A 72089-nucleotide genomic window follows, 5' to 3' on the forward strand; every position below is an offset into this window, starting at 1 on the left:
ATAGAGCCTTCTGAACTCCTACTGGTCTAGTCAGCCATAGGCTGACACACCGTACCTTGACTCCAACGTAGTGATGTCATTTTCATCCTCTTTGAGAATGGAGGACAACAACCAACCGATCATTGTTCTATAAGAGTACTAGGCTGCTGACTCTCTGCTCTACTGATTAAGAGTACTTTGTAATTCAGTGAAACATTTATTAAATGCCTACTATGCCAACAAGTTCCCAATTTGGATTTAGGGACCATAAGATCTATATAACAAGTTATTTTTAACATTTTCTTTTTTAAATATATTTTATTCATTTTATTTTTTCAATTACATTTTTAAAATTTTAACATTCATTTCTTTTTAATTTTGAGTTCCAAATTCCCTCCCTCCATCCCATCCTTGAGAAATCAAATAATATGATACCCATTATACATGTGAAGTCATGCAATACATATTTCCATATTAGCCCTGTCTGCATAATAAGTTAAAGAGGATTTACAAGGAATTTCTAATGCTAAACAATATAGTCTCTTGGGACAATGAACTTTAAATTGGTACCAAAAGAATAGACAATTTTAACCTTTTATTGGCTGCCATTAGTGGCTACGCATTAAGTGTGTTCAACCCACCCTTTACAAAAGGAGGATTTCTGACCACCATACCTTAGCAATTTTGCCCTCCGCTCAAGTTTCCTGGCCACACATTTTCCCTATAGATGTGACTCCTTGAATACCACCTGGTAATGTGTGTGATGTGGAGCTTTGTATATATTCCCTTCCTACTGTTGGTGGTCTAGAAGCCCATGATATAGTACTCTCCTTGTGCACATGGTAGGAGGGGAGGAAGGAAAGTTGGAATGTTCCTTGTTGCTATGTTGTTTGAAAGTCTTTCACTTTGTTCCCCTTAGGTCTCTGGCTAACTACCAATACATTAGTGGGGGCTACAAAGCTATAGTTTTGAGTGGGCATAGACCTACAGAATACCTTGAACTTGAAGTATTTTTTTCTTGGGGGCCACAATTCTCACTAAGTTGCAGTCTGGACTCTGCCAATGGCCCCAACACAAGGTACCTAACTCCTTCCTCTCCCCTGCCTTTTCAACTTCCTTTTATTTATATGTCGTCTCACCCTATTAGAATGTAAGCTTCTTAAGAACTGGGACTATCTTTTAGCTTGTGTTTGCATTGTCAGCCCTTAGTACAGTACTGGCACATCGTAAAGTGCTTAATAAATCTCGTTGACTGGCTTACAGAGGGAAAGGCCCAGTGGAGATAATAGCTAAGATTCACATTTCTCCTTAAAGTTTGATCAGTACTTTACATCCATCATTTCCTATGATCCTCATCAGAAGCAGAGAGATAAATAATGCAGATAGTATCTCCATTTTACATAAGAGGAAAACTGAGGTCCTCGGGCTAACAGGCATGCTCTCAATCACACAGCTAGCTAGTGTTAGTGGTGGCATTCAAACCCAGGACCCTTCTGACTCTGAAACCAGCACTCATTCTTCTCCATAATGATACCTCCTCCACAAAGGTTCTTAACCACTGCTCTAGCATCTTCTTAAGCTCTATTCTATTGCCCACTGAGATCCCTCTGAAGGTGGGAGAGAGGCCCTATTCTTGATGTTGCTATAGGGAAATGTTTCCCATATGTTGAAGATAGGGGCTGCATATAGTTCTGAGCTGAATACATTGTAGGCCCTCAGTGAAGGTGTGTTGGATAGATAGATGGATGGATGGATGGATGGATGGATGGATGGATGAACTGTCCAGTCATCTGATTCATGATTCATAGAATTGAAGGCACGGGAAACAGCGAGGTGCTGCTGATTAGGAGTCAGGAAATACGGGTTTTGTTCCTGGCTTTGCCCACTCAAAAGTGCATTTCTGTGCCCTTGGGTAAGTAAGTCAGCTGCCTTCTCTAGCCCTATTTCCTCACCTAATCAATAGGAATGATAACCTTTGCCCTACTCACCATTCTCACAGAGGTGCAATAAGCATCTTCTAAAGAAACACATAGGAAATATTCTCTAGTGCCCTTAACTCGGTCAAGGGCACTGCTATCCTTTTGACCTTGGACAAATAAGTCACTTAGCCACCCTGAGCCACAGTTTCCTCACATGTAAAATAGGGAAATAACATCTCCGCTTCATACTTTACAGAAGTGTTGTGAGGAAGGGAAAAGCTTTGTAAATTTATAAAAGAAAGAGAAATGGGAGCTGTTCTAACGGTCAAGAAAGCTGTGTCTTTTTTAGCACCGAACCTCAGCCTCATCAAGACCCTCTCCCATTAGATGTGATCCTAGATAGCTAGCTAATACAGTAGATTGAATATCATACTAGGAGTCAGGAAGAACTGGGTTCAAATCCTACCTCAGATACTAGCTGAAGAATCCTAGGCAAATTGCCTAACCTAAGCTTTTGTTTCTCCATCTGTAAAATGAGGATAAAAATAAAAAACAACCCAGAGTTATGAGGATCAAATGAGATGATATTTGTAAAGCATTTGGCAAACCTGAAAGTGCTATAGAAATGCTAGTTATAGCCTGCCCCCAAGTGCATGAAAAATGCCATAATACCAACATCATCACGGCAGCCCTCGCTGCAAGAGAAAAAAAATGCTGGAAACAAAATGAGTAATTGGAGAATGACTGACCACACTGAAGTATGTAAAGGTAGAGGAATAGGATCACACTTTGTGATGAGAAATGACAAATATGAGAAACATAGAGAAAATCACAGGATCCTAGACTCAGAGCCAGAAAGGCCCAGAGAGGTCACTGAGTCTAAAATCTCCATTTGACATATGAGGAAAGTGGGGCCTAGAGATGTGAAGTGACTTGTTCAAGGTCACGAAGCTAGTAAGTGGCTGATGGCAGATTCAAACTCAGATCTTCCTGACATCCAGATTAATGCTCTAACCATTACACCACACTGCCTCCTATGACATACCAATTGGTGCAAAGGTCAGAAAGCAGAACCAGAAGGAGAAGAATACTGTAAAAGAAAAGAACACTACATGACATCAGATTTCAGATCACACACAAAGTCTGATCTTGGTTCCAGGGAACCCCTGATGATGAAACAATCTTCTGCCCTCACAGTAGAAAGATGGTGGACCACAGGTATAGATACATATACCAGTCAGCTGCTAATTTTTCAAACTGTTTTTCATTGTCATAAGAGAATGTCTGGGGGACAAGTGGTTCACCAAAAAATGACAATAATATAAAAAATCTTTTCTTAGAAAAAATTTACCCCCTAATCGCAGTTGGAGTCTAAAATTTAGCCATTTGCATAGTGGCTCTGGAGGGTTGTTGGGGTGGTTGTTTTCACTCCTTTTCCGGGGCACAATGAGCCCTCTTAAGATCAGGAGGGAAGCCCAAGAGGACACTGGGATAAGTTTTGCCCAACTGCTACTTAGCCTAATTCTGGCTTTGCAGATTACAGGCTGCACTCAGACTTTGGAGGATGTGGGCCTGTCAGGAGGCCCAGCCTGAATTCTTCATAAACACAGGCCTAAGATCTGGCTTTGGGAAAGGCCCCTTCTATAGGGGAGACTGGGTCCTGATCTGCATGGAAGGACATGGTAGGGGAGCAACAGGTGAGGGTCTCAATGCCTCGTAGAACTACAACTCAGACGGTGATGGAGCAAGGGGACTAGTGGCCTGGGAAGTGACAGGATATGACCAGAGCTAGTGAGGAGTGGTTGTGGTACCTAGGAAGGGATGTGGTCATACTCCTGTGAATGTAGATGCAGGTGAGAGTGGCAGCTCTTATGTTCTGGTCCCTACCTACTGAAGGTCGGTTAATTCAAAGGTTGGCCACCCTTCTTAATAGCTGGAAGAGCTCCTATTAGTCCACTTCCTGTCTCCTCAGAATATTCAAGAATCTCTTCTGCAACATTGGTAATAACCATTCATTCTCTGCTTGACCACGTCCAGTGATGAGAAAATCACTGCCTCTCAAGGCAACCAGTTCCACTTTCAGACAGTTCTAATTGTTAAGGACTTCTTTCTTTCTCATGTCAAGATAAAATCTACCCATAGGTCCTAAGTTCTATCCTTGGGGGCTAAGCAGAAAAGCCCTACCACCTCTTTCCCATGAAAGTCTTTCAAAAAGAATAGTTATAATGTCTACCCCACCCCCAACATATACATACACACACATACACACATGAACATGCATGTAAACACACACAAACACATAGAGTTTTGCCTTCTTTTTTCTAAGCTAAATACAAGTTCTTTTAATTATTCCATTATATGGCATGGTATTGGGGTTCCCTTATCATCCTCATGGCCTTCACATTGGGCTGGTAGTCGTTGCAAAATCCCAAATCTTTTTCACTTGATCTACTTTCTAGCCACATCTTCCCAATACTGATATCACACAATTGATTTTTAATCCAAGGACAAAACTTTCCATTTATCTCAACTGAATTGAATTTTGTCAGATTTGGCCCATCGTCCCAGTCTGGTTAAGCTTGAATCCTGACTCCACTGATCCTTGTATTTGCTAGACTTCTCATCTTTGCATCATCAGCTAAATTGAGGAGTGTGACCCCAACAGCTTCATCAAAAGCATTTATTTGAAGATTGTTTCATTGCAAGATAGAATCATGGTTGTAACTGGGGAAAAATTAAATATTAAATAAAAACAATTTTTTTCAAAAGTCAGAATCATGGAATCAATACTCTTGAAGAGTAGTTAAAGATTGTTTAGTAATCCAACCCTCTCTTCTAGTCAAAAAAGAAAATGAGGCTTGCAGAAGGAGAACAGCTTTCCCAAAATCACATAGCTTACTCATACGAAGTAGGAATAGCTTATGAGGTTTCTTACTGTAACTTCTCAAAACTATATCCAAAACCACAACAACCTTGTTTTCTTTCCTCCCTCAAATTCAAGGCTGAGTTTTCTTGAATGTCCTGGGCATTCTTTGTCCTGGAGGAGGCTAACAGAGACCCCACCTTCCTGCCAAATGAAACAGTAGGGGCTCTATGACTCCTGTGTCACTGGAGCCAGGACTCTGGGGAGCTCTCTACAGGTCCTCCCTATAACCAACTTTGATTGCTGCCCCCAGTACCAACTCCTGGGAATCACAGAGCAGATGACTTCCCCTTAGTTACAGACCCTAGCTGAGCTGTTCTCTGTTTACAAAAATCCCTCTGGTGAAAAATTTGTCTACAAAAGAGATAGTAGAGACCCAGAACCCAAGTCATTCACAACCGTGGCAAGCCATACTGTTAAGCAGAGTGGGCATGTAGGATAAATCGAGTAGGACCAGGAAGATGAAAAACAGCAAAATCCAATCCTCTCTTCTAGTCAAGGAAGAAAACGAGGCTCAGACAAGAGGAGTAACACAGTGTAAAGCATTGTGATGCAGTGTAAAAGCATTTGGAATTGAAGGACCTGGGTTCAAATATTGAGCACGTCATGTACTACCTATATGACCTAGTATTTAATCTCTTTTCCTGAGAGGTGTAAAATGAGGGGGCTGGGTTAGATGACATCTGGCGTCCCTCCCAGCTCTCAATCTACAACCCTGGATCTCCCTGCTGATTTATCAGTAATGGTTGAAATTCTACCATCAGAGATTCACTTCTTTGAATTAAAGATCATTCAAATTCAAACAGAAAAAAATAACACATTTAGCCTACTATGAGAATTAATAGCTTACATTTCCAGGTCACTTTATGGCTTACAAAATGCTTTCCTCACAATCACTGTGTGAGGTGGATAGTATATGCATTACTCTTCTCATGTTACGGAGAAGTTAAGTGGTTAGCTCAAGATCACACAGATTATAAGTGTTATCAATGAAATTTGAACCCAGCACCCCTGCCACAGTCAGGACTATGCTCCCTTCCTAGCCCCATGATCAATTTACTTTTCCATCATTAACTCCTCAGAGTAAATGAGTTTGTCACATGCTTTCCTCTGTAACAGCTGGCTGAGCATTGAGAAAATGATTGGGGGAAGAGTAGGAAGAAGGGAGTAAGAATAAAGAGCATTGCAGGAAAGGGCAGGCCTGTTTGGACCACTGCAGCCATGCCTCTAAAGCTAAGTTAAAGAGCCAGAGACACAGGGAGGTATGTAACGTCACCAGGATGACACAGAGGGCCTTTCAGGGCTTTAGGTGCCCCCTTCACTGGATTTTACTACAATCTACAATCATAGAAATTTACAGCTAGAAATAATCTTAGGCCACTGACTGTTAGAGACCTTACCAGCAGTCAATAAGCATTCATTAAATATCTATTATATGCTAAATTTATTATTATAAAAATCAGAATTCCCTCCATACTAAGCAATAGGGGTATAAATACAAAGAATGAAACCTATCGTGGAAGAAACTCATAACAGAGAACGGCAAAGACGGCAAATTATTAAAATATAAAATCTCAGAACTGGAAAAGATCTTAGGAGATAGACTGTAAAAACTGGGAGGGATAGGCCATAGATATAGACTATGAGAACTAGAAGGAACCTTGAAATTCAGTTCAGCCAATCTTTATTAAGCTATCACTGCATGCAAAGCACTGTGCTAGGCTCTGGAGACAAAAAGTCAATAAATAATTCCTATCTTTAAGTGTACTTTCTTCTGGGACCTTACTGACCCTACATTCTCTCATTCCAAGTCCAGTGGGTTTTTTTTGTTTGTTTGGTATTGTTTTTGAGGGGAGAAGACAGGGCAAGTGGGGTTAAGTGACTTGCCCAAGGTCACATAGCTATAGTAAGTGTGTCAAGTGTCTGAGACACTTGTCTGAGACCGGATTTGAACTCAGGTCCTCCTGACTCCAGGGCAGGCACTCTACTCACTGCACCGCCTAGCTCCTTCCCCACTGTGGGGTTTTTTTTTACCCCCTCAGAGCTTCTATTCTGCACTGGGTATGATCAACTGGCTGTTAGGATCTTGGAATATAAGACACTTCAGGGCTTAGGCGCCTTATGGGATCATTGTCATGATATTGGCTCAAGTCAAATCAGCAAATATTATGAAACACTTACTATGTGCCTGGCACTGTGCTGATGCCTGGAAAGCTAAGTTAAGGCAAAGAAAACAACCATGGTGCTTGGAGACCAGGAAGAGTTCTAAGGCTTGGCAGGTAAAAGAAGACAGGGAAGGGAGGCAGACAAGCCAACATTCTATTGGCCCCCTGTGCTGGTCAATGGGAAACTCCAGGAATCATAGAGCGCGTTTCATCTTTCACCTTCAAGCTTTTAAATTTCACTAACCTTGGATCAGTTCCTCCATTGATCTTCAGTTGTCTTTCACAAACCAAGCAGAAAAAAAAATGGACACGGGAACTCTGGGCTTTTTCTCTTTAGCAGGAAGGTAAGAGAAATTATTATTAATAACTAATGATTTGGAGAGACAGGTGACATGGGGGTCCACAATAACTGCCTTCAAGTATTAAAAGGCTTTTCAGGGGTTAGGATATTAGCCTTGCTCTGCTTGGCCCCAAGGGAAAGAACTAGGAGCAGTGGGTGGAAGCTGTAAAAAGGCAAAATTTCCAAAGGAAGAATTCACGAGATCCCAGAATTACATAGGCTGTCTTCTCGGAAGGACTTCAAACAGAGTCCGCACTCCAGGCATTTTCACTGGCTACCCCTCATTCCTCCAATACTCTCCCTTATTTCTACCTCTTGGCTTCGCTAACATCCTTCGAGGCCCAGCTAAAATCCCATCTTCCGTGGGAAGCCTCTCCTGATGATCCCCCTTAATTCTAGTGGTCTGTCTCAACTGACCATTTCTGATTTATCCTGTATTTATCTTGTTTGTCCATCGTTGTTTGGATGCTGTTTCCCTATTAGTCTGTGAGCGTCTTGACAGCAGGGAACATCTTTTACTTTTCTTTTTATACCCAGTTCCCGGCGCATAACAGACACTTAATATATGTTTATTAACTGACTGTGGAAAGGAAGATGACGACAATATCAAATTTTAGGTCAGACGTGGTATTCAAATGCTTATACTGCCACCTGGTGGCTTAGACGATGACTGAACTCCACAGAGCTATTCCAGACCATGTCCCAGGAAAGCATATGTACTTTGGTATTCCCTCATGGGTCTTTTCTCCTCCAGAGCCCACGTCAGGAACAGGTTCATCCAGGTAGAGAAAACCATCAATACCAACACCAGCTTCCTCTCCTTTTTCAAATTTCTTGAGAATCATCAATGTCTCTAAAATTGTATCCTCTCTAGTACAAACTTCCATTGTGGTAAAATGTTGGTTAAACCAATTACTAGTTCCTATCATGCTTTTCGTTAGCACCAATCCTACAGACACATGAAGCACAATGGATTCTGTGGAATGAGAGTCCAAATATGTCAATTCTACCAACGGAATTGGTGGAGAGAAAAAAAAAAGTCTTAGAAATCTTTACAGATCTTTTCCATTTTTCATCTATTTGCTGTCTATTTCTGGTTACATCCTATGCCCGTGGGAGGATCAGGTTTAATTGGGTCTTTCACCAAGATTTCTGTAAATGTTGTTTATTCCACTTCTTTTCCTTGTTTTATGAAAACAGTACTACTGATAATCTTCCACCATCCTGCTCAGTAAGATTTTCCAAATAAGTTTATATTATAAACTGTTGCTCTCCTTGGCTTCCATCTCTCTCTGCTCAGGAAGGACATTTAAGCTGACTGAAAACTTCAACCTTCTCCTAATCAATTTAATGGAGGTACCTGAAAATATCTATCTCTTCTGTTTTCTCCAGATGGCCCATTACCCTTGTTCTGTGTTTTGGATTTATGAGTCAACTCAAATCCTTTTGGTTGAAGGTGGAGAATACATGATTTTTAAATAAATTAGTTTGATATAAAAAATTGTTATTGAGGAGCTCTTGCACACTCCGTCAGAAAAGAAAGAATCTTGTGGGCAAGGCAACAGCGATGAGTGCCATTGGGATGTGTTCTGATTCTCACCCAACGGCCTACCCTTGCCCCAGCTCACAATCCAAAAATGATTAATATCCTCTTTTATGAATGAGAGTTCCTGGAATCAGAAAGGTAGAACACTTTGTAAAGATCTTTATTGAGGTATATGGGATGTTCAGGGAGGACTAGCTTCTCAGGTATTTTTCTGAGCTCCTATTTTTTCATTTGTCAAATTGTAAAAGGCAGAATGGGCTTGTTGAGCCCTTTAGAGGGCTGTTCATCCACCCTTGGTATCTACCTGGCACAGAACTATCACCTGTGGCTCCAAGAAGCTATATCATATTCAGTGGACAAACCTAGAAAACACTATCTTAGACAGGCTAAACCAGGCTGAGAGTAATTGAGAGACTTCAAACTCCTCTGGGAATTAGGGAGGCGTCTATCCCAAGCATGTGAAGATTTCCCCCAGTCAAATGGACAGATGAGAACAGTTTGTTCCCACAGCCATGAAGGCAGGTGAAGCAGGCATTGTTCAGTACCTAGAGCTTGGTCAGCTATCAAAGACTCCAAGGTCATCCCTTGCATCCTGGGCCAGCACCAGTTGTCCTGACTTTTGTCTTGCCACTAGACTTCAATGAATCTGGAAACCTTGTGCCACTCTGCCTCATGTAAATCCAATTCACTCAAAGGTCAAGAGATCACCTGTGATGTCACTGGTCCTCTTTGAAAATGAAAGACAAACAACAGCCGCTTGTTACAAATAGAACAGTGAGGCAAAGTAAAACCAGCACTGGAGATGGAATCTGGAGGTATTGATTCAAACCCCTATTATAATATTTACTGGATATGGTTTATTATATTTACTATAAGCAAATTTAATTTTTCTGAGCTTCAAATTTTTCATTTGTCAAACTGTGAAAGGCAGGACGGTACATTAGAGACAATGCTAGATTGGAGGGGGGCAGAAGACCTGGATTCAAATTCTACGGCAAACACTTAATAGCTCTGTGACTAGGATAGGCACGTTGAGCCTGTTTCCTCATTTGTAAAATGGGAGCATTGAGAGCACCTACCTCACAAGATTGTTTGAGAAAAAAGCTTCGTAAGCTTTAATGCATCCTAGAGCCATCGAGCCGTCACACCATAGGCTATTTCTATGCGTTTGACTCGTCTTTAAAGGCAGGTTCCTGCGGTAAAGAGAGCTTGGGACTCCGAGTCAGGGAGACCTGAATTCAAATCCAACCTCTGACACTTACTAGCTCTGTGGTTACAGACAAGTCAATCCTCCATGTGCCCCAGGCACATCCCTAGAGTCTATCTGTTAAATCATATAGGGATTACCATCTGTATTGGTAGAGGGAGTTCACATACTGGAAAGCTCCCACACTGACTTTGACATGTGACTAACCTTTACACACTGACCTGACAGAAGGAAGATTTAAATCATTCCCAGCTCACAACTAAAAAAATGAAACAAGGGGCTTAAAAGATGCTTAGCTTTCTAAAAACAATAAATATTATCATGTACTTTTGGGAGAGAGAAGAGAAAGGAGCCGTCAGGCCACTGAAAGAAGATTCAACCAACTCAAGTTGGAAACAGGAAGAAGGAAGGAAGGAAGGGAGAGAGAGAGAGAGAGAGAGAGAGAGAGAGAGAAGGAAGGCAGGAAGGAAGGAAGGAAGGAAGGAAGGAAGGAAGGAAGGAAGGAAGGAAGGAAGGAAGGAAGGAAGGAAGGAAGGAAGGAGAAAGAAAGAAAGAAAGAAAGAAAGAAAGAAAGAAAGAAAGAAAGAAAGAAAGGAAGGAAGGAAGGAAGGAAGGAAGGAAGGAAGGAAGGAAGAAAGAAAGAAAGAAAGAAAGAAAGAAAGAAAGAAAGAAAGAAAGAAAGAAAGAAAGAAAGAAAGAAAGAAAGAAAGAAAGAAAGAAAGAAAGAAAGAAAGAAGGAGGGAGGGAGGGAGGGAGGAGAAGAGAGGAGAGGAGAGGAGGGGAGGGGAGGGGAGAGGGGAGGGCTAATGTCCAAAACAAAGAGTCTTGAGTACATGTCATAATAGGTAGAGCATTTACTAAGTGTCATAAGAGTATAGGTTGAAGGAACTAGGAGTGTCAAGCCTGAAGAAGAAAAGACTTAGAGGAAACATGGCAGCTGTTACCAAGGATTATTAAGTCTGATCTCACACATGTTCTTCTTAGACTCAGAGAATAGAACTAGAAGTCAAAGGTGAGAATGGCAGAGGCAGATTTTAGCTCAAGGAAAAATTTCCGTTCAACTAAAGCTTTCCAAAAAAGCAAACAGGCTGCCCTCAGGAAGTGGCAGGTTCCACATCTCTGGAAGCCTTCAAGAAAAGACTGGCTGACCATTTGTTGGGTTTGTTGTTGAGGTAACTAGGGGACATAGACGATAGAGCATCTGACTTGAAGTTAGGGAGAACTAACTTTGAATCCGGCCTTAGAGTCTTACTAGCTGACTGACCTTGGGCAGGTCATGATCTCTCTCCCCCTCAGTTTACTCATCTGTACAAATATATCACCTACTTCTCAGGGTAAAGCACCACGCAAACCATAAAGTGCAATATAAATGTTAGTGGTTATTATTTGGGATTGTTGTTTTAGGAGGGATTCTTAATTACATGGTCGCTGAGGTCTTCTGCAGTGCTGTGAGTCTTGCGTAATATCTTACAGTGCCTTATCTTTAACCCTGGTGACTTAACTTTTCAGGTCAAGGGTCCATCCACTAGACCTCCACAAGGTGGGCTGAAAAAAGCAATGAGTTTGGAGTCAGAGGAGGACCCACGTGCAAATCCCACCTCTGCTACTTGCTACCTGTGTGACCTTGGGAGAGTTAATTAACCTCTCTGGGCCTCAATTTCTAAATCTGTAAGGAAAAAAAAAAAAGATGGAGTTGGATTCAGTGAGCACTTTGGTCTCTTCCAGCTCTCAGTGTATAATCTTTTTTTCCAAAGATCTAAACCATTTGCTATTCATGACCTTTTAAACAACTTGAGCGACAAGGCTCGGCCCAGGGCCCCCTTTACCTCCTTGTTTCGGAGGCTATAGATGAGGGGGTTGAGCATGGGTGTGACGATGGAGTAGAACACTGACACCACCTTGTTGAAGTTCCTAGAGGAGGCCACCTTGGTCCGGACGTACATGAAGAAAAGCGTCCCATAGAAAAGGCTCACAACTGTCAGGTGGGCAGCACAGGTGGAGAAGGCCTTCCGGCGTTCTGCTGCCGAGCGAATGTGCAGCAGCGTCCAGACGATGTTGCCATAGGACACAGCGATGACTGTGGAGGAGGCCAGCAGCACGGCCAGTGAGATCAGAAAGTCCACTTTCTCCTTCAAGGTGACATCAGAGCAGGAGAGCGCCAACAGGGGAGATGCATCGCAGAAGAAGTGATCGATGATATTGGAGCTGCAGAACATGAGCTGTGACATGAGGTAGATGGGCAGGATCGGGGTGAGGAAACCCAGCAGCCAGGAGGCAGCAGCCAGACGGATGCAGGTACCCCAGGAGACTACAGCTGCATAACGGAGAGGCTCACAGATAGCCACATACCGGTCATAGGCCATGGCAGCGAGCAGAAAACACTCTGTGGCACCAAGGAAGGTAAAGATAAAAAGCTGGGACAAACAGCCAGCGTAGGAGATTGTCTTGCCTTCAGCTGGCCCAATGAATCCTGACAGCATCTTGGGTACAGTAACTGAAGTATACCATATTTCTAGGCAAGAAAGGTGGGTCAGAAAGAAATACATGGGCCTCTGAAGCCTGTGGTCTAGGCTTACCACAAGGATAATGGCCAAATTCTCTGCCATGGTGAATAGGTACATGATGAGGAAGAGTATGAAGAAGAGATGGCGGGTTCCTTGGATACCGGCAAAGCCCACCATGACAAATTCAGTCACCAGGGTCCAGTTCCCCGAGTAAGGTTGCATCTATGGGGTGGAGATAATGTTGATGAGGCCAAAGCCAAGCTTTCTCTGGCGTTCAATGTTCTTTGTCCTTATGTCATTATCTCTATGTCTATCTTAGAGACAGCTAGGCAGGTTGGTGGATAGAGTGCTGGACCTGGAGTCAAGAAGACCAAGTTTAAGTCTGGCCTCAGACACTAGCTCTTTCACCCTAGGCAAGTCACTTATCTTCTGTCTGCCTTGGTTTCCTCAACTGTAAAATGGGGATATTAATAGCACTTACTTCACAAGGTTGCTTTGAGGATCAAATGAGATAATAGTTGTAATAAGTGTATTAGTACAGTGCTTGGCACATAGTAGGTGCTTAATAAGTGCTTATACCCTCCCCTCCCTTCTGATTCTGTGCTTTTCAGAATGCTGTCCAATAAGCACTAGCCCATCCAGTCAGGAAATACATTTCTCATGAGGTCCCTGGCCCCAAAGGGAGGGTCTGATGGCAAGGAGCCAAAACTAAAAATTCTCACATGATAGAGGTCACATGCACATATGGAATATGTAGCATTGGAGACCAGTTGTATACAATAAAATATATAAGCGATAAGCAAATGAAGCATGCCATGTCATATTTTAGGGCTCTACGCAAAATACACAGGCTCTACCATAAATCATCTCCTGGCTAGAGCCTCCTCTCCCATTGCCCAAGGGACCTCATATGTCAGCATGGTCACTGCCCGGGTTATGCTGACATTTCTGAAAGGACCTGCTCTCACTTTGGTATCCACCTCCACCATGGAGGAGCTGGTATCCTCAGGCCCACTGGACTATAGACCCAATTCTGTGGCCCCTACCATCAGATCTGACTGAGCATCTGGAGCTTCCTGTTTACAAATTAGATGGGCATGTTCTTGTTTTCTTAAGAAGCAGGGGGCTCCCCTTCAGAAGACAAAGTTTGGTTGGCCAGCCAAGTGGCACAGGGGGAAGAGCTTGGGGCCTAGAGTCAGGAAGATGTGACTTACAATCTGGCCTCAGATATTTACTAGCTGTGTAACCCTGGACAAGTCACTTAACCTCTATTTGCCTCAATTTCTTCATCTGTAAAGTGGGGATAGTAATAACCCATCTCCTAGAGTTATTGTGAAGAGCAAACAAGATCTTTTGTAAAGTACTATATAGAGGCATTTTACTGTAGAGGGGATTCTTATTCAGGTGTGGGCTGAACTAGCTGATTTCTTCATTCCCTTCCAATGATGACGTTCTGTGATTCCCTGTCTTACCTCCTCAACTACTGCAAGCTCTAGAAGTCCTGGGGAAAGTCTTATACTTCTCTGATAGAAAAGTTCGCTTGGTTTTGGTGGCTGGAATTGAGTTAAACACAGTTCCTACATCATTGTTCCCTCTGAGGAGGCAAATCACACCTTGTCCATCCTGGCCAAGGTCCCAAGCCACTTTTACCTATGTCCAATCACAAGGCCACCACAAGGGAGACCCCCAACATGGGAGGGTGGTAGAAGAGGGAAGGGGGACTTCTTTTTCAGTCCTACATTTCTTTGACGAGCTCCTTTTCTCCTATTCTTCTTCATGGTTCCTTATTATTTATATGACATAGCCTTTCAGAGTCATTCCAACCCATGAAATGATCACAATAAAAAAACAAGGCAGCTGAATTTCTTGAAATGATTAATTATAACACTCAGTCTTGGCCTTGAGTGACAAATACACTGTCCTCCTCTGTGTAAAAAGGTGGAAGGTCATGGGTATAGAATGCTGCTTATGCTGTCAGATGTCATCACGATGTCACCTGGTCTTGAGTTACTAGAATCTTTTTGGTTGTTGTTACAGGAAGAATTCAAGGTGAGCAGAAGCAGAGAATTTGAGAGTTGAAAGTGATCTCTGGGGCAGCTAGGTGGTGCAGAGAGTAGAGCACCAGCCCTGGAGTCAGGAGGACCTGAATTCAAATCCGGCCTCAGACACTTGACACATGTACTAGCTGTGTGACCTTGGGCAAGTCACTTAACCCCAATTGCCCTGCCCAAAAAAAAAAAAACAAAAAAAGTGATCTCAGCAGCTATCTAGTCTGCCAACTCATACAACAAAAGGAAACCCCACTAGACCATGCATTCAGGAGTTATCTCGTCAAATGACAATGGTGAGGGGTTTTTTTCCATTATTATTTTGATGAGGACCCCTGGGAAGAGAGCAATGCATAAGCTGAATGAATGGATGAATGAATTTCTAGGGGTAGAGGGGGGAAGAAGTTGGAGGTCCTTCTTAAATACCCTCAAATTACACCAATACGGTAATACTCTGGATCAATCTATTCATGAATTCAACATTTATCAAGCATGTGTTGTGTAAAGAACACTCTACTAAGAATTGAAGGTAAGATACAGTTTGGATCATATGTGATCCCTCTCTTCATGGAATTTATGATCCATGTAATAGAGACAACCATAATAGCTATAATATGTAATATCATAAGTACATTAGAAACAAACAAAAAAGCTATGTGAAATCCAAGCATGGAAGGTCATTATGGAAAGGGAATCAGGGAAGGTTTCCTGGAGGAGGTATTATCTGAAAAGGACATTAAAGGATGGGCAGGACTTCAATGGGCTTCGAAGGTGTAGGAGGACATTCCAAGCATAGGAAACAGCATAAGCAAAGTCACAGAGAAGGGAGACAACAAGATGAGTTTAGGGGATACAAGGGACTCCAATCTGGCTAGAGCATAGAGTTCATGGAAGGGAGCACCATGAGATAAGGCTGGAAAGTTAGGATGGTGCCACATTAGGGAAGCCCTTGAACACTACAAGGCAGTGTGAATATTTTTCAATGGGCAATGGGGAATCACTGAGGATTTTTGAGCAGAGGAGTAACTACATGATCAGATCTACAAATCATGAAAAGTACTCTAGAAGTAATGTGAAGGATGATTGGGAAGGGGAAGAGAGTGAAGGCAGGAAGAGCTGGGAAAATATTTTTTCAGTATAGCCTAACTGCCTTGTTCCTCCTAATCATTTCAAAACCTAGGATGAGAATACATCAAGATTTTAATTTGGAAGCCTTCCTATAGAAATTGGACTTAATTGTTGTGTCTACTTTTGCAAATTAAAGAAGAACATCATTAGAAGTCAAAGTGAGTGGTGGAAGCTGGAAGAGAGAGGAAGGGATAATAAGAGGCAACAAAGGGCACAATTTAGTGGACCTCAGTTTGTCTCCCAGCTCTGCCAGGGAGCACCTGTGTGACCATAGGGAGTCACTTCACCTCCCGTTCCTTCTACTGCCTCATCCACATAATGAGGGGGCATGGAGTTGAAACTTTGAAAGATTACAAAATTCTGATCAATGCAATGACCAAGCAAGATTCCAGAGGTCCAGCGATTAAGTACATATATCACCCAGTTGTTGAAAGAGACATGTATCTTTGGACATGACCAATGAGTGGATTGGTTTTGCTTGGTTATATTTTTTGGTTACAAGGATTTTTGTAACAAACAGAGGGGTAAAGTTTGAAGAGGAGAGAAGGGAAGTAGTGATAGCATTGCCAAAAAAAAAGAGAAAGAAAAAGAGCTCATTGAGGAATTTTTTAAAAGTATAAAAGAGAACAGAAGGAAAGTCAAAAGGAAACAGATAAACAGACCAGCTTTGAAAATAGCATTTTGAATTTATTATATACTTTTTAAAGTTGTATATAATAGAAATTTGTGCTTTTCATATAAATTTCATCTTCTGTTCTGCTTTGTATAATGGTTTTGTGTTTATTAAATTCAGAATTTTAAAAATATATACTTTTAAATGAAGGTTTTAGACTGGATGACCTATGATCCTAGGTTTAAGAGTGGCCCCAGAGAGGGACCCAAGAGTGCCTGGTTGTTAGTTGGATATGAGACATGAAAGATATAAACCAGCAAAGACAATCACAAGGTTACAAGCATAAGAAAATAGGTAAACAGTAGGACCAGTAACAGAAAAAGTATGAAGCTAAAAGAAGCAAGTTTACAAGGAAAGAAAAGAAACATGGTTTAGGACATATTGAGAGGGGAGGAAGGTAGTTGGAGATGTAGCTCAGGAGGGCAGGAAAGAGTCCAGTAATGGAGGTAGAGATGTGGAGTCATCAACACAGAGGTTGAGGAAGCAGCAAGAGTGAAGGAGATCATCCAGAGAGAGAAGAGAACCAAGGTTAGACCTGTCATAAGGCATGAGAAAGAGGACAACAAAAGAGCAAAAGAAAGAAAGGACAGTAGGCTAGCCCTTTAATGTGTATGGTTTCTCATCTATGGAAATGATTTATAAGCTGGAGAACTGGAGGGGATCTTAGCAACAGGACACAGTGGGCAGAGGGCTGGATTATGGTTTGGAAGACCTGAGTTTGGATCGCAGCTGTTGTACACACTCATCTTCAGTCTCTCTGAAGAGGCTGCTTCCCTACTGCCTACAACCCTCCCCATATCTCCCTCACTCCCCAAACTGCAACCATCACTGCTAGCTTATGTCCTATGTCTCTCCTCCCTTTCATGGCTAAACTCCTCAATAAGGACATAATTAAGTGCCTCACTTCCTTTTGCTCTCATTCCCTTCCAAACTCCCTGCAGTCATCATTTAGCTGAAACCGCTTCCTCCAAAGTTACCAAGGACCTCTTAATTGCCAAATCTCGTAAACTTTTTTCAGTTCTCATCCTTCTTGGCCTCTGCAGCCTTTGACCCTGTTGATCACGGTCTTCTGCTCTCCCCTCTCGAGATTTTCATGACATTGCTGTCTCCTGGTTCTCCTCCTACCTGTCTGACTTCATGCGCCTTCTCAGTCTCCTTTGCTGGATCTTCCCCCAGGTCATGGCCACTAACTCTGGGTGTTCCCCAGGCCTCTGTCCTGGCTGCTCTTCTCATCTCCCTCTGTACTATTTCACTTAGTGATCTCATAACTTCCCATGGGTTCAATTATCATGTCTATGTGAGTGAATCTCGGATCTATTTATCTAGCCCTATTTTCACTCCTGGCCTGCAGTATCCATCACCAACTGCCTTTTGGGCATCTTAAATTCAATATGCCCAAAACAGAACTCATTATTTTTCCTCCTAAGGAAAAGGTCAGACTACACGGCCCCCTGAGTTTTCTTCAAGTTTGAAATCTCCGGTCCTACGATCGTGTGATAATGTATCTAGTCCAATTCTCATTTTGTAGGTGAGGAAATAGGTCCAAAGAGGTGGCTTGCCCAAGATTATACGACCAGTTCCTATGAGGCAGTTAGGAATTTCTCTTCCCATTTTACAGATGTTGAAATAGAGGTTCAGAAATGAGAAATGGTAGCTGACATTTACATAGCTCTTCAAAAGCTGGTTTCCATGCATTATCGCATTTGAGCCTCACAACCCTGGGAAGTAAGTGCTACAAGTATTTTTATTTCTATTTGACAGACGAGCACACTGAGAGAGTGACCTTGCCCACAGTCACATACCATAGCCCATCAATGTGGGCTGGTCTTCTTATTTGAAGGCCAGAAACCGGGTCTTCTCATATCCATCTCTAGAACCATTCATAAGCCTAGATTTAGAAGTGGGAGGAATTTCAAAGACCATGACATTTCTGAGATGCTATTCCACCCCAAGTCTTCCCCGCTGCCAGTCTATCTTTCTGAAATGACCTACCCAAGGTTATACAGCTAGTCAGTGGGAGGCCTTGGATTGAAACCTGGCATTCTGAGTCTAAGCCTAGTACTCTCTGCACTATCCCATGCTTATTCCCTTCTGGTAGGCTTAGTTAACAGAATTCAATGAATCTCTCTTTCCCTATTTCTACTGAAAGATCCACATTTTTTACTTCTCTAATACTCAGAACTTCCTTATAATGCCTGCAGGCCTGGAGTTTTTTTCCTTGTTCTTTCTCTCCACACACCCCCCACTCTCACTCCCCCAGCTGCTGTGCCATGACCTCAATAGTCTCCCAAAGCCTTCTGAACCCTGCAGAGAGGTTCAAAGCCCTAAATATTCAGGTACATTTTACAAGGAAGGCAGTGGGTTATTTTTATCTCTTTTACCTCTTGCTCTGAAAACCAATGGAAACAAAGGGAAGAGACCTATTTTACAGACTCCACCCAGAAGGGAAGTGAATGATAGAAAGGGTCCCCATTAGAAGAAGACAATAAAAATCAATGACGAAGCTAAAATGGAGCGAAGGCAGATTTTAATTAGGAAGATTTATATAGTGGTGAGAAGGAAAGAACTCATTAGCACAGCTATTGATAAAAAAGCAGGGGAGGGAATACTTGGGATGAGCAAAGTAAAGAGAACCTTGCCCCAGGCTCTGTGAGAGACTGAATCTGAAGGTTAAATGAATTGGATAATGAACTGACTGAGCTCCTGACATTTAGTTCAGAAAGTCACCCCATGGTAAATTCAGGGAGATGGTAGAAGAAGAGGAAAAGGTTAGGGAGCGAGTGTGGGAGCACTGAAGTGAGGGCAGAGCCTGATCTTTGAGGTGGCTCCCTGGCCCACCTGCATTCCCCCTGCTGTTGCTTGCCATTGTAAACATAGAATCTGAGCCACTAGGATGCCCTGACTCCAACAACATAGCTAGAAAACACCTCTGAGCCAATCTTCCAAGAGAGATTCTAGGCCAAGAGGAGAAAGAGGGTAAATAGAAGCTAGTGCGGAGAAGGGGAAGAATAGTCATAGGTCACTAAGGCTGGAAGGAACCTGACAGGTGGCCTATTCCCATCTTCTCACTTTATACAGGAGAAACCAAGATCTAGAGAGGTAAGTGACTTACCCAAGGTCACACCAGCAGTCAGTAACAGAACTGGGATTTGAACTCAGGCCCTCAGATTCCAAACCCAGCAATCCTTCAAGCACACCACACTGTTCATGGTGGTGCATCAGCTGAAAGGAAATGCCAACTATCTTGTTCAACTCCTTCGCAGAGGAAGAAACTTTTAACCCAGAGAGGTTCAAAAACCTACCCGTGGTCACACAGCAAGTAAGGAGCGATTGGAATCAGAATCTCTCATCGTCTGATTCCTAACTCAGCACTGTTTGCACTCTGCCATGTTGCCTTTCCCATAGCTGGGCCAACGCCTCTACTTTTATGTAAAGGAAACTTCAACCAGAAAGGGAAGGGCATCTAAGATGCACTGGCAACACCACCAAACAACATTGACACTGACCACGGTCTAAGACGGTACAGAAAATTCTGGACCCGCAGTCAAAGAAATTAGATTTAAATCCCCGTGTGATCTTGGACAGGTCACTTAAGTCTCCTGAGCCCCAGCTTCCTTATCTGTAGACTGAGGGGGCTGGTAGCCTGTGAGGTCCCCTCCAGTGATGCGCCACTAGCCACGCTCCATTAGAATGTAAACAAGTCCCTTCTAGCCAAGGAAGAGAAATGAGCTGAGCCACTGAGGCAGAGCCTTGTGGAGTAACTAAACTTTGGTAGGGTCTGAATCTGAATCCGGAATCTGGCCCTTGAGCTTTCACAATTTTCTCCGCCTGTCCCGGTGTGATGAGGCTCCTGGGAACTAACCACGCTAACTGCGTGCTAATGGCAAGGCAACTGGCTGGAGTCAGAAAGACCTGAATTCAAATCCACCCTCAAACAAATTTGGTGACCCTGGACAAGTCATTTAATCTCTGCCTCAAATGTAAAATAAATAATAATAGTACCTACCTGCCAGGGTTGTTGTGAGGATCAAGAGAGATGCTTGTAAAGTGCTTTGCAAACGCTAAAGTGCTGTAGAAATGCTGGATATTATTAACCAAACTAAAAGGGAGCCGGACTAGTGAGCCTCAACCTATTGGAAATCAAAGGGCCTAGTTTCCAATCCCAGTTTTGCAAAGGAAAGAAAATGTACAGATTCCATTCCTCTGGAGGAAGTCATTACAGGTTCTGCAAGGTCAAGTACACTTTATTATTGTTGTGTTGTTATTACTGTAGGCTGCCATGAAGCACTGAATGAGTCCTGGATATGGGGTCAAATGACCTGGGTTCAAATCCCAAGCCTGCTGCTCAGCTACCTGTCTGACTCCCCTTTCCCTGTCTAGGCTTCAGTTTCTTTTCTGTAAAATGAAAGTGTTGACTTAAGTGGCCTATAAGGTCACTTCCATGCTCTAAAGCCTATGACTCCATAATAACATGTGGCTATAACACTGTCCCTGCATATAGTAGGAGCTTAATAAATGCTTGCTGAGGAGAGCTTTTATTTTGAGGGGAATGGAGTCAGGAGGGAGGGAGCAAGCTAAGAAAAGAATTGTAATAGAGAAGGTGGTACTGGAAAGCGACAACTATGTTGAAAAGTTTTAGTAAGACTGCTTTCTTTAATGTCAAGACTGTATCTCTCTGACCCTGGATGTGTTCTTCACTAATCAGCCTCTCTAGTGACAAATCCAATTCATTAAAGAGTGAAAGATTCTATACCAACCTAATGGATTATAATTTTAGAAACCTAGCATCTGTTGGATGGGTTGTACCATGATTTGACTAAACCTTCCCCTAAATCAATCTCTCTCTTTCCTTAACTCTCTGGACTATTTTTCTCCTATCAGTCCAAGGCTGGTAAATATTGTACACCCTAATCAAGGTGCCAAGTGCCATGGGAGAATGAGCTACAAAGCCCCCAAGCAATGTAGCAATGTTCTCTCTGCCTCCTCAAATTCCTCACATTCTGCCTGAGTGTCTCCTTTGTCCCTATCATATCCTTCTTAGTATCTTCATTATCTGTGTACACGTCCTTTTCTGCATGCATACACATACATATACACACACATTCTCTCTGTGTCTCTGTCTCTGTCTCTGTCTGTCTGTCCCCCCCTCTCCCTTTCTCAAAAGAAGCTAAGCTCTCTAAAATTGGTGGATATGTCTTTTAAAAAAAAAAATATCTCTGTATCCCTAGCATTTAACACAATGTCTTTTGCACATTAGGCAATTGATAATTGCCTGTTAGATTGAAATAAAGCAAACCACTCACCTGCCTGACTCTTCTCTTGGGCCCCATCCTAGATAGGGGAAAGGACTCACAATGTACAGATGCTTTGAGTCTAAAGATGTTCATGCTTCAGGTCATATTGTAGAACAGAGACCTCCCCCACCCCAAAACCCCAGGATGGTAGGACCTCAATCCAAAAAAGAAAAGGTAGGGACTGCCCTCTGATACAATGCACCAGGGAGACACCCAACTAGTCAGGGGTCTCTGAACTTCCTGTTATTTTTCACCCTGCCATTGACCCCTGGGATGGCGCCTCCAAGGAGGACTCAGCAGGAAGATAATAAAGGAAAATAGGTCATGGAAAAATGCAGCCTCAAAGGGCAGGTGGAGGGGTGAGAAGTTTCCCCAGGTGTGTCTGCTCTTACAGAAACTTTTAAAATTAAAGAAACTTTTGTTAAGCACTTACCAACCAACCAGTCAATCAGCAAGCATTCACTAAGTGCCTTCATGAGCTAGATACCATGCTAGGCCATGAAGATACAAGGACCAAAATGTCTGACCTCAAGAAGCTTACATTCCATCAAAGGAGACAATGTGTATACATATAAACAAAGGAGAGCAAGAGGTATTTGGAACAGACATTTCTTTGGTGGAGGGAAAACTCCCTCCACCAAAGCAGATCAGCACCTTCTCAGCAACTTACAGTCTTAGAGAGTTGCCTAAAGCTTAGGTGATTTGCCTAGTCACACAGTGTCAGAGGCAGGACTTGAACCCAGGTTCTCCTGGCTTTGAGGCCAGCTTTCTAGCCACTGTTCCATGCTGCATATGCATGGAACACCTACATGCTAAGTAAATTCAAAGTCATTTAGTGGTGAGGAGGAAGGGCTGGCCATTAAGAAGGGATCAAAAAAAGATTTCCTGTAGAAGGTGATGCATGCTCCAAGCCTTTGAAGAAAATCAGGGATTCTAAAAGGTGGATGTGAGGAAGGAGTGCATTCCAGGCAGAGGGAATCAGCCTGTGCAAAGTCCCAGAGATGGGAGATAGAGTGTCATATGTGAGGAGCAGTGAAAAGGTTAGTACAGACCCTGGATTGGGTGCTGGGAAAGATACAAAAGAAAGAGGCTGGTTTTGGCATCAAAGGACCTAAGTTTGAATCCTGACCCTACAACATGCTATCTGTAGGTCCTCAGATAAATCCCTTCACTTCTCCATGCCTCAGATTCTACACGTGCAGAACACAAAAGATAGATTAAATGGCTGCTGGAGCCCCTTTCAAATTTATGTTCGTAATCCAAGGACCAAGGAGGGCTTGCTAAAGGAGATGTCGCTGTACTTGGGCTTAATGTTTGCGTCGACAAGGGACTCAATAACAGGAGGCACATACACATCTCACACTCAGCGTATCCAAAAGAATTACCATTCCCTCAGAGCCTTCCCCTGTTCCTAACATTTCTAATACCATAAAGTACACCATCATCTTCCTCATGGCCTGTATCTGCAATACCAGTGTCCTCCAGGATCCCCTCTCATTCACTCCCTATATCCAGTCCCTTGACACATCTTGTTTCTACCTTCCCATCTCTTAGGTACATCCTTCTCTCTACTCACACAGCCACCACCATAGTTCAAGTCCTAATCACCTCTCACTTATTACAAAAGCCTTCTAACTGGGCTCCCAGCCTCAAGTATCCCCCACCCCCACCCCCACTAATCCATCCTCCACTCAGCTGCCAAGAAGATTTTTCTAAGTCTGACCAGTCACCTTTCTACTCAAGAAATTCAAGTGGCTCCCTATTACCTCCATGATAATTCATCCATTTGACATTTAAAGCTCTTTGCATTCTGGCCCCTTCCTACCTTTCCAGTCATCTTACCCTTTACCCCCATCCACAGAGTCTGGTTCAGCTACCTTGGCCTCTTGCTCTCCTTGAATATGATACTCCATTTCCCAATTCCACTGCTTTACATCCATCATGCCTGGAATGTTTCCCTCCCCAGCTCCATCACCCCTGGCTTCCTTCAAGACTCAGCCCAAACCGGACCTTCCGCAGGAAGACTTTCCTAGTCCCCCACCCACTCCCCTGCCAACTACTAGTGCTTTCCCCTCTGAGATCACCTCCTTTCTTCTGTATGTATCTGCTATCTATCTAGTTGGTTTAGAACGTAAGCTCGTTGAGGGTAGGACTATTTTTTGCCTTTCTTTATATCTGCAGCGCTTCACCACAGAATAAACAATAAAGGCTTCTTTACTAACTAAAGATGAAGAAGGCCACTCCTGACATTAGAAACAGCCTTGGCAAAGGCAGAGAAGTTGGAACACATAGGGTATGGGCTGCAAACACTGTAGTTTGGCTGTAGTTTGTCCATGATGAGGGGTAATATATGTCTGAAAAGTAGAATGGTACCAGATGGCAGAAGGCCTTGAATGGCCAAAAAAAAATTGATGATTACTCAATGTGTCATAGGGAACCACTGAAGTGTTGTTTGGGGTGAGGTGGGGGGAGGTTGGTTTTTGTTTTCCATTGAGGAAGAGCAAAATCAGATTTAGTCACAAGACAGATTGCATAAGGATCAGTATGAATGAAGAAGAAATTGGAGAAAGAAAAGAGTAGAGTTGAGAAGACCCTTTAGAAGCTACAGCAATGGTCTAGGTAGGTGTCAATGATGACCTGTACTAAGCCAGGGGTAGTGCTCATTAAGAAAAGGGTACAGATGCTAGAAACATTGGGAAATGGAATTGGCAATAATTGGCCAGTGACTGGAGAGAGAGTGGGGAGGGAGGATGAAGTAATGAGATCTTTCTTTGGCCCTTGGAATCTCCTAAGGGCTTCAGTCTGCTCCAAGGTCTTAATATAGTTCCCTCCATCTTCACAATATTCAGTAAACTATGTAATCACAAAAGATGTATACTCGCATGAATCTCTGCCCCAACCTTCCTGATTTAAGTATTGCAAATACTTTATTAATTAATAGATTCATGATTTCATTCACACCAAAGGAGCCTTCTTCCAATACACTATATCTTCTTGTCTGGTGTGATTCTACCCTATGTTCTTCCGTAACCTAGTAATCCAACAATAATTCACTGTTAAGTGCTGAGGATACAATGACAAAAGTGAGGCAGTCTTTAGCCTTGAGGAGAATAAATTCAACTAGGGAGCTGCAACATGTTCGCAAATAAGCTAATACAGAAATATTCAAAATAAATATACAACGATGATTAGGGAATGGGACAGTGACAACTGAGGGAACCAGTAAAGGTCTCTTGAAGAAGGTGGTGCTTGAGTCAATCCTTGAAGGGAACCCAAAGTTCTAAAAGGCAGGATTAAGGAAAAAGCCCTTGAAGAGCAGGGAATAACATGGTTAGACCTTTACTGCAGCTCAGGCAAGAGATAAAGGCAAGAAAGAAAGAAAGAAAGAAAGAAAGAAAGAAAGAAAGAAAGAAAGAAAGAAAGAAAGAAGGGAGGGAGGGAGGGAGGAAGGAAGGAAGGAAGGAAGGAAGGAAGGAAGGAAGGAAGGAGGAAGGGAGGGAGGGAGAAAGAAAGGGAGAAAGGAAGAAAGAAAGAAAGAAAGAAAGAGAGAAAGAAAGAAAGAAAGAAAGAAAGAAAGAAAGAAAGAAAGAAAGAAAGAAAGAAAGAAAGAGAGAGAGAAAATATGATCATTGGGGTTGATGAGATCACCAAGTGAGATAGTATGGAAAGAAAAGAGGACTGAGGAGAGAACCTTAGGGAGATGTAAGTGGGAGTAATCAAGTATTTGGCCCTGAGGGCAGTTCCTGGGATCTTTTCTAGTATGAAGCTGTAGTAATAATAATATTGGGAAACACTCATAGAGTACTTTAAGGTTTGCAAATCATGTTTCCAGATATTATCTATGATCTTCACATATTATTACAGTTTTACAGATGAGGAACTAAGGCTGAAAGACTAAGATGGGCCCAGGGTCACCCAGCTAGTGAGGAATTAGATAAAATTCAAACTCGGGTCTTTCTAACTCCACTAGTCAATACGCCACTCAGATTTACTAGGAGATCATTGGATACAGAAGCAGTGTCCCAAAGAAGAAAGGTGGTAGCCGCTAGGTGGCATAGTGGGTAATGCTGGACCAGGAGTTCAAATCCAACCACAGACACTCTTGAGTGAAATGTGTCTTTAGTACCCCAGATTTCCTTTGTAATGCCTCTTCTTTTAGGTCAGCATGGCACCCAAACAGGAGATGTATTTTGGAAAAAGTATGCCTTCCCAGTATCTCACAAATCCTGGGACATCCTTGTAAGCCCAGGCCTAAAAAGAATTAAATACATAAAGAGGCCAAATGGCCCCAGAACCAGCTTCTTCTACACTCCTATGAATTGCCATGGTTGCCTTATGTAAGGACACTAGATTTGTAGGTGGGCAGACTATCCTACCAACTATGCCAACTATAAGGTCAAATGTAAAGGGGCTGATCTGTTCTGCCTTGATATGCCAACTGTAGGGATGCAGATCCTCCAGGAGAATATGGAGATATCAAAGAGGAGCCCATGCCATCTTGGTTGTATAATAGGTTTATTAGGGTTAGTTAGGTTAATTGTATTAATTGGGAGAGTTTACTCATGAGACCCAGTCTGTGGTGGCAGGAGGACAGAATGAGGTCACGGATTCTCACACCGATCCTGGACCAGGTCGGGTGTTATATAGAAACAGAACAAAGAAAGCATAGTGCCAGCAATGATCCAGGATCACTTGCAAGTGTTTCTATGGGATAGCTGGAGCTTCTTTTGCTATGTGCATTTATTCAAGGTAGTTTACATTCTCTGTTAGACTCGCGGTCACTTTCCTAGGCTGTGGCTACCCCCGTACAGTGACTAGTCACCACGACATTGACATACACAGTGCCTCAGAGCTAGAAGAGATCTCAGAGACCTCCTAATCCAAGACTGCTCTATACAGCACCCACAGCAAGCTAGTGGACATCTAGCATTTCTTCAAAGATGTCATTGATGAGGCCCCTTTGATCTCCTGGGGCAACCCTTTGCACCTTTGTATGCCTCTTTTCATACATTAAGCTGACATATACATACAAATATGTTACACACATATGCATATATGATGCATATGAGAATGAAATGTCAAACTACTCTAGTATCTTTGCCAAGAAAACCCCATGGACAGTATTGGTATGCTATGGTCCATGGAGTCACGAAGAATGAGACACAACCGAATAACTATAATTACACATGCATACTTTAGGCACTTCTCGTTTTGATCAAGGTCGAGTCTCCCCCCTTATTTATCCATGTATTTCCTGAATGGCTTTGCATGAGTTTGGTATAAACAGTTGTTGTTTGTTCCTCATTTTCAAAGAAGACCAATGATATCACCGGGCGGCTTACTCGTGAATTGGATTTCAGTGAGGCAGAGTTGTACGAAGTTGCCTGCCTCTCTCTCTTTCTGAGTCACTGAAGTCCAGTGGCAGGACAAAAGTCAAAACTGCTGCTGGTGGTGGATGCAGTGGACAACCTTGGCATATCTGACTAAGCTCTAGGGGCTTCATAATGCCTGCTTTATGGCCACTGGAACAAATCGTTCTCATCTGCCCATTCCACTGGGGGAAGTCTTCACATGCTTGGGATAGATATTCCCCTAACTCACCAATGGGTGTGAGGTCTGAGAGAAAGTAAACAGTAAATAAATGTTGAATCAACATGCAAAAATCACATCCTAGGCAGTGACTCTTAGCATTTTACCTATTAGCATGTATTTAACACAAATCTAAGTTCATGTATTCCTTTTTTGATCCTTCTTCCAATTACATCTTTAAATCTCCCCAAGATGACTTTTCTTAGTTGTGTCTAACTTAGTTCCATCAAACAGATTTTGAAATGGAAAAAAACCTACAAAAGTTTTCATAACAAACTCTTTCATCATCAAGGTCAGTGGAGGTACCACATTTGGAATTTATCATCACAGTCCTCAATTTGCCCCATGAGGAAGTGAAAATTGGCGCCGACAAAAACAAGGATGAGAAAAGCTGAACAAGATCAAACATACACAATGGAGATTATACTGGAAGCAATGCAATTGAGGGGACATGGAGCAATAGATTCCTGAGAGAAAGAAACTAAATATTTAGACTTTATTATAATCAAACACAAACACGCAACCAAAAGACTAAGTATTGTTCTCAGCCCATCTAGTCTATCTCCATCTAATTACTTGTATAACTACTTTCCCAATGGTCCAAGATCTTTGAAAATAATGTAGTCATGACAAGGGCATCCTGGATGAAGGCTTAAAAAGGGAACACGTAGATTTTCAAAAATGAAATTCTATAGCAGACCACATCGTTGCAGTCATACAATTAACTGAAAGAATAAAGAACATAAGATCTCACTGAGCTTTTATTGTTTGGGAAACTATAAAATAAGCATTTGATTCATTAGAGAAAAATGGAACCTTAAAGGGTTTCAGTGGACAAGGAGTCTCTGCCAAAATCATACAAGATTCCTTGAAAGATGTGAAGTCAGAGATTGATTTGTTTAAAGTCTCTCTGATTTTAATATCAAACAAGATATAAAACAGGGAGATGATACATGCTCACCAAAGGTTCCAGTCAGTTAACAAGTGGGGGATTCCTTATAGATGGTGAAGTCCTAAAGAAGGGCCTGATTAGGACTAGTACTGTGCTGATTGCATTGAGCCCTGCTACATTTCAGAACTTTCTAATTAAAATACACAATCATTCAAAAGAATTTGGTCTAACCATCCACCTTGGGAAAATCAAGTGGATGAAGAATCTCTATTGTCCAGGCTATGGTATGCAATTATGTGGATAGCTCAGAAAGTTAGCCCCTATGTACATATATCTTTGATAAGACGCTGCAAGGACATGAGCTGGGTCTAGACCTGAATAAGGAGCAAAGTAAATTGGGTTGTCTTTGGGAAATGTCCTGGTTCTTAGAAACATATTGTGCACCTATCGACTGGGAAATGGCTAAACAGATTGTGGCATACGAATCTCATATGATATTATTGTGTTATAAGAAATAACAACTTACAGAATGCAGAGAAATATGGGAAGATTTGACGAGTGATCCAGAGTAAACAATGATGTAAAAGAACAGTTTATACAACAATCATAGTAATGGAATGCAAATGGCCAATCATGTCTTCAAAAAAATGATGGTGGAGCATGCCTTTCCTCATCTTAGGAGAGAGGTAATAGACTAGAGAGGTTCAGAAGGAGGGAGGCAATAAGCACTTATTAAGTACCTACTATGTGCCAGGCACTGTGCTAAGAGCTTTACAAATATTATCTCATTTGGTTCTCACAACAACTCTGAGAGGCAGGTGCTATTATTTTCCCATTTTACAGTTGAGGAAACTGAGGCAAAGAGAGATTAAGTAACTTACCCAGGGTCACACATCTAGGAAGTATGTGAGGCCATATTTGAACTCGGTTCTTTCTGACTCTGAATCCAGCATTGTATCCTCTGCACCACCTAACTGCCTTGAAGGAGGCAGACATTTTCAGACACTGCCAATGACTTCAATTAATCAATAAACATTTATTAAGCATCTACTATGTTCTGGTTACTGTACTAAGGCCTGGAAATAAAAAGAAGCAAAAAGACATTTTCTGCCTCAAGAAGCTTATAATGTTTTGCTTGACTATGTTTATTTGTCACTATGGTCCCTTGTCAGAAGAGAGAGTTTCTTTTTGGGAGTGGAGAAGGAGAGTTAGTATTGCTGGAGGGAAAAGAAGGAAGGAAGCAAGGAAGCAAGGAAGGAAGGAAGGAAGGAAGGGAGGGAGGGAGGAAGGAAGGAAAACAGGTCAATAAAATGCTAAAAAGTATATATACAAAAGAAAGTTCAGAAGGAGACAAAGTTAAGCAGGGCAATTTTGTTACTACTTTTTTAAATTTAACACTTTAAAGATAATAATAATTTAATACTTATTTCAACAGTGAACAATTTCCCGGGTTTGTTTTAACAACCCAGCTAGCAGCTCCTGTGGGGGCGTAAGATCCCCCCACAGCCAGCACCCAGGAGGCTGCCAGGATGCCAGGAAAGCACAGGTTCTTTTTATCTGCTTAAACAAGGAAAGCACAGTGAAGGGGTTGACCAGCTTATTTTAATCCAGCATTCAGTTAGCATACAGACAACATTCATTTAGTTCAGGGGAAAAACGCCAGCATTCAGTTAGCATTCAGTTAGTTCAGAGGAGCAAAGAGACAAGCATCAAGAGACAGACCAAATACAATTTCACTCGCTTACTTCAGGGGAAAAAACCAGCACCCTGAGGTTCAGAACATTCATTTAGTTCGGGGGAAAAGAACCAGCACCCCAAACCTCAAAACCAAAACGCAAACAAATTACAAATATCAACAGACAGACCCAATACAATTCATAGTTACCAACATCTGGGCTCGGCCTGAGAGCAAGGGCTGGCCCAGAGTCATGCTCCCCATCGCTGCTGCACCAACCAGAAAAGGAAAAAGAGATCTTCAAGCTGTCCTCTCCCCTCTTATAGAGTTCTTGACATCATCGAGCACTGCCTGAATGACCAGGGCCGATTGGTTCTTGAGTTGGCCTCTCTCCCTAGCGTAGACTAGGTTAACACCCAATAGAGCTTGGCTCTGGAGTCAACACCTCCCCTCAGCCAGCCCCATGACTCATCACACAGGAAGTTCTCTGATCCCAGGCATGGTCTGGGCTTCCTGCCCCAGAAGAGGTCACACAGGAAGTTCTCTGCTCCCAGGTATGGCCCAGTGAGGCTCAATGAGATAAACTGAGTCACTCAAAGAAAACAAAGGCCACTCTGGCTACACTCCACCCCTCACAATGTTCTAGGATGCACAATCCAATCATAATTTAAATTAAATTATATATCCTAGAACATTGCGATCCAATTACGCAGGAAACTAAAACATATCATTCACAATAAAGCAAAACATATCATTCAGTGACATTCCCAAATATTGGTTTACGATTCAAATGTGATCCACCCCTAGATCCCAGCCAGATAATCTCTTCAATCAGTCATCCCAAAATAATTATTAATAATTCAAATGTCCACCCCTAGATCTTTGTATCCATTACATGGGATCAATAATATCATGACAATAAAACAATATAGCAAGGATAACACAAAATAAGTACACAGAACACTATCATCATTCCCTGCCCCGAACAATTGGGGCTCAGAATCTTGGGGTAAGGGGTGAAGGTCTCATTTTCCATAGCTTCTTCATGCTGAAATTGGACATAGAGCTGTGCCTGCCCCAAAGAGTCCCATTCCAGAGGTCAGTTCTTTCAGCAAGCTGGCAGGAATTCCAAGATCATCTCCAGTTTGGTTGAGATTTCAGTTATGCAAAGATCCAATATCAGAGCCAAACTCAGGTGGGAAATGTTTCTTTTCAAAAGGAACACAATGAGGAAGCCAAGAGGATCCCACCCTAGGTGGAGACTAGGATTGTCCTAGGAGGCTCAATGAGATAAACTGAGTCACTCAAAGAAAACAAAGACCACTCTGGCTACAGGGTCACATCAAGTAGCAGAATTAGGATTTGAACCCAGGTCCTCTGCTGCCAATTCTTTACTACAATTATTAGGCCATTCATTACCAACACACAGATCTAAGTGGAACTCTAAGACCTTAATCTGGACATTAATGCTTTTGTTCACCAACTTTGCTCTCTTCACACCAGGGCTTGAGAACTGAGAATTAAAAATGAATCTAAATAATTTCCATTGACCCTCCCACTATATTGCCTTTACCAGTCCCCATCCCTACTAACAGCAGTGGAGAATAGTGAATTGAAGGTTAGCTTTGGAGTGAGGAAAACCTGAGCTCAAAACCCACCCACCTATGTCCCACTAAACAATTGCCTTGGTTTCTTTACCTTTCAAATACGAGGGTTGGACACAGCTTCAAAGATCCCTTCCTTCCATTTCCACTAGATATATCTTGTATGTACATAGTTATCTGCATGGGGTCTCCCCATTAGACGGTAAGCTCCTTGAGAGCAGAGAATAATGTTTTTGCCTTTCTCTGTATCCCTAGCATATAGGACAGTGGTGGTACATAGTAGGCACTTAATAAATGCTTATTAACCTAACAGTTTTTTTTAAAAAAACATATAATAGAAATTTATACTTTCATAATCCTCTTTTTGTTGTTAATTGTTCTTTATACATTGAAACATTTGTGTTTGTTGATGATTGCTAATTTCATAATAAAAAAGACAAAAAAAGTTAAGAAATTGCATCTTTTTTTAATTACTTCAAACATCTCTTTGAGACAGAGGCCATTTTTTAATGCCACCACTTATATGATGATGCTGGAAGGCAAGTCATAGCACGCTATGGCCTCCAAAAAATTGAAACTGTGAATCTCCAAAATAAGTAATAGAGAGGTGCAAGGTGGGCATGAACAGGCTGAAACAGAGGAATTAACAGGAGAAATTATATAAAAGATGCCATCAAAAAATATATGACTAGGGAAAGAAAAGATGGGTCAATTGCATAGAAAGCACATGGGACAATGGGCAGCCCATGTGCTCCACTGGTATCCATTCAATATCAAGAGATTAAAGAAAGGTCCCAGTGCTTTGATTGAACTTCTTTTTTTTTTGTCCATTGGAGCATTTTATTTGTATGTATGTTTTACACCCTTAGAAAAAGAATCCCAGGATTTTTCCTCCTGTGTGTTTTTGTCTTGCTTCCTCATGGTCCATGATGTTAGCTGAGGCTGTAAGCACAATAAACCCAAACTGATGGGATGGTACGAGATTATTCTGCCACTTTTCCAGATCTTTCCATTGAACATCAAATCTGGGGCTGATTACATCGCACTTGTTTAATCTGCCCATGAGGTTCACAGCAATTTTTTCTGCTCTGTGATCATCAATGATCTCAAATTCGCCAATATAACCATGCTTCATCATCACAGTTAAGAACCGGATGATTACTTTGGAGCATGGCCTAATGAGAACCTGGCGTTTTCCTCGCTTTTCTGCATTGTTGATGCTTTTGAGAGCATCTGCCAGGACATTCATGTGCACCATGGTGGCAGCGCTGCAAGATGGCAGAAAGAGCTTGATTGAACTTCTTATGAAAGATGGATGTGAAAAAACGGATGAGAGTCTCCTGGAATAGGCAGACATGCATTGGTTCCAATCTACCCCATGGGATGGACGCCCACATCAATGAAATGAAATCCACTGGTGTATTGGAAGGAAGATCGCAAGATCATAAATGTAGAACTGAAAAAGAGCTTGGAAACCATCAAGTCCAATTCTCTCACTTTAAAGATGAGGTAAATTCGTCTCAGAGAGGTCAACCAAGATCACACGAGTAGTCAATAACCAAGCCAGGATTTGAACCCACGCCCTTTGATTCCAAAGTCCTCACTGTTTACACTGCATTAAACTGCTGAGAGCCACAAGAGAAGGTTTATCTGAATTGACCTGCCCAATCAAAGCAGTATGATATAGTGGGGAAGACTCTAGATTGGAAGTTAAGAACCTTGGACGTTAGTCTATATCTTCCATTGGCTCTTTGTGTGTCCTTGACAGGTCATTTCCCCTCCTTGGGTCTCAGTTTCCCTATCTGTAAAGCAAAATGGCTGGGGGGGTGGAGCTGTTGAGCTAGATTTCCAAGGTCCCTTTCAGATCTAACGGTCTATATGTTATAAAGTTCCACCCAACACTGACATTCTCTGTTCTACGTTCTAGGTCCCTCTTAGCTCTGACATTCTACACTCTCCTTTACAGCTCTAACATTACATATTATGAAGTCCCATGGGCTCTATGAAGTTCTGACGTTCTATGTTCTAAGCCTTCCAGCTCTGACATTCCACATTCCTGACATTGTACATTCTGGGTTCAAAAGTCCTTCCCAGTTAGAACATTCAATACCATTGCTGTTTCGGCACAGAGTAGCAATGTCATCTGGCTATTTGGGAACTCACAGAAGATTGACTCCGAACAGAGGATATTATCATTCTGCCTTTATCGCCAATTATCATTATTAGAGAAACAAAGATGGTTCGAGCAGGAAGTAACATATCCACACAGGAACCTGAGGCAAAGAACAGCCCTGCGGAAAACTGCCTGTCTGGATCAATGGGGAAAGCCTCCTATGGATTGTTGCCATGGAAACAGAACCCCACAAACCCCATGGATGCCATCATCGCTGGGATGGAGCACACCCCCGCAACGAAAGCCAGAGAGGAGTCAGTCGGGAATATCGGCATGCATTCACATCAGCACAGCTGAGCCACCCCACGACCGAGCAACTGTCATCTCCAGGGGATCTGAACTGCCGCTCTAAATCTGAGAGAGAAAGAGTTAGGGGAGACTATTAGAGCATGTAGTCCAGTTCCCCAGAGGTCTCCAGGAAAGCAGAGGCCTTGAAACTTCTGCAGTCCACGGGCCCCATGGCCTGAGCAAAACCCTGCATAGACACACAGACAAACATATATACAAACAGTAGGAACATACAGGCAGGGCCTGGTATGTGGTAGGTGTATACTAAATGCTTGAATGATTCATACGCATTCACATATACAAACACACATATACAAGCACAGCTCCCACTTGCCACTGCAAAAAAAAAAAACCTTCATTTTGGAAAAGTGGTGTCACTGAGACCCCAGAAAGGGATGTCATATAACAAACATTTGTCAAACAAGGGCATAGAGCTTGTCTTGTTAAAAAAAAATCAATGCCCCAAGAGACTCGGCCTCAAACTGGGTCTTTGGGATTCCTAGTTTGAGGCCTCCAGTGTCAAGCCCTTTTTGCCCCTAGCTCATTGGGCAGTTAGAGTAGGGGCTCAGAAGCTTTCCTGTGGCAGTGACTCTAGTGAAGCCTTGGACCCCTTCCCAGCATCATATTTTCGGAGGATGAAGTGAAATACATAGAATTACCAAGGAAACCAGTTATACAGAAATACAGTTATCAAAATATTTGTAACAATCTAGTTTGGTGCACCCTAGGTTAAGAGCTGCCAAATGGGAGGGATGATAGGAAATCATAGATGTGTTAGGGAATGAAGAACTCGAGTCTGACACTGGCCTTTGACAGAGCAGTGAGGTCAGAGCTAGTCTGGGGTGAGCCAGGACTCTTGGACCCACCCAGTGTTCTTTTCACTAGAACCTGCTGCTTCTCCAGGCCTACTCCATTGAGGCTTGCCCAGGGAAGTTCTCCATTTACCCACCCCAAGTACACACCCACCTTAATCTTCATTTCCTTGTTGTGCCATCATTTCAGTCCTGTCCAGCTCTCTATGACATTTGGGGTTTTCTTGGCAAAGACAATGGAGAGGTTTACCATTTTCTTCTCCAGTGTAATCTTTTTTTTTGGTGGGAGGGGAGGCAGTGCAACCAGAGTTAAGTGACATACAGCTAGAAAGTGTCAAGTGTCAGATCCTCCTGACTCCAGGGCTGGTGTTGTATCCATTGCACCACCCAGCTCCCCCCTTCAGCTTAATCTTCATGTCTACTATATGCTTTTTTTATTGATATGTAACAGAGCTACTTGTCTGTCTGGTATATGTCTGTCCATGGCTCTCATGTACCTGTCTGTATGCCCTATCCATGTGTGTCTGTCTAACCTCCCTGTAGCAAGGCTACAGTGGTTGGTTCTATCCCACTCCCCACAGAAGCTGTTACAAACCATTTTTCTTCTCTCTTCAAACCTCCCACACTACCCTCTTCTTCCACCAACTCGACTGGCATCCTTGCCTCACCCTTTCCTGCAGAAATGTAGACTGATCTCCTTAAGCTCCCTCTTCTCCCCTTCTGTAGAGCCCTGTGACATAATCCCCTGCTCTCTCCTCCTTCTCTTCAATCCCTAATAAACAGACTTTTTCGCTGATGAGGCCAGCCCCTCTTCACATACACTTGATCCCATCACTTCCTTTCTCCTCCAGCAGACTGTCTCCATTGTCATCCCCTCCCTCTCTAATTTTCAATGAAAGAAATAAAGAATTCTTTTGGTTCTGTCTACTAATGTCATATATTTATTTGGGGCCGTTCCTCCAAATTCAAGCAGTCAACAAGCATTTATTAAGCACTTACTGGGTACTAGGGATTGTGCTAAGTGATAGATATAAAAAGAAAAGGCAAAACATAGTGTCTGCCCTCAAGGAGCTTATATTCTAATGAGAGAGACAACATGCTAACAACTATGTACTAACAAGATATGTACAGGGTAAATGGGAGGTAATGTCAAAGGGAAGACACTAGCTGGAGGGAAGACCAGGAAAGGTCATAAGCCACTCTTTGTTCTTAGAATTGTAATGTTAGCTCTTTGCTTTTGTTAGAAGGCCTGACCTGATGGTTACACTATAATAGTTGGGTTCATTTCACAGGAACTCACAGACCTGAAGGAACTCTCTTTTGGGGTCATCCTCTTGATCTATGCAGTGGCTGTGGTCTCAGTTTCCCATCTGCAAAATGAAGGGTGGGGCAGGTAAACCAGATTTTCAAGGTCCCTTCCGGCTCTAACATCCATATGGTCCTGTATAGGTCCCATTGTACAGGCTTTGTTCTAAGATCCTCCCCCCAGCTCTTAGATCCCTCCCATTCCTGAAATTGTATGTTCTGTGTTCTAAAGTCCTTCCCAATGATGATATTGTCACTTCATCATAATAGTGACGCTATCTGGCTCTCTGGGAACTCAAGAAAGGACTGACCGTTCTGAGGACACTATCATTCTGCCTCTATTGCCAGTTATCATTATTAGACAAAATACTTCACATTAAACTTGACCTAGACCAACTCTCAGCTTTCCCACATACACACATACTTACTTTTGAGTGTCCTCTCCTTGCCTGATACCTGCAATTCCTCTCAGTTCTCTGCAGAGCTGATGGTCAGCTTCATCACCAGGGATAGGTCCATGAGGCAACTCCATGCAGTGGAAGGAGCATGGAACGTGGGGTTAACAGGACCTAAGTGCACCCATACTCTACCTACCTGTGTGACTTTAGGCCTATGACTTATTCTCTCTGAGTCCCAGCTTCCTTCCCTGTCAAATAGTTGGACTAAATTATCTCTCAGTTCCCCTCCAGCTCAAAATCCATGATCTTATGAGCCTCTTGCTGCTAAAATGACCCCATTGGCTCTAATGAAATCTTCATGATAGTGAAGAGCATCTTCTCTTCACCATTGTAGCCTATAACTGGTCTATTCATGTCCATCTGCCACTCTCACCAAGATCCAAACACTCAGACAGGTTGGTTAATGTGGTCCCAACATAAGCAATAATTTCATAATAATTTCATAACACATAATTTCTATAGTACTGTCTCCCAACACACACACATACACACACAGAGTCAGTCAGTGCACTAACTCACCTGCACTAACATCACCATGGCAAAGGTCATTCTGGTCTCCCTTGTTATCTCAGTCACCCTCCCCACCATCTCCATCCTACAAGGTAGACCCCTCACACCTATATCTTAGTCACCATCTGCAGGATGAGATTCTCAGAGCCTTCTCTTCCTGTGTCTCCCATCTCACCCCTCCCCCTACTCTTCTAGAGGTCAACGTGTTCACTGTGTACGTCCAAGATAGCTCGGTGTCCTAGCCTACCAAATATCCTTTGGGTATCTTCCACCACCTCAGCCTACAACCTGATCAGCCAATTACTCAACAAGCACTTATTAAGCGCCCATTAAGTGCCGGGCACTGTGCCAGTTCTTGGGATACAAATGCAAAGAATGAAACAAGTGCTACATTCAAAGAGATTAATGAAGGAGACAAGTGTGTGTGTGTGTGTATGTATATGTGTATATGTATGTATGTAATACACACGTGTGTTGTATAACACAGAGAGATACTTATGTAAGGAGAGAGAGATATTGTACATACATATAAAGTAAAAAACTACTACTAAGTAGTTAAATACAGGGTAATTTGGGAGGGGGAGTATGGCAGTTGCAGGGGATGAGAAGGGGAGCAAGAAAGGCTCCATACACAAGATGATATGCGCACTGTGTCTCAAAGCAACAGCTAAGGGGCACAGCAGCTAGAGTGCCAGACCTGGAGTCAGGAGGACCCGAGTCTGAATCCAGCCTTAGACACTTGCTATCTCTGTGACCCTGGACAAGTCACTCAGCCTTAGTTTCCTCATCTGTAAAATGGAGCTATTAATAGCACCTTCCTCCCAAGGTTGTTGTGAGGATCAAGTGAAATGATATTTATAAAGAACAACATAAAATGCCAGCTATTATTAAAGGAAAGGGGGAATATTGTGAGCGGGAAGTAAGGAGGGAGCGCATTCCAGACACGGGGGGCGGCCGGTGCAAAGACAAAGTGAGGCAGTATCGTATAACGAAGAGAGAAGACCAGTTTGGCCAGATCACAAAGGGTGAGAGGAGGAGGCGCTAAGAAGCGGCCGATGCCTTTGGAAAAGCTGGCATATGCTCCTCCTCTGGCACACGTGAAAACCAGTCATTCTGCGTCATTGCTTTTGAGTGCAGGAAGTAGCGTTACTGGCTAGGAGCTATGTAAAGAATAGGGCGGCTAGGTGACATGGTGGAGAGAGTGCAGGGCCTGGAATCAGGAATGTCTGAGTTCAAATATGGCCTCAGATACTTACTAGCTGTGTGACTCTGGGCAAGTCATTTAACCACATTTTCCTCAGTTTTCTCTTCTACAAAATGAGCTGGAGAAGGAAATGGCAAACCACAATATCTTTGCCAAGAAAACCCCAAAAGGGGACACAACAATAAAGGACCAGAAAAACAAGGAAAGAGTAAGAGTCTCTAGGACAGTCTGGCTTAATCTCTGTTTTCTATATACAATTTCCCATTTCCTGCCTCCATGCTTTTGTACAGGCTTTCTTCCTGCCTGTAATGCTCTTTCTCTTCAGCTCTGCCTCTTGGAATTCCAAGTTCCTTTCAAAATTCAGCTAATATGCTTCCCTTAAAAATAGTTCTAATGGCTAATGCCCTTATTCCTGGATACCCCTGGCTCCCATCTAGATCTCTACAATAAAAAGAAAGGATTTTTAGCTATCATGCAACACAAAGACTAACAGACATTAAATTCAAGACAGTCTTTATGTAACCCAACAAAAGAAATGCAAGGTTACCTAACAAAATCCATAGTGAAGACACCCTCTCTAGTGGGCTTCTACCTCCTTAAGGACCTATGTAATCCTCCAGATTTATGACACTGCCTTGGCCAGGACAATACTTTCCTACCCTCTCCCCGGACTCCCAAAGTGGAAAAGCAACCTGCGTTGCAAGAGAATCAAGCAACCTTCCTCTCTAGTGACTTCCTCCTTCCCCAGGGACCTATACAGTCCTCCAGACATAAAATAAAATCCTTGATGTTCTTCATCATCAACCGAAAAGGAAAGCAGTCAAGCTGGCTAGAGAACCAACCAACCCAACCCTAAGTGACTCCCACCTTACAGTCACCCAACCTATGATAGTACCTTAGGTGCTCCCCTAAGGAATTGATCCCTCTCCCCTGGACCTAGGCAGTCCAAACAACTTACAATGCCACTGAAAGATAATGTTTGGGGTGGCTTTGCAATATGTGGCTTTCTTAATATTCCTCCTTTCTGGCATTCCTACCTCCCCAGTCTCATTACACCTTCCTTCCTTCCTTCCCCACACTCTAAGATGAAGTCACACTGGCCTCCTGACTGCTCCTTGAATGAGTTCCCCACTCCACACATTTTCACCAGCTGTCTCTCATTCCTGGAACACTCTTGCTTCTCACCTCCTCCTCCTGGCTTCCTTGACGTTTCAGATAAAGGTGCACTCTCTATAAGAAACCGTTCCCAGTCCTCCTTAATAACTTCTCTCTGGGAATATCTCCAATGTAGCCTGTCTTTAGCTTGTTTATACATAGTTGCTTGCATGTTGTCTTTCCCCATCAGACCATGAGCTCCCTGAGAACAGGAACTTTTATCACCAGAGCTTAGCACAGTGCCTGGTACATAATAGGTGTTTAATAAACGTTCATTGACTGACTGGCTCCCAAATCATCTAGACTCTCCTTTTCTCTGTCCAGAAGGCTTGGTCAGGAATCTTCAAGAGGACTTGCATCTCATTTGTGGCTTCTTCACTGGCCTACCCTGTTTTAGCTTGTGTTTCTGCAGCTCCTGGTTTGGCCCAGGCACTCCCTAATCTTCTGTAGGATGAAGGGCTTAGCCTAGGGGAGCTCTAAGTCCCTTCCAGATCTGCCATTCAGTGAACCCACACACAAAAGCTAGTAGCTACAAGCTTTGCCACTGACACAACCACCAAAAATGTGGAGATGGAAACATTATCATTCCCCATTTTGTGACTTCCCTTCTCCCCAGGGTTTCATTTCACCCAGGGGTGCCACTGTTGAAGCTAAGCCAATTCTCACTTCCTTTTTTCTTGCCCACAGAAGTTGGTGCCACCATTTCCGCCACCCTGGTTCCTGATGAGTCATGTGCTTGAACCACCTACAGGCACAGTACTTTCTACCTGCCCATCCTATGCCCCACCAACTTCCTCTCCACAGCATCATTCTTTTCATGTACACTCAACTGACCTCCAACAATTTCACATGCTGAATGAACTTGTGTGCATTCCACACCACCATGATCCTCATGCTTAAGCCCTGAGCATAAAAGGGAGTGGAAATGATGCTGAAAGACATTGATAACTTGGACAACTAGATCACTGACTAAATACTGTAAAGTCCCTCCCAGAGCAGAGTATTGGGGGCAGTCACACAGAAGAGATAGATAGAGTCCATTTCCCATCAGTCATCAGTCAATAAGTATTGAGCATTGAATGACATACTGAAAAAATAGAACCCATGATCCCTGCCTTCATAGAGCTCTAAAAGCTGACACATTTGGAACAATTAATCTTTGCCAAAGGTGATTGAGACAATATGAGAGCCACAGGAGTTTAGAGAAGATACCTGATCATTGTGAGTTGGAAAGGAAATGGGATTTGATGCATTAAGCAACAGGGAGCCACCATAGGTTTCTGAGCAGGAAAGTAACAAGAAAAAAGCTGAGGATTAAGAAGAATCAGAGGATCCCAGCACTGAGGGGCCTCAGAGGCTATCTATAAGTACACACCCATTGCTTCTACAACATTCCAAAACAGTGCTCATCTGTATGTAGTCATTGTTGGAAGACTTCCAAGGAGGGGGAATATATCACCTCGTAGGGCAATTCATACAACCATGGGATATAGGACCCATTAGAATCCACTCTAGCAGAGGGTTCAGATATGTTTATCCTGAGTTAGTTAATCATCTCCAACTTCCCATCAGGTATAACAACAAAGTTACCCCAAGGGATGGTACCATCCAGACATAGAAATGAATTTCTTTCAGACAAACAAGTCATTTTCCTAACAAGGCTTTTGCTTCTCCTAGTCATCTCCCCAAGGGGCCTTTCAGTGTTAGAGTTGCCTGCAAAGGCCAAGGGATCATTTCCTTTTTCTTGCCCACGCAGAATCTTTCAGAATGGCTTGTGTCCTAATGAGCTCTTATCAGATCCTTGACAGCCCTTGGTCTCCCTATTAGTTTTGTCTGTGGTCCGAGAGGTACTGAGAAGACACAAACAAATTAACCAGGTATGATAGTCCAGGGAACCATTAAAAGGAAAACAACACCACAAAGAAAAATTACATTCTAAGCCACAAGGAAGCCTGCAGAAATTCAGCAAAGTTTATTGTAAACAGCTTTGGGTTCCCCCTTCTATAACCTTTTCTCACCCACCTCTCCCCTCCTTTCTTTTCCCCCATCCCCCTAGTATCTGCTCAACATTCAGGAAAGACTCTCCTGGCAGTAACTTAAGTTTTCCTATGAAGTCACAGCATCACATATTTAGAGATGAATGGGATGCTAGAAGTCATCTAACTTAATTTGAGAAGGTCACAAATGCAATTTTCCATAAAATGTGTGTGGAAGCCTTGGAAATCATCTTCTAGTGCAAACAGCACAATTTAAAGAGGAGAAGACTGAAGTCTAGACATTGGAAGTGACTTACCCAAGGTCATGCAGACATGGTATGTATGTATGTAAGTAAATGGTAGAGCTGAGATTTGAACAAAGGTCTTCTGGCTGCAAATCAAATGCTCTTGTACTTAAACAGGCAATCTCTTTTAAACCCAAGTGAAAGACTTTATATTTAAGTCTATTAAATTTCATCTTGTTAATTTGGTCCACACAACCTGTCATGATATTTTAGATCCTGACTATTGCCAAGGGGGCACTCTCTCCCCCAGCTTCATGCTGCCCAGAAGTGCATTAGTTATATCAGTTAGGCCTTTGTTTATGTAATTGTTTAAAAAATGTTGGTGGAAAGAAGCCTTGTGGTTCTCAGAGACCTCCCCAATGGCTAACATAATCTCATTAATTTGGGTCTAACTTCCAACCAGCTCTGAATCCACCCAAATGCATTATCATTTAAGCATCTCTCCATCTTGTCCACAAGAACATCACCTGAGACCTTATCAAACGCCTGACTGAAATCTAAGTAGTTCTATTTTTCACGGGCCTGAACGGTCTAGTAACTCAAAAAAGGAAATTAGATTCATCTGACCTGGTGAACCCATGATTGATCCTAGTGATCACTGCTTTCTTTCTAAGTGCTCAAAAACAATTCCTTTAATAAAGCATTTTGGAATCTTGCCAGGAGTTGAACTTGCTAGGAGTTCACTAGTCTTCATACCTATATTCTTCTCCTTTTTCAAAACTAGTTATCATGTTGGCCCATTTCTCCAAATTTTTCAAAGACCACTAACAACAGTTAAAGGATCTCCAGTCCGGTCATTGGTCCCTCTCCCAGGGATCTGTCTCTTCATCTCAATCCTGTCCCTTCACTATGGCATGAAAGGCTTCAGAGAATTTCTGACATTAGCAAGTGGATGGCAGGTAGGAGACAGAAGGATTTAAGAATTCAGATGAAAGAGATTTCCCCACAGTTGGTGAAATCCCACCTCATGGGTGCCCTCTTACTCTACCTTGCTAACAGCCTTAGCCTGTGTAACCAACAAGAAATAAGAAAAAAAAAAACAGCCATCCAATTTAGCAGCCCCACCAAACTCCCTGACTCATTTGAATAAGTGCCTGATCCTATAGCTGGACTGGCATTAACTGAAATATGCACTGTATCAAGGAGACACTGGTTTAAATCCTGGCTATATTGAGGATTTTCTGCATGACTTGGGGAAAATTAATTCACTTTCTGGACCTAATTCTTCCCCTCTAAGAATAGTTCATATCAATAAAATGCCCTAAATAGAATTAGGGCAGGGGCTAATAATCTTTTTGCGTCATAGATCCCTTTAACAGTCTAGTGAAGCTCATGGGCTCCTTCTCAAAATAATATTTTAAACATAGGAAATAAAATACATAGGAATACAAAGGAAACCAATTAAATTGAAATAGTTATTAAAATAAATATTTTTAAAACAAGTTCATGGGACCAAGGTTAAGAACTCCTGTTAGGAAGGGAGGGTTGACTGGGAAACGGGGCAATCAGAATATATGCCATCTTGGAGTGGGTGGGAGGGTAGAAATGGGGAGAAAATTTGTAATTCAAACTCTTGTGAAAATCAATGCTGAAAACTAAATATATTAAATAAATTAAATAAATAAGAACTCCTGTTAGAATTCTTGTTATGTTACAAAGTACCATAGAGTTGATCACAAGTAACTTCATGGTGATGAATAGTAATATTTACTTACAGTAATAAATGAAAAGTGCTTTGACATCCTCGAAACAAGGGGATTCTATGAGTGTTCTGTTCCATGCAGCTATGTAAGTCTCATTCTAGAGCTCCCAAAACTCATTAAACCAAAAGTGGAGATACCCTAGGGAATGACATACTAAGAAAAGAATGCACCCTGGGATTAGAGCCCTAGGTAGCAAATTCCTTAAACTCGGGATTTCCAAGATGTCACTCACTAAGCAGGATATCTTCCCAGATGGGCCAGTCTAGAGCCCACAAAGTATCATCTCCCAAATCCTCTAGAGGCAATCAGAGATAAGCCAACTTCTCCTCCCATACAGCAAACCCCAGAGATACAAAAAAAAAAAAAAAGAAAGAAAACCTGATAAATACTAGGAGAAGGATTATCTCAGGGAGAAGGAATCCTCATACTTTACAACACTGATCTAAGGTCATCTCCAGATGGAACTAGACAGACAGTGATGGAGATAGCCAGTGACCCAGGGAGGGAAGGATTCCTAGAGAGGCCTCAGTGAGTCACACTCAAGGAGATGTGGTCTCCCATTTTCCAGGTCAGTCTAATAAGGTTTCATACCCAATCCTACGGACACTCAACCATCCTTTGCTTCCTCTTCCTTTTCCACGACCCTGCCATCTGAGGGAAAGTGGTAAGTCAGTTGTGAGAGATGGAGGTGGAAAGAAGAAAACAATCATTTATTAAGCACCTACTATGTGTCAGGCACTGTGCTAAGAGCTTTAGCAATGTTATCTCATTTGAGCTTCACAACAATGCTGGGAGGCAGGTGCTGCTGTTTAGCCATTTACAGTCACATCCAATCTTCCTGTTCCCTTTTGGGGTTTTCTTGGCAAAAATACTGGAGTGGTTTGCCATGTCCCTCTCCAGCTCATTTTACAGAAGAGCAAAGTGAGGGAAACAGGGTTAAGTGACTTGACCAGTGTCACACAGCTAAGAAGTGTCTGAGGTCAGCTTTGAAATCAGTTCTTCTTGACTCTATCTGCTGCGTCACCTACCTTTTCCAGGTGTTATTCTCATTCCCATTTTAAAGTTGAGAAAACTTAGGTAAACAGAGGTTGTAGATAATAAGTAACCACTTAAGCAATGAAAGGGTGGTTTTATAATGATTACAAAACCATAGAGTAAAGAAACAGCTAACAAAGAGAAAAGTTTTTCATTTTACAATTGAGACACTTGGAAACCCTTTAAAAAGCATTGCTGAATTCATTTAATAAATTTTGTTAAACTGAGTTTAATTGGATGATTGGATTGGACTGAGTGGACTAGACTGAATTGGATTAGATTGAATGGAAGAGAACGAGTGTGATGTCCTCTGTTACTTATGAAGCTGAGTATATAAGGGCAGGCCTCTCTGGAGTGTATTTCCTCCTAGGCAAAATGTCTGTGGTTCAGAGAAGTTGCTCTGAGTGCTCTAGTGGCCATAAGCCAATAGTACAAACAGCAGGGCTTCCCTTACATGTGGTTACTGAGTTAAAGCTCATGACATGCTCTTCCACTCAACTCTGCTTTTTCTATCGAAAATAGAACTCATTGAAATAGCCAAGAAGAGCATCTAATCACTAGATCTATACACAAAGGGTAAACAAGGACAGAAAACATTAAAGACTGAGGAAAGAATAGTTTCCTCTTGAGTCCTAGAAAATAATGATAGATACCATTTATCTAATGCCACATGTTTGGCAGCTTGGGGCAGCTAGGTGGCCCAGTGGGTAGAGTGCTGGACCTGAGTTCAAATCTATCATATACTTATTATCTGTGTGACCCTGGGCAAGTTACTTAACTCTGTTTGCCTCAGTTTCTTCATCTGTAAAATAAGCTGGAGAAGGAAATGGCAAACCACTCCAGTATCTTTGCCAAGAAAACCCGTGTGAGGTCACCAAGAACTGGACACGACTGAACAGCAACTTGAGTTTTGAGAAGTTTTAATATATATGTGTGTGTGTGTGTATGTATGTATGTATGTACATGTATATATACATATATATAATCTCATTTGATTCTCACAAGAACTCTGGGAGGTGGGTACCTTTAAAATTATCCTCATTTTGAAGATGAGAAAACTGAGACTGAAAGGTTAAGTGATTTGCCCAGGGTTAGCAAAATTAGTAAGTGTCTGAGGCAGGATTTGAACTCAGTTCTAAACAGACTTCAAGTCCAACCCTCTAGCCAATGTACTACTTGATACCTAACTGCCCCCTCCATCTCCCATACAATTAAAGAAATGAGAGAAATTTGTTTATGTGTCAAACATTCAAAAGGCTGTTCTAAAAGATGCCCTTCGAACAGTCTCAAAGGTTTTAAAATTTTCACATTTCCTCTGTTTTCATGACTCTCCCTTCCCTGGGCCTCCAAAGTCACTCGATAATATTCAACCCATACAAGCAATTGCTATCTAAGTAGCCCCTTAAAGGCTTGGGAGCTCAAGGCTGGAGGCACCAAGAGAGAAGTTACAAAAGCTCCTGAGGATGACTGGACTATTATTCTCACCACCCATCACTTCAACAAGGGATATTTAGGAAGTGTTGGGTTGGGTTGTTTTGTTTGTTTGTTTGATTTTTGAGGTGGTTGGGGCATAGGACCCTGGGGTTCCCCCTAACCCTGCTATATTTTACCTACTTTAACTCCTGAAACCCTCTCAATTTTCTTTTTTTTTTCAAAATTTTTTAACTTTCTTTTATTTTAGACTCAAATACTAAAACTTAAATACACAATAAGAAAAAGAAACAAACTTAAATATTAAAACCTAAATACAAAATAAGAAAAGAAAAAAAACCCATGTCACATGCGCAGCACAGTGTGAGAGGATTCAAGATATATAGCAATAAATTTCCACTTCAAGAAAGTCTATGAGATAAATACTATGCGTTGTGTGGAGAGCTGTCCATCTTTTCTTTGCTTCCTTGTAAGTTTTCTTTTGTTTTCTGCTGTGCACTTTTTACTTTGTTCTTTTTTCCCCCTTCTCCCCCCCCTCACTATTCCACCCCATCAATTTTCTCAAGGTGAGTGGTGAGGTGGAACGATCTGGAGGAAAGCATGGCCAATGATTGAAGGGTAGGCTGGATTGGAAATCAAGTCCTGTGGTCTGTGTAAGGAAAGTACAAAAGGCAATGACAAGCAAGCAAGAGTCGGAGCCAGGGAGAGAGTGCCCGACATGTGCCTGCCATGGAGGGTACTAGAGACCTGGAATTTTTTTTTTTTTCATCATTAACGAAAGGCCAGTGCAGCCTGGCTAACCTTTATGTCTAGGAAGTGGAGACAGGTGGGGCTGATGGTCAGCCACCCAGGATGCACCATGCCGAAGGATACAGGAAAGAATGCTTTTTAACACGACATTTGATAAATGCAAATATTTTAATGCTAAGAATATTCTTCTCTCCGTGGTCTGTAGGTATTTATTTTAAGATGTCAAGTAATATATATTGCTATAGAAAAGGCTTAAGGCTCCTAGAGCTTAGCACAGTTTGTGGCATACAGTGGGTGCTTAATAAATATCGCCTGATTGATCAATAATGGACAGTTACAAACTCCCTGAGGCAACACAACTGCTTTGTCCTAGCTCTGCATGTTGTTGGAAAGAGTGCTGACTTTGTAGCAAAGGATTTGGGTTCAAATCCTGGGTTTTTATCCTGGGCTAGGCAATCATGGGCTGTTACTCACTTTCTCTGTCATTAGTTTCCTTGCTGTAAAAAAAGATTAGCCAAACAAGAGAAAAGAAAATGCACTTTCTTTCCTCCTTTCATTGGAGAAGGAGGAGGCTGTATGGGTGTGGAATGTCACATACACTGCAAGACTTAACATGTTAACTACTTTTATAAAATTGCTTTCTTTTGTTTTCTTCATCTTCTCTTTCTTGCTTATTTTTTATTACAAGGGATGGTGTGCTGGTTAGGGTAGAATGGACATATCTGAAAATGAAACTGATATAAAAGAAGAGAAGCATTTTTTTAATGACAGGTTGTACAAGATGACTTCCCAAGTCTGTCCCACCTCCAAGTCTATTATCTACAATCTTTGGGGGTAGGACCAAATTCTGAGGTGTCAAACTACTGGCTACTCCAATGCAGTGCTGCCTTAAAGAAAGTCTGACTAGTGAGTCTTAGGGACTGAGTTTGTCCTTCCAGCCATATGAAAACTAAAGGAACCCCCAGAGTGAGTTCTCAGGCTTGGTAGTCCTCTGGCCAGTGACTCAGCCTCGTTAACACTGGGTGGTTATCTCAGGTCCTGGGAGTTTGGCCAAGCCACTAAAAAATACCCTAGCAATATCCCCCATCCAGCACCTGATGGCAGCAGCTTCACCAACCCAGAGAGCCACATTGTTCTGGTGCTGCGCCTGTCTGTGGCCTAATTTCCAATTTTCCAGCAGGCCTTGGGCCAAGTTATATTAATGGTCTTTGATCATTTGCCTCTGAAAGGTCTTTCTTTCATGGCTTCCAGAGACCAGCTTCCCCATTCCACACCCCCTCCCCACCAAAACCCCCAGCATTCCTTGCCTTATCAAGGTGATTCTAAAGGAAAAATTAATAATGAATTAATAGCTACGTAGCATTTTACATGTGTTATCCTCACAACAGCCTTGTGAGATAGATGCTTTTATTACCCCATTATATATTTATTATCCTCATTGTATATGATGAGGAAATAAGTTGATAAGTAACTTTCCCAGGGTCACACAGCTTCCTGAGACAGGGTTTGAAGGGAGCTCTTCCTGACTGCAATTATCCAGTGGGTCACCTAGGAAGAGGGAGGGGGAGGGTACAATCTCTGCCCTTGCCCGTTCTGGGGGTATCAGAAAGCTTCAGGTTTTGGCTGGTGCTGAAAAAAACCCACTTCTTATTTGGTCTCCCACATCATCTTTGCAGAGAAAACACAGCAGCAGAGGGGGCTATGGGAGGGAATCACACCACGGTCACCTGGTTCCTCCTCCTGGGGCTGACAGACAGAAAGGAGCTGAAAGGAGTCCTCTTTGTAATCTTCTTGCTGGTCTACTCAGTGACTGTACTGGGTAACCTGGGCATGGTCATCCTGATCCGCACCAACCCTCAGCTCCACACACCCATGTACTTCTTCCTGAGCATCCTCTCTTTTCTTGACTTCTCCTACTCTACTACAAACACCCCTAGGCTGCTGGTCAGCTTCCTCACCAGTGACAGGTCCATCTCCTTTGCTGCCTGTGCGGCTCAGATGGCAATGATGACTCTCCATGGGACAGCAGAATGTCTGCTCCTCGCCATCATGGCCTATGACCGGTTTGCGGCCATCTGCCGCCCTCTACTCTACCATGCCATCATGTCCCAACGCTTACGCGTGGAGCTGGCGGCAGTGACCTATGCTGCAGGCGCAGTCAATGCAGTGGCACAGACAGAGAATGTCTTCAGGCTGCCCTACTGTGGCCCCAACGTCATAGACCACTATTTCTGTGATGTCCCTCCAGTGCTCCATCTTGCCTGTGGTGACACGACAGCTGCAGAGGCTGTCCTCTTCTTATCTTCCGCCGCCATCACGCTCATCACCATTTCTATAATCCTGGTCTCCTACGCCTACATCCTGGTCACCATCTGCAGGATGCACTCCCTGGAGGCCCAACAGAAGGCTTTCTCCACCTGTGCCTCCCACCTCACTGCCATCTCCCTCTTCTACGGCACCCTCATCTTCATATACGCTCAGCCAAGCTCCAGTAAGTCCTCAGACCAGAACAAGGTTGTGTCTGTGTTCTACACCACTGTGATTCCCATGCTCAACCCTCTGATCTACAGCCTGAGAAATAAGGAGGTGAAGACAGCCTTGAGGAAGAAGCTCCAGGGAAAGACTCAAGGGAAAAGCTAGTGCATTCCTTCCCAGGGCAATGTCCATTCCTGCTCCAGTGACTGTGATGTAATGGGAAAAGCCCTGGGTTTGAAACCAAAGGACCTGAATTTGAGCCTTGGTGAATCTACCTACCATCGGTGCAACTTGGAGCAAATCGGTGTCTCTTTCAGAGCCTAGTTTCCTCTTCTATAAAGCGAAGGAGTTGGACTAGATGAGACTCTCTAATTCTATGATTTCCAACAGGAAGCCAATCCCACCTATCATGGCAGCAGGAATGACAAAGCAGGAAACCTTCTGATTTCTGGGCAGCTAGGTGGTAGAGTGGACAGAGTGCCAGGCCTGGAGGCAGAGAGACCTGGGTTCAAATCCAGCTGCAGACACTTACTAGCCATGTAACCCTGGGCGAGTCATTTCACCCTGTTTGTCTCAGTTTCCTCATCTGTAGAATGAGAAGGAGATGGCAAAACTACTCCAGTATCTTAGCCAAGAAAACCCCAGAAGGGACAACAACAACAAGTCTGACACCAACATCAATACAACACGCTGCCTCAATGGGGCCATGCACTCCCACTTTACTGCAGGTCAAACCCTGACTGCCATGCAAGGCCAATCCTAGACACCAAGTGGTTCTTAGGACATTGCACTTGCCTCAAGCTTAGCTACAAGTACAGTTTACTTTATGAGCATCAGAGAAAACCTTGAAGGAGGGACAAGAAGAAGAAGAGGGTCTCAAAAGGACGAATGGGTGCGGGCCATGTTTGGGGGAAGAAACGATAGGTATTATAAGGTAATACCAGGATGCTTAAGGGTGAGTGTATGTTTATGAACCATCTTTCTTTCTTTTTAAGCACAAGCTGGGCAGATTGCTTTTACCTCTAGCACTTCTCTCTGAGTTATTCCGGCTTCTTGGCCCAGCTAGCAGGTCCAGGAACCAAAAAATCATTGCCCTGATTTTCCATACACTGCAATCCATAGCCTACTTTCTATAACTCAAGTAGTGGGGTATAGTAGAAAGAACTCTGGGCTTGGGACCAGGAAAGACCTGGCTCGGAACCTCTCTTCTTACAGTTGTGTAACTATGCCCAAGTCACTTAAATTCTCAGAGAGCCATTTTCCTTATCTATCACATGAGGATATTGATCTTCACCTTTCCTTGTCTCACTCACAGGATCATTGTAATGTTCAAAGAAATGGATCTGTAGTAAAGTTTTCAAAAATTGACACACTGAAAGGCTCCATAGTATAGTGAATACATGACCAGACAGAGTCCAGAAGACCATGGTTCAAATCCTACCTCTGACACACCAAGCTATGTGATTGTTGTTCAGTCATGTCTGACTCTTGGTGACTCCATATAGGGTTTTCTTAGCAGAGATAATGTTGTGGTTTGCCATTTCCTTCTCCGGCTCATTCTACAGATGAGGAAACTGAGGCAAACGGAGTTAAGTGACTTTCCCAGAGTCATACAGTTAGTGTCTGAGGCCCGATTTGAACTCGAGAGGAGTGTTCCTGATTTCAAGGCAGCTTTCTATGCACTATGGCACCACACTGGGTAATTATGGACAAATAAATTACTTAACTTCTCAGCTCCCTCAGGGGTGGAGAAAGTTTTCACAAGAGCAGATCCCCACCTTAATGACAGCATCAGTCTACTCCCTCCTCCAATTCACTCTTCTTAACTGGACTTCAATTACCTCTTCCCCCAAAGTAGTGTTTTGGATTAGACAATCTCTCAGGGCTCTTGTAGCTCTAAGTCCTATGAATGAACACCTTGAATTGCAGACTTATACTATGCCTTACGTATTGTTTTTGTTCAGTCATTCATTCATGCCCGATTCTTCACAACCTTGTAGACAATAGCGCACCATTCCAATGCCAGGTCTTTTAGCATTTTAATATGATCTTTGGGACTTTCTTGACAAAGATATTGAACTGTTTGTCAGAACTCTCCACTATGACCTGTCCATCTTGGGTAACCCTATGTGACATAGTTCATAGTTTCATTTAACCTATGCAAACCCCTCCATCACAACAAGGCAGTAATTCAGGAGGGAGCCTTACATATAATAGATTTTAGTGGGGTTTTTTTTATTTGAATAATCAATTTATAATTCAGCTTTCTCAATGTAAGTGGACAAGACCATGAAAAATAAATTTCTCCTTTGCCTCAGCATTCCATTAGTAGGTATATACCCCCAAGAAAGTAAAAAATGAATAAAGATAAAAGATGAAAAACTAATAAAGAATAAAAGCCCAAAATATACCAAGATATTGAAAGTAACACACTGATAGAAAAGAACTCAAAACAAAGTAGGTTTCTATCAATTCTCAAATGGCTAGAAAAATTTGCTATGTGGGTATAATGGAATATTATTGTACTGTAAGAAAATATATATATAGAAGGAATTCAGAAACCATGGGAAGATTTGTTTGAACTGATGCAAATGAAGTCAGCAGAACCAGGACACTACAACAATACATATGAAATGGTTACTCAAAGAAAGCTTAAAAGCTGAGCAATTGAAAAGTCATTGAAGGCCCAGATTATGAAACATCAAATAATGAAACATCCCTCTCCCTCTCACAGAGGAGAAACAGAAGACTACTAAGTTTGAACACTGGATACATTGTCAAATTATTTTGCTTTGCTGCATCACGAGAGAGGGATCAGTCTAGCCAGGGGGCATTGAAATGACTTCAGGATAAGGAACATCAAAAAATTATACTGTTAAAAAAAAAAGATCTCTGGCACCAGGACTGATTGCCTTGGGTATCTCTTTTACATATCTGCAACCCCTGGGTATCATAAATGGTTTGATTCATTAAGCTACCTACCCTTTCTGATTCCCATACAGAATAAGAAGCTACTTCACCCTCCCTTTCAAGAGCTGCCATTTTAAAGGAGACAAGTAGAGGAAAGATGACTTGGTCTTCATTCTTGACTTTAAAGGATGGGAGGTGAAACATACCTTCCTCCCCTTGTCAGATCAGGGTGGCTCAGGTGAGTGAACAATGAGGCGTTACAGTGTTAGACATGGCAAGGATATTGATTGGTCTTGCTTAATTGTACTTCTTTGTTCCACAGGAGTATTCTATAGGGGTTGAGCTCTCATTAGAAAGTGATTGCAATATTTTTTTAAGCATCAATATAGCATTTCTTTTAAAGAGAAGAATTGAGCTCTCTCAAGTTCATATTTCAACTCTATGTACCCACATCTCTTACCACTTGGATGATCTAGGCCAGTGGCGTGGGTGGGTGTGAAAGAAGAGAGACTAGGGAAATCGAGAAATGACAAAACAAGCGTGACAATAATAACAGCTTAACTCGAAAACTGCTTGAGAAGAAATGGCTTGAGCAGATGTAGGCATGTGCAAATGACATGTAAATGCTACGCATATGTTGGTCTAAATTCCATGTTCCTGTTTTCTCCATTCCAACCTTAGCCATGGAGAAAATCTTCCCATAAAGTATGGAGCTGAAGTGTGGATTACCCCGATGTCATTGCCTTTGAAGAGACTCCAGCAACTTCATTAGCCCAGAGGGTTGCTAGGGGACTTAAGCATTAGTTTAACAGAAAAAGAACTGGATTTGGAGTTAAGAAGGCCAGGGTTCAAATCCTGGGTCAGCTACATAATACCTACATACAAGTAAGTCCCTGAGCTTCAGTTTCTGTAACTGTGAAATGAGAAAAAAGAGAATAGGAGTAGTAATATGGGGGGGGAGGGGACACTAAAGAAGAACGAAGAAGAAAGAGAAAAGGGAGAAGGGGAAGAGGAGAAAGAGGAGGAGGAGGAGGAGGAAGAATTGAGAAAATGAAGGCTGTGGTAGTTTGCTAGTCATCAATTCTTGCCTGGATCAGGTCTACATTGTGACCAGAAAGTTCCACTCCAAGCTAAAGTAAGGGGGTGAACAGAGAGGAAGTTTAGCTTTAAAGAAAGTTTGAAGCCTGAGGCTATTTAGCCAGTAGTATCTCTTGTTTTCAAAGGAGTTTGGTGCCCGGGATAAAGAAACTTCTACTGGAGATGAAAATCTATTCTAGCCAAGTCTCAGACAGGAACAAGAAAGCCAAGGTGGGAAGTTTGGGTGGAGGGTGCTGGGAAACTGGTTATTTTTTTCCTAGGGGGTACTTCTGCTAGCTCACATCTGAGGGCTATTGCTTTTCCAAAGCAGCTACAAAAAGCTTTGAAGCTCTAAATTAAGATCGCAGCAGAGCCCACTCTTATCATGAGGGTGGCATTACACTATAGCCAAGGGCTCTCTCCACAAGCTAGAAACAGAGAGAATCTTCATAACTGTGCCCAACGAGACCGTGCCTGAGAGTGGGCAACAGAGACCACACAACCCACAGAGCATCATATGACAGAAACTGCATGAAACAGAGGAGTGTTCAACAGAGACTAAACATAGTAGATTGAGCGTGTGCAACAGAGCAGCATCCGGAAAAGAGGACGCATCAGGCAGAGACATTATCACCCCCAGAAGATTTTGGCAAATCTGCAGCATTAGCAATATGAGTGGCACCTCTATGAAAGCTCTGGTCACACACATTTCCTATTTGTTTGCACCTCCAAATGTAAGCCCTAGGTAAATCCACTCTTTTCACTGATCCTGAGGCATTTGAGGGAGATAGTTTCCCCAGGTTTAAGGGAGAAATGTTTTATTACTACTATTACTACTATTTATGCTATTCTATTAGATGCCTTTCTTTACCTTGAGGCAATTGTATTCTCTAGCTGGCTAATAAAGGTAAACACATCAACGGGGGCTCATGAGTTATGATTAAGCCCCCTTAATTCCATAAAGACCGATTTTCAGTAGAAAAAGATAGTTGGAAATTTTCCCCAAATAAATATTATTGAAGGAAAAGATCTCTTTCATTCAAATTGTGATGGGAAAGAAAAACACTCAATATTCTTTCTTCCTTCCTTAATGAATGAACTACATAAAGTGAGAGTCGATAGAGGAGAAAAAAAATCCACACAACTACTTCATGTTCCCGAACCACTGCACCCACCCAGGCCTGGTTTGGTAACAAAATGCTAGTAATAGTGGTCAACTTTGCCCTTTCTTCCCCAGTGTACATAGTGCGCCTCTTCGAAGCTTCCTCTGGGCCTCGAGGCAGTTTGAAAGACCTGGAAAGGCGGAGATAGGGAAACAGAGGAAAAAGTGACGGCATTCAGAAAGATAATTTTACAAAAAGGTTGAGAGTGTTTCCCTGCCAAAAAGACCCAGGAGAAGATACTGAATGGATGGAAAAGTAGCATACTGCCTGAACCCTAAGGGAAGTGAGATGCGAGTTAGATATAATCACTCAAACTCAATGGCTGGTAAGAACTAGAAACTTCTGGTTGGGAAGGATGATAGGCACACAGCTTTCCGAGCTCGAAGGAACCTTAGAAGTTACTGAGTCCAACCCCTCATTTTACGGATGAAGAAACGGAGGCTCAGAGAGATTAGGTAACTTGACCAGGGTCATGCAGCTAGGGTTTGGACCCAAATCTCACTCTCCATCTATTACACCGCAAGTCACCACATCTTGACAAGAGCCTAGTTTGCCCTTTTCTACACCAGCAGGCGGGGCCAGAGGCTTTACTAATAAGAGAGCTGGAAATATCTTGACTGTTTGCTCAGTTTCTCTCTTCCTACTTGTAACACTTCCTAAAGGATCACAGACAAGCAAGACAGCTTTGAAAGTTACATATGAAATTATGTATTTTAAAAGAAAAACAAGCTGTACTTGCTAGAGACAGGCAGTTTCATGTACAATCCTCTTTGTTCTACTCTGTTTATGGAAATGCTCATTTTAATTGATGTTTATCAAAATAAAAATTTTAAAAATTCCCCAGAGGATGTGGAAGAAGCAGGCAACAGGGACAAAGATGGAGTACAGAGGAGGAGAAGAGGGAAGGACGAAGAGGAGAGAGGTGGGGGAGGGGAAGGAAGGCAAAACGATGACAAGGAGGAAGAAGAGGAAGCATCTAAGCCTCAACAGGATCAGGTACTAGGAAGAGATGCAAGAGATTTCCTGGACCACATCACAGAGCTGTAGCCCCTGGAGCCAAGAAGCACCAGTGCACATAGTCAGAATATTAAGGAGCAAATTCGGATCTTGACCTTCACTGTTACTGTGAGGCATGCACATTATATGTATCAAAGAAGATTAAGAGGATTTCCAGCAACTCCAGGTTCTTTCCTCTCTTGAGGGACAGGGTGGAGGGAGGGAGGGTTTCAGGCTTAGGTGCTATAGGTCTAGAGAGACACAATGGTCTATCAGGTAAAGAGGAACAGACTCAGAATTGAGAGACGTCTGAGTTTGAATCCCCTTTGGCCCTTACTAGTTATCTGAATAGCAGCAAGGCTCTGACCATCAGTTTCTTCATCTCTAAAATTAGCAGACTGGAATACAGGCCCTCTGGGGCTCCTTCGAGCTCTAAATCTATGAAACCACTAAACAAGAACAGAAGTAATAAAGCTCTTTAAAGTTGGCAAAGTGATTTGAAGACTATCTCATTTGATCCTCAGAACAATAGGTGAAATTATCCCCATTTTACAGATAAAGAAACTGAAGATCTGATGTGTTTAGTGACTTAGTATCTGAAGCACAATTCAAACCCAATCTTCCTGATTCCAAGGCTATTCACCACGGCATTCTTCTCTTAACTATGACTGCCAAGAATCCTGGGCTCGCCAAAGGAGAAGCCCTTCTGGACTCTCTATGGGCTCAGTTTCAAGTCCCTTTCATATTCTTGTTGTGTAATGAACTCGTCCTACATTCCATGCCTCGGTAGCTGAGTGCTAGCACAGGAACTGAAGACACTCTGATGAGAACAAGAGACAAACCAAAGCTGGTATTTTTAGATTTCTCTGGGAGGGGCATGAGCCATAGAGAGTATTAATTTTTTATAATCTCCCAAGCTTAAATCTGGGTCCACATGAGCCTAGAGATGCAATATTATATAAATATTACAGATAGGAAATGAGGCGGGGGGAAACCCTCAAGTCCTTTATTTCTAGTCTCAGCTTCTGCCAAAGCCTTGGTATGTGATCTTGGCTCTCTTCCTTAATTTCTCTGTGCCTCATCTTCTTTATCCTTCTATGTCAAGTCAACAAGCATTTATTAAGTACTTACTATATGTCAGGAATTGGGCAAAAATACTCTGCTTTCAAAGAGTTCATATTCTAATGGGGAGTCAAGTAAATAATTGTGAACAAACAAGATATCGACAGGATAAATTGGAGATAGTTAAAAGAGGGAAGGCCCTAGCATTCAAGTGAAGCTGGAAAGGCTTATTGCCAAAGGGGGGATTTTAGCTGAGATGTTAAGGAAGCCAGAAAAGCCAGGGGGTAAAGATCCTCTGCCTCCTGGGAGAGAATCCCAGGCATGGAGGATAGCCAGAGAAATGCACAGAGTAAGTAAATGGAGTATCTTGTGTATCACTGGCAAAGAGACCAGTGTCAGTGGATCACAGAGTAGATAGAGGGAAGTAAGGTATAAGAGGGCAGCCAGGTGGTACCGTGGCTAGAGCACTGGACCTAGAGACAGGAAGACACATCTTTGTGAAGTCAGATCTGGCCTCAGACGCTTACTAGCTGTGTGACCCTGGGCAGATCACTTAATTCTCTTTGCTTCAGTTCCTCATTCGTAAAATGAGCTGAAGAAGGAAATAGCCAACTACTCCAGACTCCCAACTGGGGTCACGAAGAATAGACACGACTGAAAAATGACTCAACAAAACAACAAAAGGTATAAGAAGACTGAAAAATGTGAGGGAGCCAGGATATGAAAGGTTTTAAAAGCCAAACAGAGGATTTTATATCTGATATTGGAAGCAATAAGAAGCCGCTGGAGTTTATTGAATGAGGGAGACTTGACCAGACCTGAGCTTTAGGAAGATCAAAGTGATAGTAGAGTAGAAAATGAACTAGAATGGAGAGAAACTTAAGGCAGGGAGATTAACCAGTCGGCTACATCAATAGCCCAAGAATGAGATGATAAGGGCCTTCACTAAGGGCAGTGGCAATGCCAGAGAAAAGAAGCAGGCATGTACCAGAGAAGTTTTGAAGGTAAAATCAACAGCATTTGGATATGGAGAGATGAGAGACAGTGAGGAATTGAAGATGACACTTAGGTTTTGAACTTAGATGACTGGGAGGATGGTGGTACCCTTGATAGTAAAAGGGAAGTTAGAAAAGGTGAGGTTTAGAGGAGGAAAGATGAGTTCTGTTTTAGACACACTGAGTTTAGGGTGTCTATGAAATCCATTTCCAGATGTCCAATGGGCAGTTGGAAATGGGACATTGGAGGTCAGGAGAGATTAGGGCTGGATAAATAGATCTGAGAATCATTGGCATGGAGATGATATTCGAATGCATGGGAGCTGATGAGATTGCCAAGAGAAATAGTGGAGAGGAAGAAGAGTGAGAATTGCTTTGTGAATGAATGTCCCTGTCTCAAAGCTATTTGGGGACAAGAGACACTTGTGCTCTCCACCAAAGTGAGGAAGTTATAAGCAAAGTCCAGAAGCCTATGTCAGGAAAAGAATGAAGCAGTATGGTGGAGTGGAAAGACCTGGGATCTAATCCTGGCTTGCTTTGACTGAGTTGTGTGACCTTGGACAAGTCATCGTCCTGCTCCCTGAGCTTCAGAGGCCTCCTACGCAGGATTGACTTTGACTTCCGAGGTTCCATCCAGCTCTAAAATGTGGGCCTTGGACCTCAAATTGATACTTAGAATCCAGAGCTAGGAATGCCATTTGGGAGCCATAAAAGGGCAGGGTCACCTAGTAGAAGAATGGGCAGAAGCCTTGATTGCCACAACTGCTACTCCCTAGCGGAAGACAGAATGTGTGTGCCAGGGAGAAAGAGAGGGGTGCTTAACAAGGAGATCATCAACAGGAACTACTCATTCAATGTTAACAAACCCCTAAGCTCTTCCTTATGCCCACTGGCATTCCCCAAGCTCTGGAAGTCAGCGTCACTGGTGAGGAAAAAACAAAACAACAACCCAGTGTGCTGACATAAATAAGAGACCCACCTGCTTAACAAGTTCCCAAGTGTCTCCTGATCAAATTGGCATCCCCAGAGCTCTGCGTTTCTTGGGGGACTCTGCCCAAGCCTCTCTGCCTCACCCTTCGAAAGCTCTCCACACCATTGCTGATGGATTTGCCGCGAGAAGGAATTCTTCTCTAGTTCTAAGCTTCCAACTGCCCTAGCTCAGTTGGGAAAGGACAGAGGGTGCAAATAAATGACTCAGGGCAGTGGCTAGGCAAGGAGGACGTAAATAACGTGGGCAAGGCTGATGATAGAGCAAAATATTCTCCTACTCTGATTCCACGGCCCTCAGAGAACCATGAGCCGCCCCCTCCCCAGGGGCAGCAGGCCCTGGACTAGCATAGAAGGAGCTCCCTCAGCAGCAGAAGTCAGGCCATGCGGACCTGTTCCCTCTGAGGTTCCCTGCTCATGAGACTGTTGGACACCAACGGTCAAGCCAGGGAACTTTAATCAGCTGGACGCCAACCTCCAAAGACCCCACTCCCTAAAAACTAAAACAAATGACCAAGAGCAATTGAGCCAACCTCCTTCAATCCACCTGGAAGCCCCTAAGCAATCGAGACCCCCAAGGAGAGAGTGTGTGGTGGGCTAGAGATCCAGGCCCTCCTCCAGGACCTGGAGCATCTGAAGTCATGTCAGCTCCTGTAGAAATGGAAGTGGAGTTATAAAGTCTGGGCAGGATGAGAATGGAGCCTACAGCTTGGGACCAACATTTCCAAACACCTCTGCCAGAGCCCTCTATTCCTCAGTCAAAGCTTTTGTTGGAGGAGGGGCTGGAGATTAGTTCCAGAGAAGTGAATGATGCAACATGGGACACCTGGAAGCCTCCTGATGTGGGAACAATGAGGCAGATAAGCATTACCATTGGTAAAGCACCAGGCTGAAGAGCTTTGTCTGTCACAGTAAGTGATTATCTCTAAGTTTCTAAGTTGAGAGAGAGAGAGAGAATTTAGAGGGGAGGGAGGGGGAAAGGGAACACACATTTTTAAACACCTGCTATGTGCTAGGCACTGGGTTAAATGCTTTACAAATATTATTTCATTTGATCCACATAACCCTGGGAGATACGTGCTATTATTATCCCCATGTTACAGCTGAGCGAACTGCAGCAGATAGAAAGTTAAGTGACTTGCCTAGGGACACATGGCTAGTAAGCCTCTAAGGATGGATTTGAACTCAGATCTTCTTCACTCCAGGGCCAGCACTCTATCCAATGAGACAACCTGTCCAGCTTACCCTCTTTGAGAACACAAGGGAAACTTGTCAGGGACTTTGCCTGAGAACCTATTGGGTCCTGGAGTGAGTTAAAGTAACCCTCCTCTGCTCCAGCAGAGTCATTCTCACCAACACCTGTGTGTTTATGCCCTCACACACAGCGCCCAAGAGATGTTTGGTGATGGTGGTGCTGAAGGCAGACAGGCCTTGAAGCATGGATTAACAGAAAGGGCACTGGATTTGGAGACAGAGCAGCTGGGTTTGAATCCCAGTACTGCTGAGTACTGTTCTTGTGACCTTGGGCAGTCACTTCCTCTTACCAAGACATAGTTTTCCCTAAGGTGGTCTGTAAGGTCCTTTGGTGGGAAGAATCCTGGACTTGGAGTAAGAGGACTTGTGTTAGAATCTACCCCCTCTCACTTATACCTTGCTTGGCATCCCCCAGGCCTCAGTTTCCCCCTTTATAAAAGAAGGGTGTTGCACCAAGGTCTCTTCCAGCTCTACATCAGGTTAATTTAACTGAGATGAAGAATATGTGAAGGCAAGTAATAGGAAGCAAGTCTGGAAAGGCTGGTAGAAACCAGACTGGAGAAAAGTACAAATGGCAGGCTGAAGATTTTGTATTTTATCCTAGAGGTTTGTGATGTTCAGCTGTTCCCAGCTCTTTGACCCTAATTGGAATTTTCTTGGCAAAAATACTGCAATGGTTTGTTATTTCCTTCTCCAGATCATTTTACAGATGAGAAATTAAGGTAAATGAGGAACTAAGACCTGCCTAGGATCACACAGCTAGGAACTATCTGAGGCCAAATTTGAACTCAGGAAGACAAGGCTTCCTGACCTCAGGTCTGGCACTCTAGTCACAGCGTCAATGAGCTGCCAGATCCTAGAGGTAAGAGGGATGACACTTGAGTATGGGGGCAACGCGGTCAGATTTAGGAAAATCATTTTTGGCAACTACGAGAGGGATGGATTTGAGAAGGGAAAGACTGTAAGCAGAAGTCTGATGAAGAATTAGGAAGTATTTACAGTAGCCTAGGCAAGAGGTAATGAACTAAGCTACTAAAAGGTGGAAAGAAGGGAATAGATGTGATAGAGGTGGCAAGAGGATTATCAAGATTTAGTAACTGACAGGTTGTGGATGGTGAAAAAGGAAGAGCTGAAGATGACTCCATGGTTGCAAACCTTGGAACCTAGAAAGACGGAAGTACCCTCAACAGAAATAATGAAGTTTTGAGAAGAACTGAGTTGGGGGATAAAGGAAATTGTTTCAATTTTGAGTCTGAGATGCCAATAATATATTTAAGTGGAGATATACAATAGGCAGTTGAGTTTTCAGAACTAGAGTCCAGAAAAGAGGATGAAGCTAGATATATAGATTTCAGGTATTTGTGCTTAAATAATAACTGATGACAATGGAAGCTAATAAAGTCACTAAGTGAGAGACTACAAATAGAGAAAAAAGGGCCCGGGACAGAGAGTCTGAAGATGCTGACATTTGGTAGGCCAGAAAAGGATGATGATCAAGGATTGGTCAGACTGTTAGGAGGACAACCGACAAAGCACAGTGAAGGAGTGTGTAGGAGGAGCGATGCCCAACAATGTTAAAAACTGCAGAGAGGTCAAGGTGAGTGAGGCTTGAGAAAAGTTTGTTGGATTTAGTCATTGAGAGAATATTGGGAACATTGGACAAAACAGCTTCATTTGAGTAGGATGGGGTGGTTGGGAGCCAGATTGCAAGGGGTTGAAGAGTGGGAAGTGAGGAAATAGAACTGAGTTTGGACCCTTTTGAAGAGTTCAGCTGTGAAAGGGAAAAGATATTTAGGATGATAGCTGGAGCAGATGGCAGCATCAAGTGAAAGATTTTTAAGGATGGGAGACTTGGGCATGTTTGTAGGCAGCAAGGAAGAAACCAGTGGAAGAGAGACTAGAGGCAAAACAAAGAGAGGGAGTGATTAAAGGGGTAAGTTCTCAAAAGAGTCAGAAGGGAATGGGATCAAGAACACAAGTAGAGGGATTGTCTTAACTAGAAGGGCCATCTCTTTGTCAAACAATAGCAGAGAAAAAGAGAATGGCAGATAATATAAAGCTGAGGTTCTAAATGATTTTCGTTTCATGGAACCCTTTGGCAGTCTGGTGAAGCCTATAGAACCTTTCTCAGAATAAAGTTTTTAAATACATAAAATAAAATAAATACAATGGTAAAGGAAGCAAATTATATTGAAATACATTTATCAAAGTATTTTTAAAAGTTCAAGGACTTGTAATGTAGAGGATTTTTGAAGTATGAAATAAAGCAAGAGGCAGACCTTACAAAGGATTTTATCAACAAAGTAGGAGGTGAGGCCCTTTCCTAAAAGGGAGAGGGGAGAGATAAAGAAGACAACGTAGGAGGGTTAAGGAGGATAGAAAAGATATAGGAAAGCAACTGTGGGGAATGAAATAGTGAATTAGAGAAAAATGAAGTACCGAAGCTCCAATTGAGATTAGATTACATAAATCTGTAACAGACACAGTAAGCACAAATGTGTGACTTCCTCCAGGAACATCCAGCAATGCATAGCAGCAGAGGAGGCAGATGATGTGGGTAAGACAAGACTGGGGTTTGACAAAGCAAGAACAGTATAGGAGGATGCTACAGCAGAACATGAACAGAATAGAATAAGGGGGCAAGGGATTAAAGGGCAGAGAAATGAAGGAATGAATGCTTCTAGCATTAAGCCTTTACTATGTGGCAAGTTTTGTGCTAAGTGCCAGAGATACAAATATGTAAGTGAGACAGGCCCTGACCTCGAGGACCTTACATTTTAATGGAGGGGGCAGCACATTTAAGTGAGTGGTAGCCAGGGAAAGGACAAAGGTGGCATGGAACAAAAGGGCAGCCCATTGACATGATCTTTCCAGAGGCAATGGCAGTGTGGATTTGATTACCATTTTTAGAGCAAGAAGTAGAAAGTGAGATGGAATGGGAGGTGGGAGAGAGAAAGTGGCCAAAATGAAGAAGAGACACCATAGTCCTAGGGAACATAGACTTGTCTTAGCTCATTGGGCATAGTCTCTGGTGGTCCAGTTTGGAGGATGGAGCAGCATCAGGGACTGAAGAGGAAATAGTGCATAGCTGAACAAATTATCTTAAGGATTAGAAATGAAAACGAAAGGGAGAGAAGCCAAATGGGGTGATGAACTAAGACAGCACTAAGGAACGAAGGGACCGGGGGACATGGTACAGATAAAGAATAGATAAACACAGAGAGAAATAGAATGATAGGAGATTGTAGTCAAAGAGAAGAATTTCAGGGTTTTTGTTCATGCAGATGGAGCATTTGTGATGGTGAGTTCAAGGGTGTGATGATCCCTGTCTGTCACTGAGATGGAGTGGAGGTCGTGGGAGTTGAGGAGGTTGATAAATTGGAAGCAAAGAGTATTTGAAAGGGCATCAACACATATACTCAAGTTCCCAGGTAAGAGGACAAAGAGTTAGCAGCGGGGGGAGGGGAGGGGGGGTGAAGGAGGTGGGAGAGGGAATAGAGAAGAAAACCTTGAAGCAAAAACTAAAGTCCTTGAGAAAGGAGGGAGACCTAGACAGGCTGCTAGAAATGGATGGACCATACTGCAAAGGAGAGATTGCTTAGCAACGGTTGCTGAAGGAGGATCTGGAAGTTAAGCAAAGAGCAAGGAATATTCCTACTCTTCCTTCTGGACAGTGGGTTAGGAAGTATGCAAAAAGTAGCACTTGGAGAGAAGTAGCACCTGGAGAAGATAGATAGAGATGCAGTATCTTATGGTGGGGAGCCAGTTTCCTAAGAATGCAAGAAAATGGAAGGAGCATGAATTGAATAAACCAAACAGAAAGGGAATTTTGTGAGAAAATAGAGCTTCTAGATGGCAAACTTTCAGACTGTCTTTCAGAAACATAGCTGACAAGAATGTGAAATCATGGTGGCCTCAGTCAACAGACAATTAAAACATTTATTTGTTTCCAACTCTTCATGAACCATTTTGGGAGTTTTCTTGGCAGAGATTTTGGAGTAGTTGGCCATTTCCTTCTCCAGTTCATTTTACAGATGAAGAAACTGAGGGAAACAGGATTAAGTGATTTGCCCAGGGTCACACAGCTAGTAAGTGACTGAGGCTGCATTTAAACTCAGGTCTTCCTTACTCCAGGCCTGGCACTCTATCCACTGCTCTACCACTGCACTCTATCCAGCTGCCCCAAAATTAAACACTACACTTAAATGCTAATCAAAGAAATGGGAAATGGAAGTTGTAAGAGGGAGCACAACCCAGAGTCATGGAGAGGATCCAAAACTTCTGTCTTTAATCCTCAGGACACACATGTACTCATAGAGGTTAAAACTGTGCATGGTGTTAAGGAAAATCAATAAGAAATATTGAGTCAACAAAGAGAAAAATTATAAAAATTTAACTGTTAGTAGCCACTCTTTTGTAGAACTGAACCATTCACATAAACTGCTTGCTGATGGTGCCTAGCAACCATCAGACCAATAATTTGATAGATCTAATGATATTTATAATTATTAACTTTAAAACTTAACCAAACTCTAAATAGCAGTCAAGGTTGTTTTATTAGCCAGCATTCATATAGGCTTTAAGGGTTTGTGAAGAAATACTTCATTATTTCATTTAGTCCTCAAAACCACCCTGTTACCTATTTGCTGTTATTATACCTATTTTGCAAATGGGGAAACTGAGGCTGAAAGAGGTTAAATAACCATCCCAGGGTCACCTAGTAATTGCCTGAGGCACGATTTTTGAAGTGAGGTCTTCCTGACTCCAGGTGAGCATTTTGTCCACTGTGCCATCTAGCTGCCTCATGAGTGTAATAGTCAACATTCCCCCATAATTATTGAATTTGTGAGCAGATGGCCATTTTCTTTCTCTTCTCTAGTAAGTGAAATTAAACCTTCCCCAGCAATGGGGGAGACAGGATATTGAAGGAGTAATTAACTCCACCTCAAAGATCCAGCAGAGGCAGGGGAGTATAACCTCAGATTGCATCAGCGTCACAACCTGAGTATCTCCCTCCCCAGGCCAGGGCTCCATCCACCAATCACAGCACTTTGGGATGCCTGGGCTCCATCTCTTTAAGGGTCCTATGGAGCCAGAAGAGGCTGCCAGAAGGACCACGGTCTGGTCTAGAATGAAGAAAAAGCTGCAAAGGATAGCAGAGTTTTGTGATAGAGGGTGTGGTGGGAACAAAAGAGCCAAGGGACCTGGATTGAAATTCTACCTCTGATGCTTACTACCCATGTGACCTGGGGCAAATTACTGAACATCCATGGGTCTCGGTTTGCTCATCTATAAAGTAAGGAGTTTGGGTTGTACAACCTCTAAGGTCCTTCCTATCTCTACATCAGGGATTCTTAACCTTTTTGTGTCCTAGACCCTTCGGTCAGTTTATTGATAGCTATACATCCCTTCTCAGAATGCTTCTAAATGCATAAAATAAAATCCTTAATATTACAAAGAAAGACAGTTATATTCAAATACAGTTGCCAAAGAATTTTTAAAACAAGTTCGAGGAACCCCAAGTTAAGGACCCCTGATCTAGATCTATGATCCTATATGAAGATTTCTGACTGGGGGCTCTGAGAAAGCAACCTCTGGTCCACATCTGGAGTGGTGAATCCAGTGTTGGGTACCACGTTCTAGGAAAGACTCTGAAAAGCTGAAAAGCATGCAAAAGAAGATGACGAGGATAATGAGGCACCAGAAGACCATTATCACAAGAACTGCTTGAAGAACCCAGGGATGTTTAGCTTGGAAAAGCTAAGTATCTTCAAGTGTCTGAAGGGCTATTGCCTACAAGAGTGCTTAGACTTCTGCTTGACCCCAAAAGACAGATATAGGAATGGAAACAGAAGATGGAAGTGACAAAGGACAGATTATGACTCAGTGTAAGAAAAAAAAAGTTGCCAACATTAAGAGCTGCCTCAAAATGGAATGGACTGCCTTGGGAAATGTGTGTTCTCTCCACCTGTTGAATATCCTCCTTGAGGATAGAAGAGTGTCTTCCCTTTTGGATTTGTATCCCCAGTGTTTAGCACATAGTACAGGCTTCATAAATGCTTTTCATTCACTCATTTTATTTAGAGTCTCTACTTGGTAGGATGTCAGGTAATCTGCTAAAGACAATGGAGTTTGATCCTGAGGGAAAGAGTGAAGAGAGATCCAGATGAAAATGTTCAGCAAACTGCTGGAGGTGCAAGACTGGAGCCAGAAAGTGAGCCAATGAAGAGGTTGGAGCCAAGACAGATGTGGAAACAGATCGTGCCAGCCTAACCTTATTTCTTTTTGACAGGGCTACTACACTGGTCAATTAGGGAAATGTTTACCTAGATTTTAGCAAAGCCTTTGACAATGGCTGCTGTGCTATTCTTATGAAAAAGATGGGGAACTGTGAGCTGGGCAATAGTGGTTAGGTGAAATTTGAGCTGTTTGAACGGTCATACTCAGAGAATAGTTGTCATTAATGGGTAGATGTCAATTTGGAAGGAGGTCTCTGGGGGGTTGCCCCCACAGACCAGTGCTGAGCCCCACGGGGTTTAATATTTTCATCAGTAACTTGGATAAAGGCACAGATTCCATGCCAATGACACAAGGCTGAGTTTTCCTTCAGATGGCCTCAAGCATCTTGATGAATTAGGCAAGGACATCTGCTGTATGTGCAGGCATATGAGGAGAGGAGAAAGTGTACGGTTGGCTGAGAACAAAGAGCTTGCAAGTTACTGTGGGGTTAAGATGAGGAACCAGTAAAGACAGAGCAGCGGGATTGTTGAAGGTCAAGCTGAGATTACACACCATGGATATATGGTGAGTGAAATCAACTTGATTTCATGTGTTTGCTCCTTTTCTCCTCATTAGCCCTGGAACAGGAATAGCGAATTTGAATTAGGGGAGAGGGGGTCACTCAGGAATGAGGAATTAGGAGTTGAGAACTACAAGAGCAGGTGATCAAGGGAGTCCATAAACCAGGAATTGCCCAGTAAAGGTTAGTGACCGACAGCTCAGAGTGGAGACAGAGGTCAAGGTAGACTGGGATAGTCAAGGAAGGCTTCCTAAATGATGCAAGTCTGGGACTGGGTCTGGAGGAAGTGAAGCACTGGAGTAAATGGAGGAGAGAGGAGACATATCAGGCAATGGGACCAATGGAAGCAGCCAAAATAAGCACAGTGGGTTCAGAGGACAATGGGGACAAGGTCTTCCAGATAATGAAACCATTCCTCCAAACCTGTCACCCTCTTGAATTCTTCTTTCTAGTCATCACTGCCAAGGAATCTCTGAGCCTCTTGACAATTTGGGGTAATTTCTGATGGGATTTATAGAACTGTCAGGGTCAGAGAGAAAACTTCTCTGTGTGTAAGAGCCAAAGAACCTGGGTTCAACTCACACTTCTGTACCTGTGCATTCAATTTTTCAGAGATCTCTGGTATCACCGATGTGGATGCTCATTCTATGACATACATCATAACCATTAGGTTCTTCAAGAGGCACTGTGAGGAATATATTCCCATTGCACAAGCAACCTGGTCATTAGGCTCGCTAATATAGCAAGGTTGGTTCTCAGACAACAAACCTAAGACCAGCTCATACTTGAAGCTTTTTTCATCATGGTAGATGAATTTCTGTTTCATGGGCAGAGCCTACCGGAGGTTAGGGCCACATCCATGGTTTCTTCAGTGGGAGACTTTGGCATCTGATGCTATCCCACATTCCTGGCCACATCACAAGCCAGATCTACCCTCCCTGAAAGTGGCCCATAAACCCCAAATCCCCTGAATCAAAATCACTAGTTCTTTAGTGGATTTGATCTTAGTGTGTATTTATTTAATCCAATCCATTTCTTCCTATTAACTAGTGTGGAGGACTTTCAGGCTTACCCTGAACATACGTGTGGGAAGAGAAGAACAAGAAATTTGCATTTTTATACATTCAGAGGACCTTTACAGATTATCTAGTGCAACTTCATGTTGGCTCTCTGCAGTCACCCAAAACTAAACCCTTTGGCTTTCCTCAAAAACCTTCCCCTCTTCCTAACTTCCCTATCACTGTCAAGGGTACCACCATCCCCCCAGCAATCCAAGTTTGAAACCTAGGTGTCATCTTCAATTCCTCACTGTTTCTCACCTCCCCATGACCAGACAGTTGCCAAATCCTATTGATTCCACCTTCAAAACATCCCTTGTGCACACTTCCTCCTCTACTCTGACACTGCCTCCACCCTGTTTCAGGCCCTCATCACCTCACACTCAGACCATTACAGGAGTCTGCTGGTTGATCTTCCCATCACAAGGACTCTCCCCAAACCAGTCCATCCTCCATTCAGTTGTTAAATTGATCTTCATAAAGCACACATATGACCATGTCCCCCCTTTTCCAATTAACTCCATCGGCTCCCTTTTACCTCCAAGATCAAATAGAAAACCATCTCTTTGGCTTTCATAGTCCTTCCTATGCTGGCCCCATCCTACCTTTCTAGTCTAGTAAGAACACTGGGCTCCTTTCCACATAGTTTATGATCCAGTGACTCAGGCCTCCTTGCTCTTTCTCAAACAAGACATTCTATCTCCCAGTTTTGAGCATTTTCATCGGCTGTCTTTTATGTCAGCAAATATTCTCCTTTCTTGTCTCTACTTCCTCATTTCTCTGGCTTCCTACAAGTCTCAGCTGAAACCCAACATCCAATTTATCTGTATATATCTCATTCGTACATAGCCATGTACATAGCCATGTTATTTTCCCATTAGCCTAGGATCTCCTTAAGAACAGAAACTGAGTTTGGGTTTTTTTGGTTTTGGTTTGGGGTTTTTTTGCCTTCTTTTGTATCCCCAGTACTTATGGCAGTGCCTGACACATAGAAGGTTCTTCGATACTAGCTGACTGAGGCTAGCATACAGATGGCATAATAAATTCTGGGATAAGAACTCAGGTGTCCTATATTCAAAGTGGATTTCTATTCCTCTATACTCTATGATACTAGTCTTGTGTTTAGGGGAGGTACTGGGTCATGACTTACAAAGAAGGATTTTAGAGTGCATCTGGTCTACATCTCCCCTACTTTGTAGATGAGGAAACTGAGGCCCAGGGGGTAAAGAAATATCTTGCCCAAGCTCCTACACTGTGTTCTTAGCACCGTGAGCTCTGTTTAATGTCATCCCCCTGCTCCCTACCTGGAACAGAACTCTCTGAACTCAGACCTCCAGAAACCATGGCTCCAATTCAGAAGTGAGTTAATCTACTCTTCTTTGGAACTGCCACTGCAGGATGAGTTGTCTTAATTAGTGAGTGAGTGATCGCAAACTCACCTAGCCTTCTATATCTACATGGCCCCAGCACGGACCATGATTCACATCCTTTCTAGCTGTCAGTGAGCTTAGTCCCCACCCTGATTTCCATCTTTTGCTCTAGCACACAAATCCACACTACCTTTGTTCCTAAAATGGATGTGTAAATCAACTGCCCTGTGGTTCCTCTTACCATCCCAGTGATTTCCCAGACCAAAGTTCCCTATCCAGTACTCCCCTCTATGTGTTGTGTCCTCCATTAAAATGTAAACTACTTGAAGGCAATGACTTCTCATTTTGTATTTATATTTACAGTGCCCAGCACAATGCCTGACATACGTGCTTAACACAAGCTTTCGCATTCACTCATTTATTCATCTCCACCATTTCCATAATCATTGGTCTCAGGTAAGAGAAGGAAGTGTCTCCTCCATGGTGTGGAGCCCAAACTAAGGCTGGTCACATGTCCATTTTATGTTAACTACTAACTGGTCCCTTGAGTCATGTGGTAATAATAAGGAAAATAATAATTGAGTAGAGGGGCTCCAGCTCTTATTGAACAGAGATCCCCCTGAGGAAACTCCCTCTGTCTGTGTAGACCAGCACCTGCTCAAAGAGCAGTCAGAGAGAATCCTGATGCACTGAGAGGTGAGTGATTTGCCCAGCATCACCCAGTAATCAATTATCAGAGGTAGGGCTCAAATCTAGGTTATTCAGACTGCACTATTTTAGATTCACTATTCTATACTGCCAGCAGCAGCATCCTTGTCGACATTTAGAGAATCCATTAAGGTCTGTCAATTACTTGACCCACATTATCTCACTTTAATCTCCAAACAGTTCTGTGAGACAGGTACTCCAGGCATCATGATTTCCAATTTTATGATAAAGAAGGTGAGGCTTAATGTATCTGCCCAAGATCACATGATTAGCATGTAACAGAGGCAAGATTTGAACCCAGGCTTCTCCTGACTGAAGGCCAGTGCTCTTTCTACCATATTGTCTCTTAGCGCAGTAGAGGCTGTGTTGTAATGATTAATTGATTAACTGGTTGTCAATTATCATTCTGCAGATGACTCCTGGAGAGATAGCTCTTGCCAGTGGCAACTTTACCCCCGTAACTCAGTTCATCTTAGTGGGCTTCTCAGAGTATGCAGACCTGCAGACGCTGTTTTTCTTCATCTTCCTGCTGATCTATGCCATGACACTGATGGGCAACATGGGCATGATGGCCCTGATCTACATTGACCCCCGTCTTCATAGTCCCATGTACTTCTTCCTCAGCATCCTCTCTTTCCTTGACATTTGCTACTCTTCTGTGGTCACACCCAAACTCTTGGTCAACTTTTTAGCCACTGATAAATCCATTTCATTCACCGGTTGTGTGATCCAGCTGGCCTTCTTTGTGATACATGTGACAACTGAAAGCTTCCTTCTGGCTTCCATGGCCTATGACCGCTTCATGGCTATCTGCCAGCCCCTCCATTATTCTTCTGTCATGACCAAAGTGACCTGCCTCCAGCTGGTGGCTGCTTCCTATGGGTTTGGTGGGGCCAATTCCATCATCCAGACTGGGAATGTTTTTGTCTTGCCCTTTTGTGGACCCAATGAAGTCACCCACTACTTCTGTGACATCCCACCACTACTCCGCCTAGCATGTGCTAACACTGTCACAGCAGGCAACGTCCTCTATATTTTCTCTGCCTTGGTCACTCTTCTGCCTGCAGCAATCATTGTCATTTCCTATAGCCTGGTCCTGGTGGCCATCGGGCGTATGCGCTCAGCAGCTGGAAGGGAAAAGGCACTCTCTACATGTGCCTCCCATTTCCTGGCCATTGCCATTTTCTATGGCACTGTGGTCTTCACATATGTCCAGCCCCACGGAAATGACGGTGGCACAGATGGCCAGATAGTCTCAGTCTTCTATACCATCATCATCCCCATGCTTAACCCTTTCATTTACAGCCTCCGCAATAAAGAGGTAAAGGATGCCCTTCGTAGGAGGCTCCAGGCAAATGTTTTCCCCCACTAAGACTTGTTGGATTGTGGAAGGAATAGGGGAAGTGTGGTACCTTCTAAAGTCCATCACTGATTCACCCCAGTCCTCAAACACAACTAATAAGGTGGATGGTAGAAGAGAGTACAAATGGGCAAGGATGTTGAGTGGAAACTCTCCGAAGTAACTGTAAAGAGTAAATAGTAATTACTGAGATGCCAACTGAAGACAGACTGGATAAATGCCCTACTTCTCTCCTTTCAACCCTCCTAGACCTATCTGTGACCAGGAAAGAGAATCTCACCTAATGGAGTGAATTGCAGAAGAGGGTATAGATGGAAAAGGATGTTGGGTGGAAATTCTACCTGCTCAGAAGGAACTGCAAACAGTAAACAGTAATTACTGAGGACAGATTGGACAAATGTCCCACTTCTCTCCTTTCAACTCTCCTAGAACTATCTGTGACCAGGAGAGAGAACCTGACCTAATGGGGTAAATGGCAGAAAAGGATACAGATGGGAAAAGATGTAGAATGGAAACTCTACCTGCTTGGGAGCTACCACAAATGGCAAACAGCAATTACTGAGGACAGGGTGGACAAATGTCCCCCTTCTTTCCTTTCAACCCTCCAGACCCATCTGTGACCAGGATAGAAAAAGATTATTGTCTGCACTTCAATATAATTGGTTCCCTTTATCATCCTATATATTTGATATTATGCATTTAAAAATATTATTCTGGGCTTTTTGCGTTTGCACTCGGTGCCACAGCCTCCGACATGCAGAACGACACCGGAGAGTTCATGGATCTGTACGTACCGTGGAAATGCTCTGAGAGCAACAGGATCATCGGAGCCAAGGACCACACGTCCATCCAGATGAACGTGGCCGAGGTTGACAAGGTTACGGCAGATTCAATGGCCAGTTTAAAACCTATGCAATTTGTGGAGCAATTCGTAGAATGGGGGAATCTGATGACTCTATTCTCCGACTGGCAAAAAATGATGGTATTGTTTCAGAGAACTTCTAATTGAAGAAATCTTGTGAAAAATGTCTTAAATCAGAAAAACAGCAAAAAAATAAAAAAAATAAAAATATTATTCTGAGAAGCTGTCCAGAGGCTTCACCGGACTGACTACAAAATGGGTTCATTATACAAAAATATTAAGCATCCTTGTCTTTGAGCTTAGTATAATGTCTAGTCTATAATATATAGATACAATAAGTTCTTGTTGAACGAAAGCTATGCAAACTCACGAAGCACCAGTTGTGAGTGGTAGCAAAAACTAGGGATTAAGGATTTCTCTCA

The 72089-nt window shown here is 42.8% G+C and overlaps 4 protein-coding genes and 1 pseudogene across 4 annotated transcripts; 3 read left to right on the plus strand and 2 right to left on the minus strand.

The window, feature by feature from the left end:
• Positions 1–11851: 11851 nt before the first annotated feature.
• LOC118852879 (olfactory receptor 6Q1) lies at positions 11852–12805 on the minus strand. Its single transcript, XM_036762587.1, has one exon. The coding sequence runs from the start codon at positions 12803–12805 to the stop codon at positions 11852–11854; it is 954 nt and encodes a 317-aa protein (XP_036618482.1).
• A 19541-nt stretch (positions 12806–32346) lies between these two features.
• LOC118855477 (40S ribosomal protein S15a-like) lies at positions 32347–32747 on the minus strand. The gene has a single exon (XM_036765576.1). The coding sequence runs from the start codon at positions 32742–32744 to the stop codon at positions 32352–32354; it is 393 nt and encodes a 130-aa protein (XP_036621471.1). The 5' UTR covers positions 32745–32747; the 3' UTR covers positions 32347–32351.
• A 15545-nt stretch (positions 32748–48292) lies between these two features.
• LOC118855163 (olfactory receptor 478-like) lies at positions 48293–49231 on the plus strand. Its single transcript, XM_036765257.1, has 2 exons — positions 48293–48852; positions 48934–49231. The coding sequence occupies exons 1-2, from the start codon at positions 48293–48295 to the stop codon at positions 49229–49231; spliced, it is 858 nt and encodes a 285-aa protein (XP_036621152.1).
• A 20626-nt stretch (positions 49232–69857) lies between these two features.
• On the plus strand, positions 69858–70817 carry LOC118855164 (olfactory receptor 1052-like). The gene has a single exon (XM_036765258.1). The coding sequence runs from the start codon at positions 69858–69860 to the stop codon at positions 70815–70817; it is 960 nt and encodes a 319-aa protein (XP_036621153.1).
• A 742-nt stretch (positions 70818–71559) lies between these two features.
• LOC118855419 lies at positions 71560–71810 on the plus strand (annotated as a pseudogene).
• The last annotated feature ends 279 nt before the right edge of the window (positions 71811–72089 follow it).

Source organism: Trichosurus vulpecula, chromosome 6 (genome assembly GCF_011100635.1).
Source record: "Trichosurus vulpecula isolate mTriVul1 chromosome 6, mTriVul1.pri, whole genome shotgun sequence".
In the NCBI taxonomy this organism is placed as follows: Eukaryota; Metazoa; Chordata; class Mammalia; order Diprotodontia; family Phalangeridae; genus Trichosurus; species Trichosurus vulpecula.

Bases quoted from the DNA above. Each gene is read 5' to 3' on its own strand.
- LOC118855164 (XM_036765258.1), top strand. From the start codon at position 69,858: ATGACTCCTGGAGAGATAGCTCTTGCCAGTGGCAACTTTACCCCCGTA.
- LOC118855163 (XM_036765257.1), top strand. From the start codon at position 48,293: ATGGGAGGGAATCACACCACGGTCACCTGGTTCCTCCTCCTGGGGCTG. The intron at 48,853-48,933 runs CTGTGGTGACAC...TTCTATAATCCT, and splicing joins CCTCCAGTGCTCCATCTTGC to GGTCTCCTACGCCTACATCC.
- LOC118855477 (XM_036765576.1), bottom strand. From the start codon at position 32,744: ATGGTGCACATGAATGTCCTGGCAGATGCTCTCAAAAGCATCAACAAT.
- LOC118852879 (XM_036762587.1), bottom strand. From the start codon at position 12,805: ATGCAACCTTACTCGGGGAACTGGACCCTGGTGACTGAATTTGTCATG.